This window comes from Paramormyrops kingsleyae, chromosome 10, assembly GCF_048594095.1.
Source record: "Paramormyrops kingsleyae isolate MSU_618 chromosome 10, PKINGS_0.4, whole genome shotgun sequence".
NCBI classification, from domain to species: domain Eukaryota; kingdom Metazoa; phylum Chordata; class Actinopteri; order Osteoglossiformes; family Mormyridae; genus Paramormyrops; species Paramormyrops kingsleyae.
This window is the reverse complement of record NC_132806.1, coordinates 24907738-24979240: the sequence shown is the minus strand read 5'-3', so window position 1 is coordinate 24979240 and position 71503 is coordinate 24907738. Positions and strand designations below refer to the sequence as shown.

Sequence of the window (71503 nt, the reverse complement as noted above, 5' to 3'; positions counted from 1 at the left end):
TTCAGTTCCAGAAAGTGTGGCCAAGGTTTAGTTCTCCCTACTGTATGGTAAAGACCTCATCTTCTGTGCGCACTCTCCCACGGTTTTGACGTTACCTATGTTTAACAGGCAGATTGTTACTGGTAATGAGAAGTGGCTTGCAAGTAAACAGGGCAGTTGATTTGCACGGTGAGCGCATTCCTCAAAAAAAGGCCCTGCCCCGCTCTCAGACACCAGTACGCTTAAGTGATCCTGAGCGCTTGCCTGGCTTAGTTTTAGGATTCGTTTGAACTCCGTAATCCCGTTTGCGTCCACCAGGAGGGGAAGGATTAGCGCGCACTTACAAAGCAGGCCAAAAACCATCAGAGGTAAATTTAATCAAGGAGAATTTTATCGGATCGCTAAACAGAGTGGACGAGAAGAATTCCCCTCTGTCAACAGAAATAAATGGTCGGTGGAGGGAAAACTCATTTCTCTTCACGCTCGAGGTATCTTAAAATAATCTGCGGGTTTTGATGCTTGATTTAGTTTTCCATGGGGCTAATTAACACCACATTAAACACTGTGCCCGTTCAGTTTATTACTTTTACTGACAACTGCTAGGCGTTTGTTTGTTTTTTTTGCTCCGTCCACCGTTCCCGTTTTTAAATTTCGTCCGCTTGACTGCATGCTGTAATGTTGTAACTTAATCCACAAACACCCATCTGTCCTCAAAAGGGCGAGGGGGGAACGCTGGCCAAGCCCCGGCTCACAAAGGCACCGGTTCACGGTGGTTAACGGGCTGAAAACGCGGAGGCACGCTCGAGCAGTTACAAAGCACCCTCCTCCACTGTCAGGAATCTGTTTGCTTCCAGGAGTCTGCAAGAGGAGCGACATCATCCACGCTGAGTGCCCCGTGTCCACCTCGAACATCCAGATTCAGCTCTGACACTAAAACTGACAAGAGGGACGTAGTTAGGAATTCTGGGCCTCCTGATAAAATGTCACCTTGCCCCAACCCCTACCACCACTAATTTCACATATAATTTTACGTGTTCAAGGGCCCCCTTCCAAGCGCTGGGCCTCCTGAATCTGCGAGGGTATCTGTAGCTGTCACCACCACAGAGGCCAAGGCTCATCCGGCCCACATGTGGCATCCAAAACCCAGGCCACTGCATCCTTGGCCACCCAGCTCACTACACCAGCGGAATGTGGATTCCGATCAACCAATCCTTTGTGTCCGCTCTCCCTCCATCGACAAACCGCAACACCGTACTGCCGAAGAAGGAGCTGACATATATGACGGACCAGTCTTTCAGAAGATAAACTATAAATAGGGCCATGAACAGATGGCAGAGCATCGCGTGATTCCCTTTTATTTGAGAAAGCCGGAGTAACCAAAGCATGATGAGAAATCAGCGCTGGCCGTGCATATCCATTTCAGAAGGTGTTCTCTTTCGCCTTTTACCTCCGTCCATAATCAGGCTTCACTGTTAGCCCTGGCTCGTCATTCCAGCCGTAACGATGATGCGTAGGCTCCAAGTGTGTGTGTGTGTGTGTGTGTGTATCCATAATTGCCTTGGAAATTTGATAATTTTATCCTTAAGGAGAACTAAGGGAATGTCAGGAAACGCTCCAGTTTCTGAAAACTGGAAAAAATTAATCTTGATTAAAGTGCTCAACCTCCCATCCGCACCTCACTCATGCCCCCCCCGCAGTCCCCCTGCTCTTTTCTCCCTCTACCTTACTAGACTGATCTAGCCTCAAGTGACATCACAGACTCTAGATCCCTGCCGTTTCCCTGCAGCCTTTCTGCTAACCAGCGATGGCACAGGAATTGTGGGATTGGTTGGCAGGGGGGTGTAATGTCAGACCTTGTGGAGCAGATTTACTATAATTTGTTGCAATTGGGATGACTAGCATCCCCCCCCCCACTTTGCATGTTGCTTTAGTCCATCAGTGCCTGCTATAGTTTTTTGGGGAGGGGGATGATTTGTACTGACAGATGATCTTCCTAACCCGTACCTCTGCACAGCTGACGCGATCCACCCGGGGGGGGTCAAAACAGCATCAACCGCCAACACATTTTGGAGAGTTAGTGGTGTGGGATGCTTGTCTTGCCTTCAAGGTCTGTGCAGCGCTTTGGATCGTTTGCCTTACAGTTTGCACCGCGGATGGCGAGACGTTACCGTCGGCGCACCATGTGGGACCCACGGTGGCCGGGGGTTGTGGCCCAGAGGGCACATTGTTGCCCGTCTTGCCTCCCTGGGGATGTTGACTCAAACACAGAAATGGTGAGAGTTCCTCATCATGTCATCCGTGCCTCTTGGGCCATTTTGCTGATTCTGCTCGAAGTGGATCTCGTCCATTGCTGCCGTGTCCTGTGGTTCAGTACGTAACACTATGGCTTCACACTTCTGGGGATGCATGTTCTGCTTACGCTTCTGAAGGTTTCCTCATTTAGGTCAGTGGTCACCAGCTGGTCAATTCACAGGTGAAATATACCATTGTCTTTTGGTTGCTTGCCAGAGTATTTACTCAGTAAGAGGAGCTCTTTCTGTGAAGAAAATAAGGCTGCTTTAGGTGAATTGGTGATGCTGCATTGCCCTTAGTGTTTGATTGTGTGCGGGATTATCATGCATAATTCACAGGATGAAATTACTTCAGCCTGGCCCGCTATGACGTGCAACTCCTCCCACCTAAGCCCTCTCCTGCCCCCTGGAATATCTCCCCCAGTTAACCCACCGAGAATATAGTCCTAGTTGTGTGTGAGTTTGTGCCCAGTGACAGCATGGCACCCATCCAGGGGGTCCCCCTGCCTTGTACCCTGTGCATTCTGGAATAGACGCCAGGCTCCTCATGACCCTGTACTAGATAAGCGGTTATACAAGATGGATGGATGGAGTTTCCTGTTCAGCATGGTGCCGTTTAGCAGCAGCCGCTGAGTTTGCATTACCCACGAACCAGAGTCATGTTTGCATTCTGTCCAATTTCTCTATCATGCTGTTGGGGGGGGAGGGGGCTCTTACATCCTCACACCCGCTAGTCTTGATAAGGTGGGCAGTGGGGGGAACAGGACTCCCCCCACCTCGACCAGGGGCCTGGAGGAGCATCAAAGTCTCTTCTGCCATCCCTGCCTGATTTCCCGATCCACTCCAAGCAAAACATCCTCCCATAGTCGCCCCTACAAAGATAATGGAATAGTTCAGCATGCAGTTGCTAACTGCCACCAGAAGGGGGCACCTCAGCGCTGCCGTTTTAATGCCAGCACTTGGGTCTGTCCTAAATTTGCTCAAATTTGCTACAGAGAGATGTGGGAGAAGGGCAGAGCCAGGGTGCCGAACATCCTCGGAGCTGGAGTGTGTAATATTGTTTAAAACTTGGGGAGACGCCGGAAAAGGATGCAGCTGCATTTCATGCATCTGATTGTCTGGGCACAGTCCGTCGAGAGACATGTGTGCCCTATTTGGGAGCACAGAGCCATGTGCAACTGATAAAGGACACGCTGAGGCATGCAGGGGGGTGGATGGGAACATGACGGAGGGAGAAGGGGGCAGATTTGCGGGGTCCACACCAAAAAGCCCCCCCCCCCCACTTTTTCTAGGCGTTACACTCTTGGGAAATGACTTCATGGAAAAGCCGCCCAGACTGTGCCTGCCCACCACACCGGAGCCAGCGTGCAGCCATGTCGACTCTCGCGCCGTTGGGCGGGATCCACACACATGGCGACTGAGTGAAATCACTTCCAGACGCTCCGCAGCCTTGTACACTGACTTCATCCTCGGGTCCTTCTCGAGGAGCCCTGCAGATGGGGCATGGGTGTTGGGATGGGATTTGTGGGAAACTGCAGTGCTACTCTGCTGCAGACCACTAGAGGGCGGTGTCTAGATGCCCTGTTCGGGGAGGGGGGCAGAAGACTTCAGAAAGAAATTTGCATGTGTCCGGAGGGGGATTCGAACCCACAACCCACGGATCACAGATTTAAATCCTTTTCTTCTTGCTACTGGAAAATACCTTGGCCACCATTAATTTGATTAGTAGTCAAAGGTGTCAATGGAAGTCATTAGACTCACGGGGTCCCAGTACGAAAATGACCCGACCCTGTCAAACAGTGCTGGTTTAAGGCAGCACAGATGGCAACACATCAGGGGACAGTGTGCTGCATATAGCTGGGACAGGCATGGTGACATGCATTTAGCCCTAAGTCGTTATAGTTCATAGGAAAGCCGCTGACTTAAAGCAGAGCAGTTCCCAGAAGCGGATGGGAAGCTGGAAGAAATACAGTGTCCCTTTCCAGAGAGGGGCCCGGGCACTGTGGGTGAGCCGGAATCCACCTCAGGGGGAGGAGGAGCAGTGCCGGGGCCAGGACGCAGTGGGCCGAGGGCAAGGAGTAGATGTGGAAAGCAGGCACTGGGCGGCCAGTTGTTAAAGTCATAGAAGAATTCAGATTGCAAGCTGCCTTGGGGCTGTGAGGGGACGATAAAAATGCCAGAGGAGCAATGTTTGCGCCAGGTGGCGATACAGGCCCTGGGGAGGGGAGGGAGCCAGCTGGTCTTTACAGCAAGCACACAACAGGCAGGTGGAAGCTTCCCAAGCTGTCAGGAATCCAGCATGGTCAAGCAAGGATGCAAAATGCATCAGCTAAGGTCCCAGCTGTCTGTATAATACCCCCCTACCCCCCCCCCCCCCCCACAGCGGAGACTGACACACCTGCTGAATGACAGACACAGCGGAGACTGACACACCTGCTGAATGACAGACACACAGCGGAGACTGACACACCTGCTGAATGACAGACACACACAGCGGAGACTGACACACCTGCTGAATGACAGTAACACAGCGGAGACTGACACACCTGCTGAATGACAGTAACACAGCGGAGACTGACACACCTGCTGAATGACAGTCACACAGCGGAGGCTGACACACCTGCTGAATGACAGACACACACAGCGGAGACTGACACACCTGCTGAATGACAGACACACACAGCGGAGACTGACACACCTGCTGAATGACAGACACACACAGCGGAGACTGACACACCTGCTGAATGACAGACACACACAGAGGAGACTGACACACCTGCTGAATGACAGACACACACAGAGGAGACTGACACCTGCTGAATGACAGACACACACAGCGGAGACTGACACACCTGCTGAATCACTGACACACACAGCGAAGACTGACACACCTGCTGAATGACAGACACACATAGCGGAGACTGACACACCTGCTGAATGACAGACACACACAGCGGAGACTGACACACCTGCTGAATCACTGACACACACAGCAGAGACTGACACACCTGCTGAATGACAGACACACCTGCTGAATGACAGTAACACACAGCGGAGACTGACACACCTGCTGAATGACAGACACACACAGCGGAGACTGACACACCTGCTGAATGACAGACACACACAGCGGAGACTGACACACCTGCTGAATGACAGACACACAGCGGAGACTGACACACCTGCTGAATGACAGACACACACAGCGGAGACTGACACACCTGCTGAATCACTGACACAGCGAAGACTGACACACCTGCTGAATGACAGACACACATAGCGGAGACTGACACACCTGCTGAATGACAGACACACCTGCTGAATGACAGTAACACACAGCGGAGACTGACACACCTGCTGAATGACAGACACACACAGCGGAGACTGACACACCTGCTGAATGACAGACACACACAGCGGAGACTGACACACCTGCTGAATGACAGACACACAGCGGAGACTGACACACCTGCTGAATGACAGACACACACAGCGGAGACTGACACACCTGCTGAATGACAGACACACAGCGGAGACTGACACACCTGCTGAATGACAGACACACACAGCGGAGACTGACACACCTGCTGAATGACAGTAACACAGCGGAGACTGACACACCTGCTGAATGACAGACACACACAGCGGAGACTGACACACCTGCTGAATGACAGACACACACAGCGGAGACTGACACACCTGCTGAATGACAGACACACACAGCGGAGACTGACACACCTGCTGAATCACTGACACACACAGCGAAGACTGACACACCTGCTGAATGACAGTACACAGCGGAGACTGACACACCTGCTGAATGACAGACAGACACATACAGCGGAGACTGACACACCTGCTGAATGACAGACACACCTGCTGAATGACAGTAACACAGCGGAGACTGACACACCTGCTGAATGACAGACACACACAGCGGAGACTGACACACCTGCTGAATGACAGACACACACAGCGGAGACTGACACACCTGCTGAATGACAGACACACACAGCGGAGACTGACACACCTGCTGAATGACAGACACACACAGCGGAGACTGACACACCTGCTGAATGACAGACACACACAGCGGAGACTGACACACCTGCTGAATGACAGACACACACAGCAAAGACTGACACACCTGCTCAAAGATCATCAATGGGGCTGTCAAACATGATTTCCTCTTAAATTGTCCTACCATCAATGCACGGGGGACTGTCACAGGCGTTGTGCTGCGTGTCCATGCTTATGAGTCTGTGTGTCACATCTCGCTACAGAAACCACCCTCACACAAATCCACAGAGGGTCGTCTATTCCTGTATAATGCAGATCTAATCACTTTCGCCTCATACAGACAGGCGTGACGTTACTGTGTATAATGTGCCCAGTTGCCGTTGTTAGTGTGATTCCTGTCATCTCCATCTTTCACCCCTGTCTTTGACAGACATTCTCATAAATATAAATCACTGTGTTTTCGCTTGCGTGCCCAAGTTGCCACATCTTTCCTGTTTTCTTTTCTCCCTTCAACTCCATGCCCCTCGTGGCTGTCCCGATGACGGTGGGATGACGGGGGAGGGGGCGGTGGTAGCATCCTTGGTGCTGGGCCCCCATGAGAGATGGTGAAGGGCGTGGCTTATTTGGGGACAAGAGGCAGTCCACATTCTCAGTGCACCACCCCGGTTTCTCAGCACTAATTGGAGTGACATTGATTCATAACCCCCCTCCCCCTGCAGCCCCATAGTACAACCCTGCACTTTTATCAAATAATTAATCTATTGGCTGACACTACCTGGAAAAAGATGTGAGAGCTGATTGGAAACAGCAGATATGATGTCATCAACTCCCCGACCCCCTCCATCAAGTGTACACACTAGCTGGAGAAAAGGATAGTGCCAAGGTGGTAGCTAATGGGGGGTGGGAGTTTGGTCTGCACCAATCAGGCCCCCAGCATACAGCCGGTTCCAATTACATCATGGGGGAGCCTAGTGAGGGGCCTGGAGTTTCCTCTGGATTGGGGGGGGGGGGGGGTGACAAAGTGTGTGAAGCCAGCTGGGATGGGGCAGCTCTGCTCAGAGCCCATGGCAGAATTTCCACAAGATCGATCCCAGTGTCACAATTCTGTCCCTTTAATGTTAATTAATGAATTTGTTTAAAAGTGGAAAAAGAATCACTGTCTTCAAAAAATGTGGCTGGCAGGAGTTTGAGTAAAATCTGCATCACTACCAAATGCAACATAACCCCTCAACCCACCACAAGGTGGCCTCGTCATTAAAACTCTCACACACAGAAGGGGCCCTCTTTGATGCGTGATGTAAAGCATGTACCTTGTCGTAACTAACGTGTTTTTCCAAAGGAGTCCAAAGGTCTGAAAATATTATCCTAGCCTGTGTCTGCAGTGCTGAAAAGCAGAGCAGTGGGGATACTGGAGTATTAAAACCATGTGAGATTTTCAGCGTTTATCCGAAAGCAAAAGTGACTGATGGGGACACTGGGAAATATCATGCGCTCTTTCTATACTTTGTTATAAAAGCCCACGGCATCAGTTTAAACTCAGCTACCGGAACCCCAGTTGCCGTAGGGATTGGCTGACCTGCTTTCTGAAATGTACATCACATTGGATAAATGTGTCTGCTAAATAAGTAAATGTAAATGGTATTTTTACTTATATCAGCTGGAATTTTGATGAAATCCTAATTTGAGCATAAGCAGATCATTATGTTGGTTTTGGCTTGAATATGTATTGGCGCACGTTCAACTGACATCATAATCAAGGCTAACACAGTTCAGTAGCATACACTATATTGCCAAAAGTATTGGGACACTCCTCCCAGTCTTTGAATTCAGGTGTTCCAATCGCTTCCATAGCCACAGGTGTATATCATCAAGCACCTAGGCATGCAGGCTGCTTCTACAAACATTTGTGAAAGAATGGGTCACTGTCAGGAGCTCAGTGAATTCAAGGGTGGTACCGTGACAGTATGCAACTTCTGCAATAAGTCCATTTGTGAAATTTCCTCGCTAATAAATGTTCCATGGTCAACTGTTAGTGGTATTATAACAAACTGGAAGTAATTGGGAACAACAGCAACTCAGCCATGAAGTGGTAGGCCGCATAAAATCACAGAGCGTGGACAACACATGCTGAGGCGCAGTGTGCAGAAGTCGCCAACTGTCTGCAGAGTCAATAGCTACAGACCTACAAACTCCTTGTGCCCTTCAGATTAGCTCAAGAACAGTGCATTGAGAACTTCATGGAATGGGTTTCCATGGCCGAGCAGCTGCATCCAAGCCTTACATCACCAAGTACAATGCAAAATGTCGGATGCAGTGGTTTAAAGCACACCACCACTGGACTCTAGAGTAGTGGAGACATGTTCTCTGGAGTGACGAATCACTCTTCTCTGTCTGGCAATCTGATGGACAAGTCTGGGTTTGGCAGTTGCCAGGAGAACAATAGTTGCCTGACTGCATTGTGCCAAGTGTAAAATTTGGTAAGAGGGGGAATTATTTTAATGTATAGCTTCACATGGAGTTTCATGCACCCTTTGAGATCTGAAACCACAAACTTTAGGCTCACGGCTTCCAGAGTCCTTGGGGCAACTGGAGTTTAGGGCCCAATGGCGACATGATTACAAGTCATGGCATTTGAACCTACACCCTTCCCAATATGGGCATAGATCCCACATTCACTGCACTATACACCAAACGCCATGGGTTTCAATTATAAGCCAAGCTGTTAAAAATGGGCAACGGGGCCCAAAGCTTGCTACTTCCATACCCTCTGGTCCAGCATGGCGTCTCTCTCTAAAGCTTGAAATTAATTACATAACCTGGTGCTCCAGCAAAATATCCAGGTGTAGTGAAGAACATAAAGTTTGAAAGCGAATCGCATTATCAGCTAAGCAGCTAAATGACACACAGTAGCAATGACAATCTGCCCCGAAGCCGCCTCAATAAATATAGGTCAGCTTAAAAATACCAAGAATTAGGCAGCTTGTTATAACCCATTTGCACGGGAATTTTCTGCATGTGGCAGACATCGATTTCTACACAAAGAGGCACGACGGAGACGCAACTGTCCCCACGCCATCTGCAGTTCTGCTGCTGAAGCTCTCCGCGCCGTTCAGCTGCGACATTAATCCCTTAAAGAGGTCTCTGCGAAGCCATCTAGAAGGGATCGCTTTATTAACAGCGACAGGAGGATCATTTTCTAAAAATATAGCCGGGACCCCACTAATAAATCATTTCACATGGCCCCGATAAAGGAGAAAACCACGAGAAATTAAAGAATCGCTGAAAGAAACCACATGCTGGCACTCTGGACGGTTACATTTTCCTGATTGAAATAGCATGTTGTGCATTGGTGCTTCATTTAGGCTGGGCTAAAATTACAGCATCTACAGACTCAGAGAGTCCTGTAACTGGGGGGGGGGGCGGGCAATCCCCCACACCTCTGCCTCTCAGTTGCTGGGCTGTATTGATAAATAGCCCCCTTCCCCTTTATCGTACAAAAATGGGGGTGTGCACTTCTGGGTCACAACTCATAGTTCTACTACACCCTTATCAAAAAATATGGACCCTCGAAAAGAATCAGCATCCCCGTAATTCTGGTCATCTCGTCGATTTCACTTTTCATGTCAAATTCTATCTGCTGAGAAGGTTTCTGGAAGTCCCAGTCTCTGAGATGAATGACCACTCTAGCCCAACTGTCCCATGTGATCAACACTAGCATCCAGGGAGGAGACAGCTATGAAGAAATGATATCGACTGACCAATCAGCAGCCACTCTGTGATGCTGGACAGCATGTATCATGTTTAGTTATCATTCCTGAGGACTAAGTACTCTGTAGACAGACAGACACTTTATTTTAATGAAATGGCAGAGCTGAAATCGGATGATAATTCAATTTTATTCCAGCTGTGAGATGAATAGCCCAGTAATGCATCCTGTAGAGATGGGAAGGGGGTTTTTATAACAGGCAAACAACCAGCCTTTTTGAGAGAGGATGAACCCCCAGGAAAACTACAGACAGCTGGAATGAGTCTTACGGTCTGCTCTTCACGGAACATGAAGACTTTACATCCTTAATTAATTGGCCATTACAGGTGTGTGTGTGTGTGTGAGGGGGGGGGGTTACTTATCTCCTGACCTCTTCACTTTCCTAGAGCTTCCATGCCCCTCCCCAATGAATCAAAAGCAAAATATCACAAAATAAGAGAAAAGCATGTTAATTAAAATGCCCCGAACATCTGAAATGGTACAATTTCCAAAGTGACACCCCCACTGGCCGAGCAGAAGTTTGCAAAATGGAGCCCATGATGGGCGTACAGCTCAGACCCCGGCCCCCCATGAGAGATGTGGACAGAGCAGGTTCTCCCTCACCTCCTTCTGAAGCGCCGATCTGGGAGAGACTTTCTCACAGCGCTCCCCGTTCTGGCAGGGGGGCCCACCGCTCATCATGAGGGGGGTGGCCTTTCAACGCTTGGGGGGTTGCTTTTGGAAGCTGGAGTGTTTACTTTCCTCTTTTATCTTTTTACAAGCCGTCAGGTGCTTGCTTCGATTCCGCCGCTCGTGAAACCTGAAATTCCCCCTTTGGGGGCATATTAATGACAAGTCTGTTTAAAATATGGCGCCGAGCTGGGGTAATAAGGGGGCTAGACTGACCGGGGCATATTTTTTTAAAAAATACAGTGAACGACCATGTGCTGACTTAACCTCAGAACTAGTAGACCCCCACCAAGGCATCTCTAACCAAAGTACCCCCTCCAAGGTACTACCCGGCCTGGCCCGATCCAGCTCAGGCCAGCTGATCCAGGTCCAGTTCAGCAAAGGCGGCCCGACGAAGCCACAGATTAGGAGGCTGCAGATATTCAGCAGACCCCCCCCCACCCCCACCCCAATGACTCCTTGCCAAGGCTGCCGGTCTGTGAGTGACATGTGAATTACAGTCTGCGGTAACGGGAATAAGCGGGCCGGACCGGCGCTCTGCGTCTGGCGGCGGCTCAAAGCCGCGCGCTGCGGCCGTTTGAAAGGGAACGAATAAAAATGACAAGCTAACGGTTAAAGAACTGCTGATTTTTCACATGTTGTTTTAAAAGCCGCCTCCCAGCTGCCAGATCTTCATTTCATTCTCCCCTTTTTCCTCCCTCGCTCATTCGTATAAACCGCAGCCAAATATATGAACCGCCCCCACCACCTCATTTATAAGGAAGACCTAAAAATAATAATCACGGTGATGGAAAGAGAACCGATGGCGACGCCTGCGTTTGTGATACTGGCCTTCCACGTCACGGGGGCTGGACCATGGGTGTCACCACACCTTCACGGCGCCCTTGAAAGCCGCCCACCCCATCCCTGGGGAGGACGTCGCCTCTAACTCTGCATTTGCCAAGACTCACGCTCACTATGCTCTAAGCATTACCAAGAGCCCTCATGATGTCCATGTGTACTAGTGCCCCCTAGAGGTATGTCCATGGAAGGCCCCGTTTTTCCAAACGTTTATTTATTTTTTTTCCTCCAGTAGATCAGGGAAATATCCATCATGCTGTCATCACTGACCAACCTTGTCTACCAAATACATCAGGGGAGACAGCAGAATCAAAAATTTCATCAACCTAGCTGTCATTTTAGATCCATCCATCCCATTCTGGGGGCCCCCTGGTGGCTCCTGGGCCATTAGCAGCCGTCTTGTTTGCTTATGCCTTGGGCTGGTCATGCCCCCAGACCCCATGGTGCCATCCACCCATCGAGCTGGACGCCTTAACCAGACAGAAGGTGTCTGCAATGCTGCCGTGGTCCTCAAGCTCAATGCCTCCTTTGCTCACAACTTTGCTCCCAGCCACCTTTAGGTGTAATCGCTGTGGACACTTGTGTGGGGATTGGCGCGACAGAGGCTCCGGAGGCTCCGGAGGGTTAGGGTATTCATGAGGGGGTGCCAACTTCGATGGAACACCCCCTGCAGAAGAAGGTGGTGTAGAATTAACTGAAATGCAGCTATTGGGCACAGTAGCACAGATGGTGATAGGAATGGCGACAACAACCAGCAACTGAATGGCTAATAAAAATTAGCATCATGCCCTCTGCTTGACTCCCAGCTGCTTTGTTTCCAGATGATTTTCCACGAAGACGGGACTCTGGCATGAACCGCCCCCTGACATTATGGGATTATGCGAGGTGGCGTCTCTGTGTCACACTTGGTCCCGGAGCCAGTGAATATCACGTCTTGGTTCGGGATCAAACGAAGCCTTTAGCTGCGGTCACTGGCCGACACGAACCTTGTGATGCTGGCCTGATCCCTTCCGCCGGTCCTGAAGCTATTTCCAGTGGGAACGTGCCCCGGCTTGGCCTGACCTCAGATCCAGGCCAGCAGAAGGTTCTGCTGAACTTTCCATATTACATCACCATCCCATTGTTCTGTTGGGCACGGAGAAATAGTACAAGGAGCAGATCAGACACGTCATATCTTAGCGCCATGTGGGGCACCCCATTACCCCACCTATTATAGGATGGCCTGCCATGAACCAACATCCCACCTAGGGTGTCCCCTGCCTCGTCACCCGAGATTTTTGGGACCCATTGTTAATGGTGACCCTGTACGCGGCTATGGAAGATGGATGGATAGACGGATCTATTATGGGACCATTTCTAGCATATTAAATCCCACCGTCCAAAAACGAGCAAGTCAAAAAAAATGATTAAATAATTAAATAAGAGCTCAGCTCCGCCGGTTTGTGTCCAGGAGCTGTCACCCCGAATGCGGGCCTTCGCTAAGGCCGGCCGCTGCTCGGAAACTGCAGCCCCCGAGCTGGCGAGCGCGTGACGCACCCCAACCCCCCCCTCCATCCTTGTGGCTTTCTGATGGTTTTGCACGGAGGGCCTGATTCTCATTACCAATTTCGGCTTGTTTTTGTTTCTCAGACCGCAGCCCGGGACCACGTAGGATCTGGCTGCCAGATAAAGGGGGAGCATGTTAGGGGATTTGATGAGGGGTGGTTTTGGAGGGTGACAGGGGGAGGGAGGGTCAGGGGGACAGGATGGGGAGAAGATGGGGGGGGGGTGGACAATTTAGGACAGATCGAAAGAGAGGAAAGAGAAAGTGAGTAATGTGGAATTACTTTATCCTTTTGGCTTTCTGCTACGGCACGGAGAGAGTGAAGGTTTGGGATGGGGGCTGCAGAAACTCCCCCCCCCCACCAAGCAAAGAGCTGGTCGCTGCCCATAATTCAGAACTCACTTGTGATGGGACGCTGAATCCTGGCTAGAGAGCACCAACGCCACTTGCTCACACCCCCATCCTGTCCTGTGCCCCCCCATCCCCCCCCCCCACCATTAATCACCAAGCATTAAACACTGGATGCTGCGGCTCATGAGCCATTAAATTCCATCCACACTCCGCAGCACAGTACCCCCCAACCCCCCCCCCCCCCCCCAGCCCCGGCACAGTGCCCTCCCCAGCAGCCCCAGAGCCAAGCCTTCTGAACCGTGTGAGTGTCCTCTGCCGCAGTAGCTCCACCGTGACACACCACACTGGGCGCCGCTGGCCGGCACGCACGGTCACCCACCCCCCCACTGGAAGTTCCCTCTTACCGAAACACTGTTTTTAAACACTGAAACAATGTTCCAGCTTCAAAATTCCATTGCATTTGATTGTTAAACATTCTGTGATTTGTCAACAGAAGCATTTGCATGTTCTGCTTTACCTGCTCGTCACCTGTATGTTAATTAACTGCTGCAGATGTGGGGAAAAAGTAACAGAAGATATTGAGCAACCAATCGAAAGGATTGAATTTAATTAACCGTATCGTCCAATTGGACTGCATGGACAATTAACACCAGCGCACAGAAAGAGGCAGCTGGCCTTTGCATTGCTAACATAGTATTTATAATCCGGGTTATAATAAGGGGTAATTGCTTCTTGTCATTCTGAGGGCCTCCTGTCCATAGCCCACGACGCTCTCATTAGCCGGAGCCCTGTGTATCTCTGTCAGGTCCCCACTGAATCCCCTCACCTGATTCCACTGCCCCCTAGTGGGGCTGGGCTGTAAATGCCAGCCCATCTTTATCAGAAAGAGTGTGGCACAGCTCTGGAAAAATATCTGGAACAACCCGTGAATCATGGGGTGTGGTGGGGTGTAGGGGGTCAGGTGTGTGTGGGGGGGGTATGCCCATATGCACGTGGGGGTTAAACTCGGCATATGAAGCCCCATGAGGCCTGAAGAGCGGAGAAAGGCCAGCAACCGCAGGTGAGTACATGCAGACTGCTGTATGTGTCTGTGATGCTGAGCTGGAACAGCAAGCTGCTGTTAGTATCTCCAGTAGCCTGCTGGTACCCATCTTACCCACCTGACCCCCATTATCACCCTGTGCATTACATTACCACATAGTACACCCTGCACTACAGACAGAGAGACAGACAGACAGACAGACAGAGGGACCAACAGGCAGAGAGACAGACAGATAGACAGACAGACAGAGGGACCAACAGGCAGAGAGACAGACAGACAGAGGGACCAACAGGCAGAGAGACAGACAGACAGACAGAGGGACCAACAGGCAGAGAGACAGACAGACAGACAGACAGAGGGACCAATAGGCAGAGAGACAGACAGACAGAGGGACCAACAGGCAGAGAGACAGACAGACAGACAGAGGGACCAACAGGCAGAGAGACAGACAGACAGAGGGACCAACAGGCAGAGAGACAGACAGACAGAGGGACCAACAGGCAGAGAGACAGACAGACAGACAGACAGACAGACAGACAGAGGGACCAATAGGCAGAGAGACAGACAGATAGACAGAGAGATAGATGGATGGATCCTCTACAATCTGATTTGTTATATCTAAACCAATAATTTTTCTTTTTGGTCTCAGAACACTTTTGTGTAAGTCAAACTCCCATGAGATAGATAGATAGATAGATAGATAGAGAGATAGATAGATAGATAGATAGATAGATAGATAGATAGATAGATAGATAGATAGATAGATAGATAGATAGATAAAATGAAGTTATGGTGCAAAGCTGCATAGATTGTTGGATTTAAATCTAAATGCTCCTTGGTCTGAGCTTGATGGGATCAATTTACAAAGCAGAAGGTTTATTAAAGAACGAATGCAGCTGTAAATCCCCCAGATACCAGTAAGCGGACAGACGTGCTCATCAGGGCACGGTTTTGGAAGCGTTTTGATGAATTTCGGAAATTGCAGGAATTGTTAGCAATTACATCTGATCAAGGCTTCCTCTATGGTAACCGAACCACACTCCCAGTTCGATTGGAGTCTCCGGTTTCACCCAGTGTAATGCGACCGGGATTATAAGAGGAAACACGTGTCCACAACCGTCCAGGAATCACAGAAGCCGAGATTTACGTTCAATTTTAAGCAATAAAAAATACAGCACTTTGGAAACTTTTCGCAAGATTACTGTGATTAACATCAGGGGTTACACTGCCATACTGTTAAAACATTTGCTAATACTGAACAAAACATGAAAATTTACTGTCTATGCCTAACAACAATCAAATTACCAATAATCTGACTAAAATATGAATTGTACGCCTGCCTATTGGAAGATAAATATATAGTTTGTGAATTGTTATAGTAGGCATATGTGATAAAAAAAACACATTTTTTAAATTTAATATATTTATTATAGAATATTATTGATTATATTATAGAATATTATTGATACAGCATATGCTGTATAAATCTAACTGTTACTGCCTTAAGATTTAACATATAACATTTCTCCTTGGATTTTCAAAAGCTTTTTCAACTTTTAACTATTGGATTTAAATATAATCAAGTTATTCCAAACAGCATTAAACATTAGACCACTTTAGCGTTCCGCATTTGTTTATGAAGGCCAGTACTTAAGAGAAAGGTAAACAAAATAATCCTTTATAGCGCACTTTGCCATAGATATTTAAGGAAATGCCAGCGACTAATTGGAAACGAATAAATACCGTAAAAGTTTCTAAACAAGTTTTGATGAAAGAGGAACACATGATTTGAGCTGGTCATAGTTCTGTATTGTCAGGCGGTGCCCAAGAAGTTCCATTACCGAAGAAACCAACCGTCCCGTGTAAACACAGCTGTAATTTGTTTTTCGTTCTATATAATTATTTTTTGTGATTTTTAAAAACAATTCTAATAAGCCTTGCTAAACTTTATTTGTGTAAAACGGATCCATTTCATGTCGGACAGTAATTTAATAATCCAGACCTGTCATTACGGCCAGTTCCACCATACTCGAACCTTCACATGATACGGCATTATGAGAAACAGACAGGAACTCCTCGGCACTCTACTGAAACCGAGAGGAAGAGAAAAGAATTGCGATTAAAAATGTCAACTTGGCGTTACGGGAAAACCCCTAAACTCAAAGGAAATGTTAGCTTCGGTGGAGATAGCCCGAGTTTCATAAAGATGTTTTAAATCTCTGATCCAGATGGTCCCGGTTAACTAGAATAAAATATTTGTCCTAGGATTTTTCCATTCCTTTATATTCTAACAAGTCCAAGATTTAAATATCATAACGCTATATACGTGATGTCGGCAGAAAACAGTATTATATATAATGTAAAAATGTCGTAAAAGGATTCCTACAAGAAAAGGCCAATAATCGAAAAAATGCAGGATCTCACACCAACGAAAGACGTGAATCTTCGGCAATATACACGAAGGCGAACGATATACAAGGCTATAGCGTTAACATTCTCAGAAAAAAAATGTCAAAATTTGTATACCTTTGCTTGTCATTGAGGCTGTACCATTGTAATTGTACTTTTTAGGGTACAGAAATTGACTCTGATGAACATTACAAAGGTCACAAATGAAAGCATTTATGTACCATCAATTGTACAGAAATGTTCATCAGAGTCCATTTTTGCACCTTAAAATGTACAATTACCTGCAGCTAAAGGTACATTTGACAGACCCTTGAGTCAAGCCCCAGTGACAAGGGAAGGTACAAATTTTGGCCTTTTTTCTGAGAGTGTATAGTTTACAGTATTTTAAATTCATACTTTAAATAATGTGTGCATTTAAATTATATTTATACGCTTAACCTAATCTAAGAAAAAGTGTGTGCACATGTTAATTCCATCATCATTAATCGAAGGATTTGAATTAACCTACACTTAAACAAGAGCCTGATGGTTATTATTTTGATGTCATTACAAAAGCAAACACAGTGAGAAAAATAAGTAATTGAAATCTTAAACACTTAGGCCCTATTTGTTACTCTTTTTGAAATAATTAAACATTGTATCATAATATATATATATATATATATATATATATATATATATATATATATATATATATATATATATATATATATATATATATATATATAATATATATCACAGGATGTCCTTGTATTTGAATTAATCAACCGTCCCTCTGTTTAGGTCATAATAAACTTCATGGTCAGCTAGCTGCATTTCTGAAAGATAAATTGGCAATCACAGTGCGCACATCGAATTAAAGATCTTGAAGAGGCCAAATTATGCAACTGACAAATTATGCAACTGACAAATTATGCAACTGACAAATTATGCAACTGACAAATTATGCAACTGACAAATAGGGCAAATTGGCTATTTACTTGAGTCCTGACCCTGCATGCTTGTCTGCTTGTCATTTTATGATGTCATTTAATCTAAAGAGAAGTACGTTGTACCTTAAATTGCATTTACCTAATATATCTTAACAATAAGAGTGCATAATGGTTGAAAAAAAAACAATAAACATATAAATGCCTTCTGTGTATGTTCATGTTTTCTTCTTTGCAGGAAAACCTACAAAAGTCGCTAGATATTTCACTTAAAATGTAATATCTTGTTTATTACAGAACAAAGTTTATTGTAATCATAATTATATTAATGATTAATGGCACACAACGCTGGTAATTCTTGTTGTAGAAGCACTGTAGTTGGATTACAGTTTTTAACTTTCGCATCATCATTGTGACCTGAATCACACACAAAATAAAACGATTTTACATTGCCGAAACTCTCTCTCTCGTGTCATCCAGTTGGCGCCTTGCAGTTTAACATGTGGACAGCACGTCCCCCCCCCCCCCCCCGCCCCCCAAAGTACTAATATAGAAGAATATACACACAATGAATAAGGGGGCGGTGGTCAGGAGAAAGCCTGCAACTATACTAACCACCCATTGGATTGCATCAGGGAAAACGAGCCGGAGATTTAAAAATCTGTAGGAACAGGCGAGGCATGTCAAGTGAATGATTCCTTGAGTAAGAAACGGATTCAAGGGGAGCCTTCGGTGGAGGCGGGGGGAGCACCCTGCTTTATAGATGAGAGTGTGAACACACGCGGACAACTCCTGAGGAAGACCTTGGATTGTGATTGCCGGCTCAGAAATGCAGGGTCTAAGCTCCCGAGCTCACGCTTTCTCAGTGGAAGCCTTAGTGGGGAGAGCGTCGTGCAAGAGGATGAAGTTAGAGAACAGGAAAGAAGAGAACGCGCAGAACGTTCCCCGGAACGCGGAGCAGCAGGATATGCCCGCATGTACCGTTATCAGCGAGGAAGAGGAGCCAGGTAGGCGCCCCCTAATACAAGCAACTACCCCAATTTTAGACATTCAGATTACCTGCACAAAGTGCACAGAAAGTAGTCATATACCACCACTAACTGTAATACCTTAATCTAGATTTTAAAAATACACTGCAACAAAAACTGCGTGACTAATGTATGTTAGGTCCAGTTGCATTTAGCGAAATACTAATACATAACTTTATGTGGTCTATATATTGTACGGCGTTTAAATGTATGCCGTATATAACTATTGTATTGTATTATGTAATATAATATAACGTTAATGCAGAGTATTGTGATAATACTTAAATTAGACGGTTCTTTTTGACGGAGACGGTAGTTTTCAGGAGTTATGCATCAAAATGTAATAGTGCTGTGCAGTTAACTTTTTCGATTATAGGGAAACTTTATATAATATAGGCTATACACATGACTGCCAAAAATCTGAAAATTCTAGTATAAATCTAGCACAAATTCTCTTAAAACTCAGTTTCTATGTTTATATAAAACGATTACTATTTGCAAAATAGATGGCAAACCGCCGTAAATGAACATGTGTTTTAAGCTACATCTTCATGCATTTAAATACTTTTAGCCTGATGAAATCGGCCGCTCAACACGCGAACCAGACGCCACATGCAATCTAATCGCAGACAAAAGTTAACGCACCTTCCCCTAAAAGACAACGAAACAGAGAGAAGACGGAAAGGTGACCTGGCCCAGAGGGAACCCGCTGAAGATGAGTGTGATCAGGAGAAGGAGGTGGCGGTGGAGCTCCAGGGGACCGACCTGTGGAACAGATTTCACGAGATCGGCACAGAGATGATCATCACGAAGGCCGGGAGGTAACGCAACAGCTACGCGAGAAAAGCTTTGGGAGATTTCCGTAAACGTTGCAACCACTGTTATTAACAATATGCAGATTTTTATAACTACCTTAGTTTTGAGCGATGGACAGTCACACTTACTCGCGAAGCAAAAACATCGCGGTTTATGCTTGTTTTCTTGGATTTTTATCCTGTTCCGTGTTGGCCTCGGGGATACACTCCGCATACTCTGTTTTTTCTATTGCCATGGCTTTTTTTAGTTGACACGTTAGGCGACGTGACTTGGGTGTTTCAATTTTGATTAATAGCCTACAGTTAAACCGGTAAAGACACTTTGCATCTCGTAAAAGTTCAAAATAGAACTGGCAAAATTTAATTGATGATGATACTGAGTAGATCATGAATTATTATTAGGTCTATCTGTGGTCTATAGGCCTCAGAACAGTTATGGTGCTTAACTATATATTTAGACCTAATGGTTTGATTTTGAGACGTAAATCAAATAATTAAGAGAATGAGGGGACGGTGTTGATTTCTTTGTGGAACAGGTGTGATTTGGTAGGACCTTAATATCAGACTAGTTCTCTCATTTTTAAATATATAAGAAAGGCCATGTCAGTTAAGAGTCTGACTGGAACAGAAAGGAAAGGAAAGATGAGTTCAGATATGATTCGGTGCGTTTCGTATCGTCATGAACCATTAATACAGCTACAAATAACCTTATTTAACTATTATTTAAGTCTGCGGCTTTAAACAGAATGTTTAAAGTGGCATTTTGAAAATAAATATCAGACCGTGTTTACTCTGAAAAACGCCTCGGCAGATTCGACGCAGTTGGTTATCTGTCATGTGTTTTATATGTCCGAGGAAGTGCAGCGCGGTGCCGCAGAGCAAAGGCCGAAACGGGAGTTTACATATGTGACACCGCTCGGAGGCTCACCTCCGGGAAATTTATTGGCCCCTAGCATGAAGCAGGTGGTCCTGCAAAAGCCCAGGACGTCCAGGCTGTACTGTAAACCTCATTCTTTTACAGCCACCTTAACCTGACCCAGGAATACATACAGTAACGTTTTGTTTCATCATTAATAATTAATTTATTCCATAAATTAGACTGTTCTGTATTATTTTTGATTATCCTAAGCTGATACAAATAAGAACACCTAATTTGATTTTTCGAGTATAACAGCCTCATGGTATTTGTGATAAATGTTGTTAATGATGTTGAGATTAGATTCACTACCTAAAGGAGGATTGTTACTATAACAATATTAACCCGAGAAAATTCGGAGAAGGTATACAGGTATAACAAAAAATAAATAAATAAATAAATAGATAAATAAATAAACGTTTGGAGCGAAAACATAAAGGCACGGTATCCCTTCAGTATTTCATAGACCTATGCTACATTATAACATTTAAAGTAATTAAAATAGGAAGTCTTTTGCGCGATGAGCAAAAACAATTTTAAAGAATAAATACGTTTCTTGGGCAGGAGAATGTTCCCGTCCGTTCGTGTAAAAGTGAAGAGTCTGGATCCCTTCAAGCAATATTACATCGCACTGGATATCACGCCCGTCGACTCAAAAAGATACAGGTAACCTTTTATACCTCAAATATAAATCGATTTATATGTTGTTAAATGATACTGGCGGAAGCAGGGCCCTGTATAACTGCAATGGAGTTATTATAACTGATAATGCCATGTGTGAAGAAACCTATACTCTTGCATTATAGTATATATTAGCTGTTAGTCGTATTTCATATGGTTAGGGGCAACCGAGGTTAAAGCGTTTAGTTATATGGGTTATTTAGTGAACATTTCTGTCTGGTTTCACAGTCATAAACAGCTTAACGCTGATTAAATATAACGCTCATTATTTAATTTTTAAGATTACCTTAAACGGGTCAACGTCTGGTCTGAAGTTTAGAAAGTTCAGTGCAAGCCGACGGAGACATTGGATATGTCGCGCGCGTTCCTGCCCAACTATAAAAGTCGGGCTGACGTTTACGTCCTTTCATCTCGGTAAAATATGGGAACAGCGAGCAAAAGGTCATGTTTTGCATAAACACGCACACGGTGCTTAGAATATTTCAAGGAGCTAAAACAGAGACAGAAATGTTAAACCCAGAAATTCTGTAAAGTTTAACTTGATTGTACACTTGCGCACACGCGTCCTCTTGTTGCCAACTTGTCCAGGAAAGAAATCGGAGAATTTTGGAGGAGAAACAGTCTTTCGACGAGTGGGTTTCTACTTTCTTGTGTGGACATAGGAAATGCGAAAATGGCTTTTTATGCTATTCAGTGAATCACAATTAAAATTTAAAGCGCACAATAAATTTAAATAATTTATTAACTTTGCAAGAAGCTAAATCATAATAATAATCACTCTTTGGGGTTTAAAAATTAAACGTAGGCCTAATTTAAAAAATCTAGCTGGCATTTTAACATGGTTCTTAAATCCCAAAGTTTTTGTAATCGTATAATCTGTGATAAATCCTTATTAATATTATTATTATTATTATTAAAACGTTGTTTGAAAAGAGTACATACATATTTTTACTATAAAACAACAGTTGTAATATTAATACCTAACTAGTACCCGTCTGTACACTGAAAAACGTGTTCGGGTCCAGACTCATCTGTGTCCGTAATAAAATCCATGTATCCATCCATAGGCTACGTGGTAAAAAATTGCATTTGATGCATCATAATTTGCCGCCTGTCAATAACAATAATGATAATATATTTCTAACTTGCGTCATGCCCGCTGTAGGTACGTGTACCACAGCTCGCAGTGGATGGTGGCTGGCAATACGGACCACTCGTGCATTGCGCCCCGGCTGTACGTGCACCCCGACTCGCCCTGCTCCGGAGAGACCTGGATGCGTCAGGTCATTAGCTTCGACCGCGTCAAACTGACCAACAACGAGCTGGACGATAAGGGACATGTGGGTGGAGTCTTTTTTTAATTACTATTATTATTTCATGCATATTCTATGAAGTAGTCCCAAAAGAGGGGGGAAATAAAATCTTATGTTTCACCTGAAGGGGGTGTGATTGAGAACGGAGCACATTAAAATGTTTGATTACAGATAATTCTGCAGTCTATGCACAAGTACCAGCCGAGGATCCACGTCATCGAGCATGACCCCAGAGTGGACCTCTCGCAGATCCAGTCGCTGCCCGCCGAAGGTGTGCATAGTTTCTCGTTCCCTGAAACCCAGTTCACGACCGTCACGGCTTACCAGAATCAGCAGGTACTGAACTATTAAATGGAGCACGTTTTTTTTTTTTTACTTTATATCGAAATCAGAATTGACTTGTCTATATTTACAGCGATTTTAATTTCTGATAACCTTAGGAATGCCTAATGAACAAAATTTTCCTGACATAAACGGGAACAGCATTTAGGGCACACGTTCATTTGCTGCGTATCATTTAATTGTTATAAAGACAAAATATAAAAATACCTGTAAATAGTGAAATTTGAAATAATTATAATGTGCATAAATATGTGAGGGAATATATGGTCATTGTGACAATGGAATTCATTTAATCTATTTAAGCCCTTTGTGGTTTCTATGTGAAATGTGCCGCGGGACTGTGTCTCGCATCCCAGAAGCCACTGGGTTCAGCTATGTTTGGTTCATTCCCTCGCCATACCAGTATGAGCAGCGCCGCATCCCACAGCGCCCGAGACTGGGACCGCATCATAAAACCGTATTCAGCTCATAGCACCGACAGTAGACCCGAACCATTATGCCCCATTTGGGAATTCAGGAAGAGGGAATGGGAGGTTCATAGGCAGGATTATCCTTGGCAGCTTTTGCCCCCTGCCCCCCCCCCAAGACTGAACGCCAGCTTCCAGTGCTATCCACGAGCGACTGCTTTTATTGCAAGTGATCGTTTTATTGTGAGGGACTTAGTGACTGCCTTTAACTGGGCTGGCTCAAGGAGGGCTGGCAGTGAAAGGCACTATAAAAAAAGATCCCCGTTGTTTTCAGTGTGTTCCGTTTAACATGGCCATAAGATTCATGTGAAGTTATGAGTTACGGACCGTAAGGGACTGGCTGTGCAGTCCTCAGCGTCTAGGATGTGTATTTACACCCAATCCTCTCTTCACTAAGATCACCAAGCTGAAGATCGACAGGAATCCGTTTGCCAAAGGCTTCAGGGACCCAGGGAGAAACAGGTATCAGCAACGGTCATGAGTGTCAGATGCTGGGATTGTGCCACGCAGACGGATGGTAAAGTTAGCATGCAGACAGGGAGCCAAACACGTCATGTAATGTTGACTGCAAGGCACCCATAGCTATTCCTCAACAATGTAAACATCATCCGCGGAGGCCAAGGTTACACAGCACATTTTCGTTTGTTATTGGAGCTACTGGTTAGGCCTCTATTTAAAAAGAGAAGAAAATAAAGCCAGACTTGGGAAAAAAAATCCACTGTAGGCTACCCCTCCTTTTCTCTCATCTTTGTAGGGGGGTGTTGGACGGACTGCTTGACTCTTACCCGTGGCGGAATCCTCTTGGTTTCGACCTGAAAGGATTTTCCATGGAACCACACGGTCTGATGCATTGCTTTAAAAAATATTATTCAATATTCTGTTAAGTTCAGCTTAATTTATTCTTATGTAGCACCTTTCCCAACATAATTGCACCACGGATTAATCAACAAGTGTCACTAACAGTTTAAGGTAATGATAATAAAAGGAATAGAATGTAAGAGCCAATAAAAAAAACTGTTTGATAGAGGAGGGCAATTCCTCACCCACCCAGATATACCACTAATTTAGACGTAGAGATATTGGTACTCAAGTCTGCTACACTGGATTCCAATACGTATCTACTTCCTGTTTCCTGTAGGAGGGAATTCTGGGTATTTGTCCTCCTGTGGGACCCAGTCCACCCTGAAGGGTCTCCTGTCTCCCGCCTGCACCCCGCCCTCCTTCCCGTTCAGCATTCCCTGCTCGGATACTGCGCTACCCGGCCTGACCCTCCCACTCTGCTACAAGGCGTCCCCGTCAGCCGGCCTGCTAGCGGCCAGGCCCTATGGCCTTCCGGGGCCTGAGAAGTTGCGGGATCTCTCCGAGTGCCGGCCCGTGGCAGACTTTCAGCTCCTGTCTGCCCTGCACCGGAAGAAGGAGTCCAGCTGCAGGGCCCAGTGCCTCCGAAGGTTACCCGCTGGACCCTCCTGCCAGCCTACGCTGCACAGTCTCCAAGGCACCGGGGTTTCTGTGATCCACCAGCCGTACCTGCATCACGAGACACTGCAGCAGCAGCTGCCACCTCCTTACAGCCTCTACGGATACAGCCTCCCCACAGGAACCCACTTCCCAGGTGCAGCTCGGCACCTGAAACTGTCTGACGGCTTGACTCTGATGCCCGCCGATAATTTGCTGCCCCGGGCACTTTGTCACCCCACCATTAACCACTGTCTTTGACCGTCCTGGCCCCCCACCACTCTCTTCCTGCCAAAGAAATCTTTCTAGACCTGACCGGTCCCTGAAGTGCTCAAGAACTGCTCCTGAAACTGACACACAACCTTTCCATTTATGTGTGCAGCGCTGGGGCTGAGGTGCGGTGAAACAGCATATAGAGCGATCAGCAGCACACAGAGCGGTCAGCAGCACACAGAGCGATCAGCAGCACACAGAGCGGTCAGCAGCACACACAGAGGTCAGCAGCACACAGAGCGGTCAGCAGCACACACAGAGGTCAGCAGCACACAGAGCGATCAGCAGCACACACAGAGGTCAGCAGCACACACAGAGGTCAGCAGCACACAGAGTGACCAGCAGTACACAGAGCGGTCAGCAGCACACAGAGCGATCAGCAGCACACAGAGCGGTCAGCAGCACACAGAGCGATCAGCAGCACACACAGAGGTCAGCAGCACACACAGAGGTCAGCAGCACACAGAGCGATCAGCAGCACACACAGAGGTCAGCAGCACACAGAGCGGTCAGCAGCACACAGAGCGATCAGCAGCACACACAGAGGTCAGCAGCACACACAGAGGTCAGCAGCACACAGAGCGATCAGCAGCACACACAGAGGTCAGCAGCACACAGAGCGGTCAGCAGCACACAGAGCGATCAGCAGCACGCACAGAGGTCAGCAGCACACAGCGGTCAGCAGCACACACAGAGGTCAGCAGCACACAGAGCGATCAGCAGCACACACAGAGGTCAGCAGCACACACAGCGATCAGCAGCACACAGAGCGGTCAGCAGCACACAGAGCGATCAGCAGCACACACAGAGGTCAGCAGCACACACAGAGGTCAGCAGCACACAGAGCGATCAGCAGCACACAGAGCAGTGTCAGAAAACAGACCCAACTGACAATTCTTTGAACGTCTCTAAATGCGAATGTGATTTGTCTACAGCTAGTGAACACAAAGGTAGGTTTCTCCTGGATAGAAGTATCTTTAATACTTCTACATCTCTGCAATGTACCAGTTTAAACTGCAGTATCCCTATAAGCAGCAGAAATTGTAAAGCTTCCAGAACTGTATATTCCTGTACAAATTGTACAAAATATATGATGTATATTGGACAGAATTGTTAATAAATATTTTAGTTTATAGAAACCTGTGATTGCTCTGTGACTGAGGGATATATACCTATAATTTCAAATCCTGAACATTCCTGCCATGAAAACACTCATCTGAGTTTATTATACAAGTAACTGTAGAGGAAAACGTAGAAAGGGCCTTCAAAAACAGTTTGGTTTTATTTATGTTAACATTTCATCGATTTCAGCTCAAGGCAAACCACATGTTAAATTGTGCTGTCATTCTCGGATCAGAGTAATTAAAGAAAAACATCAATATGGTGGATTCTTTTCTGCACGTGTCCAATCACACATATCCGTATGTAGGCCTACATTATAGACTGCCGAATGCATGCATGAACTTCTAGTGTAGTTTGCCTTATGCATAAATTTTACAAATGCAATTTCTAATACTAAAATTCTTCAGTGTCATTCTGCAGCTATCGTTAACGTTCTACAGTCTACTGCTAAGATGCAGGCCTGCGTTCATATGTATGAATATGCCTTTTTCCCCTAAAATCCCACCATCGGAGAAAACTACAAAATCAATTTATATGTGTTATATACGAATACTTTACGCCACGAGAAAATAAAGAATAACTTCTATTTAATGAAAGCCAACTAGCTTATTAGGCCTACTTTAGAACGTGCATACTGTACAATAGCACGATATTAAATCTGACTATTTGCTCATTTGTAGATTCGTGCGTTACTGTGCCCTTTTCCAGTAACTTAATTCATCTGAATACCTCGGAAAATTCAATTAATTAACTATGTTCCTTTGCAAATTAAATACTACAGCCTAAAGGTATATACATTCTGAAAACGAAATGGGTCTTTGTGGTATTAATACCACGTCGAAGTGAGTATGTAAAATCAAAGGAAATATTGCGTCTACGTCTACAACATAGGCATCGTTATAAATTTAATATTGCTAAAATAGCCTAATACTCATGTAATATTTAACATATAGCATTTGTCCTTATTTTGCGAAGACAACAATTTTAGTGGTTCCAAAATCTACTTTGTAAAGAAAGTACATATTTATTCGTCAACGTTAGAGACAATGGGGAATTTTGTTATTTCTTTGATGTAATAGCTGACATATAAAAAATCTGTTACGTAGGCTATACATAAACGTTAGCATAGGTTTTTAATTTGGGGCACTTTGAATTTTCTACATAGGACGATCATATATAGCTGAGGAATCCGCGCCCACCACTCAGTTACATATATATTTAATTTTGAAGGCAAGTTTATACAGGTGGTGTAAATAGGTAAATGCCAGTGAAATGTTATCGCGCAAATTCTCAGTAGTGACAAGGGGACGCCTGTTTGAATTTACAAGAATTTGTTCACAAGGGATCACGTTTTTAAAAAAAAACGACCGCAGGGAAAAGGCTACGCGGGATCACCGAGGTAAATGGTATCTGAATGGCGGCCAGCCGAGTCCGGCAGCCATGCGCATGATGTATTAATAAAGAGCCGCAGGAGGAGGAAGGGACGTGGAGCGGCGCGCTCATTATGTCCGCAAACACCGAATGCACTTCTAGAGGAAAAATAACCAGTCCAAATTAAATTACACTAAAACGGCCCGCTTCTTTAAAGCTCAGAAGAAACTGGCCGATTTGACGGGATTTTAGAAAAAAAAAAATAGACCTATGAAAAAATGACTTCGGAGGAATGTTTCTCTAAACAGTCGGAAAAAAAATCAATTTATAAAACAGACTGATTGTGGTCAATTGGTGCCCTCCAAAATAGTGGAAAATGCGTGAGTGTTTATTTTTACTTTGTTACACCTTTGGAAGTTTAGTAAAAGGCGACAACCACCCCCCACAAAAAAAAAAAAAAAAAAATAGAAAGGGAAAAGGTCCTGCAATTGAACTGCCAGAGAACTTCGACATGCCATCGAGGTAACATATGCGAGTTTTTGGAAATCGCAGGAAAGGGATAATGGCTGATGCTTGGTAAGGCCAGGGAGAAACTCCCGTCTGTCCGCGGCCAGGCGGACTTTCATTAAAGGCCGAGTCTGCGGACGCCATCAGCCGGGCGGGGGTCGTGTCGCGCGGGCTGACGATTACTGAATCTGACGTTTCCCCGGAATCACACGACATGCCCAAAGCCCCCATTTGTCAGAATTATATAAATTCAATGTCGGTGTAATTGCCTCTGTTCTGATAACCATGTGTCAACAGCATGCACCTGTCTAATCAATTAAACGTTTCCGCTGTCCTAAATCAGATACACCTGTCGTTTTGCGCTTGATCATCGTAGGCTGCCCCCAAAATCACGCATTACCTTCCCTGTCATCCGAGGAGGCTTGAATTACAAACTGTGATTATTTGACAGTCTGGCTTTCATTACGTCTTTCCTCCTCTGTAGTCTGGGCCAAAGCGGTAATTAATTTGAGACGTTTACAGTGGAAGTACGCAGTGGATGGCGATTTAGGGGACAGTTACCGCTTTTAAGTATGCGGATGAAACGGTTTTATTTCTGCGAGTATGTCGGATCGTTTAGTTTAAAGTGGTGGACATAGCCTATATATATTGTTAACCAAGTTTCACGGTAGCCTCTTTTGGTTATCCGTTTCTAACTACTTTTTCTTATCTTTCCAAAGTTAGTCATTGAATAAAACTTAAGGTCAAATGTAGATATTTATATATAAGCTTAACAGCGAAGAACCGTGCACTTATTCACATTTAACACAGAAGGGTGTAAAAGACTTAAAGTAGGCTACGTAAAGAACAACTTGCGGCTATTAATGTAGCTCAAGTTAAAAACTTAAAAAAAACTGCGATCATTATTTTAAACATTATATCGACGCATCCTGTAATCACGAAAAACGTTTAAAATAGCATAGTTAAAATAGTTTGCTGATTTCATACAGCAGAAACACATTTTCATGTGATCCCCCCCACATCTTTTTTGAGGTGAGTCCAGGCTACTATTCGCCCCCACTTAAATTACACACAAGGACCAAGTATAAATAGCTTGTTACTGGCAGACCCTAAGGAAAAATTATTCACAAATTTGACATATTTGACAGGGCAAAATTACCATCACATTAAGAGCACGCATACATGTATGTACTTGAATGTCTGGGTTTGCTAAATTCTCGCTCTACTTGCAGGATAACGTAGAAAAAAAAGTCTATACCAAAGATACCAGAAAAGAAAGAGAGTTAGAAACCCGCTTTGTTTTATTTTTAACCTATAGCCTTTTTCCTCATCTGAGTGGGTGTGTATTCAGGAAAAATAATCTGTGTGGTGAATAAAGCAGAATTAATATACAGCTGTGGCAACCAGAGGTGACCAGAGTGCACTCAGAAATTTTGAAAGGCTCTGGATTAATTTAGAATTGTAACCATGAACAGTTTGCTGATCAAAAACCTTTAATAAATGAGACCCATTGCAATGGTATTTGCCTTTGCTCAGGAACACACGTCTGCTTGAAAATGTTTTGTGTTTGAAGCTTTCATTAGAACTTAGGGATGAAATGTGTAAAAAATTGAAAAAGTTAGGGAGCAGTTGGATTTATACACTCTCAGAAAAAAAGTGTCAAAATTTGTATACCTTTGCTTGTCACTGAGGATGTAGCCTTGTAATTGTACTTTTTAAGGTACAGAAATTGACTCTGATGAACATCACAAAGGTACAAACAGCATTAATGTACCATTAATGATACAGAAATGTTCCTCAGATTCCATTTCTGTACCTTAACAAGTACAATTACCTGCAGCTAATGGTACAATTGGCAGACCCTTGAGAGTACAGCCCCAGTGACCGGCAAAGGTACTTTTTACCCTTTTTTCTGAGTGTACTGAGTGACATAATGAGTCTTTTGCTGTTTATCCAGGCCTAAAGTAAAACAAAATGTGGTAAATTGCACGCAGGTGAATCCTTGATCAATTAGGAAGTTCATTGAGAAAAAGCCCAATCGTAGTTAATATTGGGCTGTTTTTTCCACAAACCACAGTATTGTCGGTCCCTGTTTGTGCTATTGCGGCTAAGCTGTAGAATACTGGGCTTCATGTCCAACATGCCACACTTCTAATGTGGTACCATCCCTGGTCCTCCTCTGGTTCGGGTCCGATTAGGCCGCTCATGCAAGGTTTACATTGGCTCATATTTTCTCTGCAAACTCAATAAAGAAGAGGTTACTTATCAGGTCAGCTTATGGGATGTGACTGAACGGTGTTGTTCAGCTTAAACTAAAACCAGCTGCTGGTGAAATTGAATTACGCCTGGTGTTTAATGTGAAAAGAACGGCTTCTTCTAACAGCTTGGTAAGGGGGGGCTCTCGCCTCCCCCAGAAAAGAGCCAGGACTTCCCCTGACCAGGCATGTGCTCTTTACATTTGTTCTTCCTCATCTTCTTCTTCGTGTTTTTGAATTTGTGGAAGCTGTCCAGAGTGTGCCATTCTTCAGCGAACATGATGGTCATCAGGAAGAGAACAGAAATTTTCTGACACCTGTCAAAAATTAACAGGTACATGAAGCAAGCAGTGTTTGTGTACATATGGCCATACATCACTGCAGTAAACATCCATCCATCTATCTATCTACTAGTCTAAAGTCTGGACACACCTACTGAAATTTGTTTTTCAATGACATAATCACACTAAGCCCACTTTGAGGTTATGCAAGTACTTTTTTATGTTGAGAGCAACGTAGCCAACTTGGTACTTGTGGAAACTCTTTCAGGACGTTTTGAGAAGTGGCTACATTTGGAAGCCGGTTGAAAGAATGCCGAAAGTCTACAATGCCATCATCAAAGCAAAAGGGAGCTATTCGGAGAAGTCCTACATTTGAGGAAATTTTGAGATGTTGAACACCTCTTGGTTGATGCAGTATTTGACATGTATTACTTCATTGCATCGAAGCCTTTTACTTTGAGATGTATAACATTGGTAAAACAGAGACTAATGCATTATTAGCAGTTTTGTCCAGACCTTTGATTGGTACGGTATGCATATATACTGTGCTTACAAAAAGTTTTGGGGCGCTTGCTTAATTCAGTATAAATTTGGCAAATTAATTGGCTTTATAACAAAAATCATCCATCGTCCAACCCGCTTATCCTACTGGGTCGTGGGGGTCTGGAGCCTATCCCGGAATCAACGGGCACGAGGCAGGGAACAACCCTGGATGGGGGGCCAGCCCATCGCAGGGCACACTCACACACCATTCACTCACACATGCACACCTAAGGGCAATTTAGCAACGCCAATCAGCCTCAGCATGTCTTTGGACTGTGGGGAGAAACCGGAGTACCTGGAGGAAACCCCACGACGACACGGGGAGAACATGCAAACTCCACACACATGTGACCCAGGCGGACACTCGAACCCGAGTCCCAGAGGTGTGAGGCAACAGTGCTAACTACTGCATCACCATGCCGCCCCACAAAAATCAGTACTTCATTTATTTACAAAAAATATCACATTAGACACAACCAGTAGTTTTGAATAAAACATGATTTTCAATTACTTATTAACTGAAACCCAAATTATAGTTCTAAAAGTGCTGTTCTGAGTTAAGTAGTTCATTGAGAGTAGTTTCATTGGGTGCTTTTTAATTAGTGACAGCTTTGCAACACCAAACATTTGTGTTTCGTTTCCCTTTGGTAGCAAGTGACTACAACTGCAATTAATAACAAGAGACCCAGAACAGAACTGAACTCTCTGTGTATATCACAGAGGTGCAGAGCTGCACCGTTTGCATGAAGAGGACCTTAGGGAGCGCAGCAGGGGTGATCTGCAGACTTTTCAGCGTCAGCTATGCCTGCCGTAAAAGTCGTGAACAAATGCGTGGTCAGAGGGGGGTCAGGGGAGTGTTTTGCTCGGCATGTGTCGACCACCTGTCCCAGTTACGTGGGGGGACAGTCGCTATCAGGTGACCATCGGGGAAAACGGGATTCGGTATGCCCTTTGTAGCCTGCCCAGTGGCAGACACATGACCCATGGCAACATTTATTAAAGACGGATTCACTTTGGTTGAACCCCCAACCCAATTCACACTTTTGTGATGTCATCCTACATGTAAGATTGGGACCTTGCAGCAGTCTATGTGAAGACTGACTGCAGGTAGGTCTAGGTTAACGGTCCTCATGGAGCCAAAATGGCAGCCAGGTTGGTGTCTCAAAACATGATAGCCTTGGCGCTTCATTTGTAAATCAGAAGGTGCCGGAAGGAGAAGGGAGAAGGGAAGGGTGGAGGTTCTGGAATGCGGACAAAACACGGTGCTGAAAACACGCCACGTGTTACTTTAAATGTAAAGTAATTGGACGTGAAATTGCATGAAAATTGGTTGGTAACTTTAAATACATATGTATTTTATTATTATTTTTATTTTATTTTATGTTATTGTTTTTATTTTTTTAAAACCAGACAGCTGCCAGATCTTTGCAAACAAGCGCTGGAACTGGGAAAGTAAAATCAAAGAGGAAAGCGTTCTGGCAGGATCCGGCACAAATTAAGCACTGTTGTTGACTCTGCCTTCTTAAGAAGATCAGGGGCATCATCCATGGTCGAGCTGATGAATTAATGACCTCTGCATGTGAAGGAACGGTAAAGAAACAGAATCATTAAGGCGGAGCTGGGGAGGTGAGTAACACCAAGGTCGCCCAAAAACTTCCACATGTGCCCGTCTCTTGTGGAGGAGGCATGGAACCTTCTGGGAAAAGTCTGGCAGGTCTCTGAAGGGACAACGAGAGCAATAGATGGATTCTAGGAGAAGACCCAAGCAGACCAATCCTCTATCTAAATACTCCTTTAGTCTTTAAATGTTGGATAATGGTTATATTAGGTTAAATGTTTTTTTGACTCATTGAATAAATGTTTAAATTTAAAGACATGGTGGGTTTCTATGGAAGGGGTGGTAAATTGTTTTGACAACACCCAGCCTTGCTCCCCCAGGCCTGAAGTTTTTTTTAAATTCTCTCTCGTTTTGGCTGTAGGGTCCCAGAAACAACAAACCCACCGCTGTTCACCCCCTTAAATATAACTCACCCCTGATGCCCCCCCCCAGTCATAATCTTCTGCAGGCGGCCCTGCATTATAGATGTAGGTTTCTGTTTGTATTCTGCTGTTCTTGACTTATTGAAAATGGGGGTGGTCAGGAGGGGGGGTGGTCAGGAGGGGGGGTGGGGAACAAGAAAGCAGTCCATAATCGTTACGTTGTTCCTCCATATAGCCCAGACACCATGCTGTAATTGGACCGCCGGCCCAGTTAAGCCCATCACAGGCTGGAATGGCCAGACCCGCCCAGCCCAGCATGGAGCCCTTGTCCAGTGGATGCCAGCTTTGTGGTTCTGTGACCCAGTTGTCCCGCAGTCTCTCTCCCATTGGACGCCACAAACCGGCCCTTCCAGCAACCCGGCAGAACCCCTGCTTCCCAAATAGTTTTGTTTCCTTCTGGAAGCATCAACCCGGCTTCCCCATTCCCCCCTCTGTTGGTACCCCCCCCCCCCTTCCTTGATGGCGTGGGAGGGGGGTGAAGTGCACAGATAGCTGTCAGCAAGTCTCAGGGAGTCGACTGGGCCCGACAAACGCCTTCCACATTCTGACCCTATCTGTCTGTCACCGCTGGGGCTCCCCTTTGGCCCCTCCAACCCCCCCCCTCAATCCCAGTGGAACTTGTGCTGAGCCTTGATCTCTTCTCCAGGCCTGAAGTCCCAGCAGGAGCACAAAGCGGCTGTGGAGATCCCCCTCATCCAATGTTTGTGTATTCTGAATTCTTGATGATTGCTCTTTCCCCAAACTGTGTGTGTGTGTGTGTGTGTGTGGGGGGGGGGGGGGGGGGGGGGGGCGCTCTCATTGGGCCAGGCAGGATGGTGGATAGTTTTGTTCAGAAAACACGTTTTCCATGTCTGGCCTGCAGCAGAGTCGGGAAGGTGGGGTTAGTGGTTAGGAAGAGCAGTGCTGGTGAGGTACGCCCCAGACCTTCCACATACCAAGTAACTGGAAACCAGCACACGGCAGGACACCCCTTTGTCAATCAGCTTCTGTTTCATTTATGGCTGGGTGAAGCATGCCTGTCATATTTCAAGACCAGAAAGTGAACCGTGGATTGACTGAGCAGTGCTTGGGCCATCCTGGCAACCGCCCGACTGGCCACCATTCATGTGCAAACGAATCCCCTGCAGTTGTGGTTGCCACTTGCGCGATCGTCCAACCCTACCTGCAGTCGTGGAAATGATGCCGGCCTTTGGGAAGAGACCTGACCTCCAGACAGGGGAGCGGGCAGGAGGACCGACACGGGTCGAATCGACTTGCTTCCTGTGCATGACAGGTGATTCATTCCGGGCAAAGGGCCCCGCCCTCAGCGCAGGACGGCCTCCCCCTGCCCATGATGCTCCTGGCTGACGAGTATCGAGTGGCCACTGCGGTGATTTAGTGCCGGCCTACTCTACACGGGTCCCGGCACCTGACTTTTAAGTGCCGCCCCAGGGTCAGGGTACCGGGGGCGGCCGCAGATGCCGTTGTCAATCCGGGATGCGCCTGCTGCGGGCCCCGGGGCCCTCGTCGCCTTGCTACTGGTAATTGATTTCAGGGGATGACCTACCCCTCCCCCTCCGCACTCGCACCCCGCCCCGGCAGCTAGCGCGGATCCCCCACATGGCCCGCTGGGTGCTGTCAGCGGTAATTCAATTAGAGACGCAGGAGTGTGACTAACTACAGCACGGCAAGCACTTTACCATCTGCTCGCGCTGCCGCATCCAGGCATGGCCGGGCCTTGGGCGCGACTACACAGAGCCACCGCGCATCGGGCTTCCCTCGCTCTCCGGATATACTGGATCAAGAGGCTGACGTCCTTTCGGGGATGGAAAAGCACTCCAGCCGGCGTCCTTGCAGGAACCCATGGTTGTCCTTTCTGACACTCATCGGCTCCTTGCGGGCCGTCCGTCCACCTGAGGCTGCCTGACTCTTACGTCACCCTGTTGTGACAATCGCCCACAAATGTGCCGCCAGACTCGGATGAGCGGCGACGTGGCGGCGAGCGATCTCCATGTCTCTCGATGTCTCTCTCTCGCCACGCGGCTCTTGGGCTTCTTCTCTCAGCTCAGCGGACGCACTGCCGGCGGTAGCAGGCGGCTCCCTCATGGTTAGTGAGTCTGAGTGAGCGAATGTAACATAGGCCTGTAACGGGAAACCGTCCCAAATGGGAGATAGTGCTTGGGGAGGTGGGGGCGCTGGTCGGCGTTAAGCAGAAGATGGGGAATGATGGAGCCAGCTGTGCCACAGAAAGGCAGTAAAAAGCCATTTAGGGGGAGAGTAAACAATCGGCGAGGATGCAACAGCCGCGGAACACAAGCCTTCTGTGTAGAGGTACCTGAGGAAGGCTTCTCCACCCCCCCGTGCTGAAGTGATTGGACACACGCGCTTCACAGCAGCGAGTGGAACCAACGCTAGGATTCCCGTGTCAGGAGACGAGGTCAAAATTGAATATATCAAACAGCATGCCGAGAGGCCTCACCACCCCCCCAGCACCCCCCCAGCACGGCCCATAAATGTACAGGGGGGAGGGGGCAGGGGAAGTGCCACGTTAGCCCCGTGTCATCACAGGGCCGTGTCCTCTCAGCGCGGCATCAGCATCCCCAGAGAATGACTGAGGAATGGTGTTGCTAGCGCCCCCCTCCTGCTACACCTTGTAAACGACCCCCAAGCCTGACTGATTCCGGAAGTCCATATGCATCCTTCAGCTGAGTCAAAGGCCCACATTCAGGAAAGACCGCAGGAGACATCTTGTCGAGAAACACTGTGGAGTATTATCTTGCAGAGGAACACTGCGAAGTATTAGATAAAGGGTTAGTTCTGTAGAGAAAGACAATAAGGTTGGGCCAGGGGCGGTGACATGAGGGACACTGGCCCATCTCAGTGGGAATACTTCCATCCATCTTCTGTACCTGCTTGTCCTATTCAGGGTCGCGAGGGACTCACAGGAAACTAAGGATGGGGGCAAATCCATCGCAAGGCTCTCTCTGTCTCTCTCTCTCTCTCACACACACACACACACAGTTTAGTAACTCCAATTCACCTTAGCATGTTTTACAGATTGTTGGGAGAACCTGGAGTACCTGGAAGAGACCCCACGATGACACAGGGAGAACCTGCAAACTCCACACACATACAGAGCCAAGGCGGAAACTCAAATGCTGGTCCCAGAGGTGTGAGGAAACAGCCCTAACCACTGCACCACTGTTGGGGGGGAATGGTTGCATTTTATAAATCTGGTCAAATATCCATCTGATGCCCAAAGGCCCCCTCCAGAGAAGCTGCTCCTGGGTTGGGCTTCAGTTTATGAGAAAAATCCAGGGTAAAAGCCCAGGTGGACAGAGGTGCTCAGCACAGTCACAAGCACAGTGTAGCTCAATGCTGTAGCACTGCTGAGAGCGAGTACAGGACAGCCAGTAAAGACAGAGCCCCTCACACCTAACATGGGCAGACAGGCTGTACAGTTGGGGGGGGGGGGGGTTATACCTGCCACTACAGCTGGTGGTACAAGTGGATGGGGCAGCGATTATACCAGGGAGCCATCTGTCCATCAGCGCCTGATTGTAATTGGCTGGGATACGGTCCGTCCGTGAGGCAGAGGTCAGGCGGTGCAGTGTTCAGCAAGGTGGGGGGGGGGGCGGGGTTACTCGGGGCATCCGTCGCGCGTGGGCCACAGCCGGCGCCTGAAATTGCTTGCAGCTGAGCATGAACACCCCCCCCCCCCCAACCGCAATGCCAATGATGACCTGGCATGCGAGCGGCCGAGGGCCACTTCCGACACAGGTGAGACATTTGACCCCTCATCTGTTTCTCGTCAGGGAAGGGTGGGGGGGGGGGTGCAGTGCTGGCTATTGAACAGCCAAGGCATTACTGGGGAACATCCCAGCGTTGGTAACCAGGTTGGCAACGGTCCAAGGGAAACAGACGCCACCTAGTCATGCTGCAAGCAGTCGGCCATTTTGTAGTTCTGGGGTAATTTTAACTGAAAAGGGGTGATCAGTATGTGCCCGCTGCCCAAATAAATGCCAGTCACTTTCATTCCCACATCTGAAAAGAAGCTTCTTGCTACAGGCCATCAGAGATAGGGAGTCTCCTGTAACCAGGTGTGAAAGAACATCACATCTCCCTGGTCGGAGCTGGCAGCCCTCAGAACATAGAGCTCATGCGGAACATAGTGCAGGGTGGGGAGGATTTAGCTTAGCGCTTCTGACTGAAAGCGGGGCGACATTTTTGGAATTACAGGAAAACCAAGAGCAGTTACTCCCACAGATAGCAGCAGGTGCCACGTCAGTCATTGAATATGGATTTGTCAAGCAGTCAGTGTGACATTTTCGTGCGCTTTAATCTCACACCCTAAAGGCGCGTTTACGCGCTGATCGGCACCAGGCACAAAGCACGCAGGGATGCAATTAAAGCGAAGATCTTTTCATTCTGGCATCCTGGGAAGCTTCTGACATGCGAGGTGGAAATGAGACCTGGATTTAAAAGGCAGAGCTGCTGTAACATGAAGAGAAAAAAAAAAAAACAATTAGAAGTGGGCCCCCCCAAGGACAGACAATAGGTGCATTCATGGTGGCAACAGTGCATGTGATTGGAGGGGAAAGGAGCCGAGAGCTCAGTGTGAACAAGCCCTCCTTGTGAGGAGCATCTGGATGGAGATGTGACCTTCAGGTACAGGACAGCTTGACCTCCACGCACACACACCTGCTTTTATCTAAGCAAAATCAAATCACTGGTACCATTTATGGAAGCATTCCTGTCCCATGCTTCACATTGACCAATCAAACGTAGGCAACCAGAATTTCAAAAAGCACTAGGGGTGGGGCTTCAAAGTGTGTGCAGAATGACACAGTAACTGTGCCCCCACCACTAAGTCATGTCAAAAATAGTTTATTGATTCTATTGAAATGCAAGGTCACACAGTGATATTCCAGTAAGACTTCAAACAGTAGCAGTTAGATGCAAAGTTACATTATATATATATATATATATATATATATATATATATATATATATATATATATATATATATATATATATATATATATATATATATCTCTCATCGCAGTCTTTGAAATTCAAACTTAAGGAAAGTTTTTGAAATATCAAGTGAAATATTCAACACAGGAGCTTTCGATCACCAAAACTGGAACCTTCTTTGCAGGAAGGTTGACGGTCACCATCCAGGATGATTTCTCTGCGACACACAGGCATGTTTCACCCATAATGCCACGAGGCTCCCAATCATCTCTCATCCATGCGGCTGCTGCTCGAAAACATGCATCACACACAGTAATGCAGAAATACACAAACTAAGAGAATAAAAATATGCCTACATTATATTGCATATATGTATATATATGTTAATGTTGCATGTTTATATTTATGTTTATACATATATACACACACACACTGTAAATAAGGATGTAGTATACATACCTACACCTTTATTGCAGTTATAATATAAATATACAGTGATCCCCTGCTAAATATGCAGTAAATATGCAGTGATTTTCCCCCGACGCGTGACAGTTCTCTGCGTGTCGCGTACCTTGCTTGTGATCCGATTGTTTTCATTCTGTTTTAAGCCCTACGACGGCTCCCAAGCGTCCTGCATCTTCTAAGCCTTCTGGTAGTAGTGAGCCTAAGCGCCAGAGGAGGACCTTGACCATTCAGGAGAAGGTAAAACTCCTGGATATGCTTCTGGAAGGAAAGCGTTACGCGGACGTCGCTCGCCATTATGGCTTGAATGAATCGACGATACGATACATCAAGAAGGATGAAAAGAATATAAGCGCATCACTTTCCTTTAGTCAAACAGGAAAGAGGGTGGCAGCTCCTCGGAATAAAGCCGTCGTTAAAATGGAATCACATACGCATACGTATACATTACGTATTATTATTATGTTACTCATATCCTTAGCCCGACATCCACATATCATATGTGTTGTTTTAATAAGTTTACATGTGTTTAAAGCTTGTCTTTCTATAGCGCGGATTTTCACCTATCACTGATGGGTCTGGAACGCATCTTCCGAGATAGGCGGGGATCACTGTATATATTTTACCTTCACATTATCCCCCCCTGCCGTGTGTGAAAACAGAAAAATTAAATAGTCTTCAGTCCTGAATAGCCCACAGTGACAGGGCAATCCTCAGAGTCAGAAAGTAAGGGGGGGGGATGTCCAGGGGTCTTCAGTGAACGTTCAAGGCTGAGGTCAGAAGATCCAGGCTTCCTGTCAGCAACGAGGTGCTTAGGCTCTGCTACACCTGGTCCCTGAGCTTGGCCAGCCTCTGTGACAGCTCGTCCTGGAAGGAGGGGGGGGCGGGGGGGGGGGGGACAGAAAGCCAGCATCATGTGTTAACAGCAGCTTTCAAACAGATCCTCTACACAGCTATGATGAGCTGCGAGCCATTAACCAATGGCATGGGCCTGTGGTGTCGCTGCGGGGGACGGGCCGGTGCGTACCTGCTCTGTGGACGCCACGCTGGTCCCCACTGACCCCGTCTGACCCTGGGGGAGTTCCATGTTTAGCTCCAACCTGCGGGAACAAGCAGGGACGGGCCGTGCGTCAGGCGGAGGATTCGCCGATCTGCCGAGTGTCTCTCCCGGAGCATCCCGCTGGCGAAGGCAGCTGGCATGGGGAGTACAGCCCCCCCCCCCCCCGACTCACACCCTGGTGCCTCCGGAGCTATTCTCAGCAAATTCCCCAGCACTTAATGCAAACCCACGCTTTCCAGCCGAGTTCTCCGGTCCGGCCCAAGGCCTGGGGGGCCCGATGCCTTTAGGGGGGCCTACTTTCCGCAAGAATTTATGGGGGGGGGGCAGCTATAAACCAGTGAAGTTAGGGGCCACGTCTTACCCGGCTTCGTCAGCCATCTCGTGCATCAGACTCTCGACCTCGTTCTAGGATAAACAAAGACCAGCGTCATCACAACAAAGAGATGAATCTGCAACACAGACTTCTGTGCCAAGCCAGGAGGCTTACAGCTTTAGTACAAGCATACAGCAACACAAAGGCATGAAAGTTAACAACACAAATATAAACAATGTAGGGCACAATTTCCACGGAAGCAATTATGAGGATAGATTTATCGGTACACAAATGCCCTCTGGTCCTGGCATCCTATCCAGGCTGTCGTCAGCCTCCAGCCCTGCGCTTCCGGCAGTAGCTTCCAGGCTCATCGTGATTCTGTACTGAATCAACTGCTTTGAAAATAGATGGATGACTGGATATATGTGCCGTGACTAATTTTTAATTCATACTACACCCCACCCTGATTGATGAACAAGAGATGAAGTAGAGCTGGTACAGAGCTCGCGTCTGCCGGCTGCTTGACTCAGGATGTCGGCGAGTGGCCCAAACTACCGGCACAGACAGTGAATCAACTGCAGGCTCTGAATTCAGACCGGGGACTTGGACACAAATCCATTAAAGAGCAAACTCATTTCCTCCAAGAACAGAGAGGAGAAAACAGGAAAAAGGTGCCCATTATCTCTCTCTGCTCTGCACACCCCCAAGCTGGAAATTATGTGTCTTTTCCAAGAGCCCAAAACCACTTTGTTGCAAGGTTGTATAAAAGGTTTGCATATCTACAAGTGTCTGACAGGTTCTCAATGGAAAAGGGTTGCTGCATAATGACTTTATGGCTTCCTTCCACACTTGGCCAATTTTTATAAGAATTACTGTAACTTCACTGCCCATATGAACAATAACAATGTTGATTAAAATATTATTTAACTGACAGTTTGCATGCATGACCACAAGAGGGCAGCACTATCCAGGTAGTGATATTTTTTCCACTTGTGAATGCTTTCCGAAGATCTGCAGGGTAGCATAAAGATAGATGTGCCAATTAGACAGCGGTGCCAAGCCTGGAGGCGGGGCCTGTTGTTCACGCGGCCTGAGTGAAGGGCGGGGACGGGGCGAGGCCCTACCTGCGGGGTGGTCAGTGTGGTCGTGCTGCTCATTGTATCCTCCATCTGTGCTGTCTGCACATCAAGTGTCTCAAACTGCTGCTCAAATTTGTCCATCAGGGCTGAGACCTGTTGCGACCAGAGGGGGGGGCAGCATAATTTAGCAAGGAAACACGGCTTTCGAGTCAGAAAAATATGGGGGTAGTTTCCACATGGCTGTCACACAGTTCTGGAAAGTTCTCCCCCTTCCCAAATATCCTGGTGAATACACGCAGGGATGGCCATGGGCGTTCCTCACCTTCTCCAAGTTCATGGTCTTCAGAGTGGCATCCATGGACTTCACCACTCCAGCCATCGATTTGGTGACCTGGGAAACAGACAGCATTGGTCTCAATGTGCTTGCCCTCCCCCTCCCCTCAGCCCTCACTGGGACTGGAGAGAAACACACAGCTCAACACAGCCCCATAAATTAAAAAAAAAAAAATTAAAATCAATAGAACTGAAGAACAACCCCTCTGGAGCACAGAACTACACAGAACATTGCAAACACTGAACCTCTGCATCCATCATCTATGTGCTGCAGGAATAGTACCAAGGGGGTTGTGATGGTACAGATGAACAACGTGTATCACTGAGGCAGGGACAGGCCACCCAGTCCCCCCCACCCCCAAACACTGACCACTGCCTATGGTGACTAAACAACAACCCATACCTTGCACAAATGACGCAAATGACTGAGTTACCAAAACGACACATAGTTTGGCCTTTCTGCCACAACCGGTCGCAAGGGCGGACACTGACACGGATACACAGGTAACCCCAGACTCCACTGCTAATTTAAACGCAGCATGGGCTCGATATAAATGACGATCAGCAGCGAGCCTCCATCCAGACCTCCAGCGTTACAAGCACAGCCAATCGATGTTCCCTGTCGCTTTAATCAAGTGATCGTGACCTGTGTATCCGACTGCGTCTGGGCAGACAGACCCAGAGGCTTGCGGCTCCAAACTACTGAAAGCATCCCACCATGTCACCTTTGATAACAGCTCACACCAGATCGCTTTGGAAAATATCCAGCTGCATTGATGACTAACCACAGAGTCACTACACAGACGGTATTCGCCCTGAGGTTCATGCTTTTTGCTGTGTAAAAAAACATTTATTTGCCCATCATTTCTGGTAGGCATTAAAGCAGCCTTCTGATTGGCAGGACAGGGTTTACAACAACACAGGTCCTGGAATGGGAACTGGGGCCACAAACTGCAGCAGATCTTAAATGGCGAAAAACTGTAAGTTAGCATAAAAGCAGCTATTAGGTGACAGCAAAAAATGCCCTGAATGAATAACACCCAAGGCACATAATGTGAGCATTAAAGCCATTCAGGCAAGACAGTGAGGTTATTATCTTAAAGCAGGGAGCTGCAACCCCCCTCCCCCATATTGTGGCATATTTCCGGCCGATGATGCGCTTTGCATCTTCTCTCCGCACCATGCCAGCTAACGTGCCTATTATTCACCCTGACCCGCAAGTCATATCGGATAAAGGTGTGCGTCGAATAAATAAATGTCAATGCACTATACAGTGCAGCGTTTACGCAGCAGTGTTTCAAAAGGGTGGGGGGGGGGGGAACGTGAGCCGTGAGGGAACAGCGACTGACTACCGCAGCGGATGAGTCACAGGGCCACTCTACCTTGTTCATGGTGACGGCTGTTTGGACCCTGGCAGCCACAGCGTCCACGCGGGCGCTCATGCGCAGGAAGTTGATGGACTGGTTCTTCTGTCGGATGGCGTTCTCTGCATGTATCCGGGCCACCTCCATGTTGCCTTTCTGAATGGCCTGAACACCCAGGGACGGGGGAGCTGATTTAATCCCACCCCTGTCCATAATGCCCCCCCACCCCATTGCCACAGCTGCCAGCCCCCCCACCTACCTTCTTCACTTTGGCTTTCTCAGTCTTCTCCTCTTTGTCGCACTTTTTCGAGTTTCGCTGTAGCTCCTTGGCGGCAAACTTGAGGTTGAACAAATGTTCTGAGATCGGAGGTCAGGGAGATCAACAACACAGCATGTCCAAGACAAAAACCTAACCCGGCACATCACGTAGATACATACAAAACATGACACTTTGCTATAATGCTGGATTTATTGATTAATAATCCCGTCGCCCTCTAGTTAAGGAACGTGCGCTGGTACTAGACTAGATCAAAATCCCATTCGTCGTTCCCTATCTGGACCTTAACCAAAACACAGTAATGGGCCAGCCATCTAGAATGAGTGTTAAAGGGGGTTTGTCTAAAGACAAACACTGATTCGGAAGTTGGCAGTTTGTACCTCACCGAAATGTGGAGGGAAAGCTTAGTGCAGGACACACTGCGGTGACACACGACTGACGAGGCAACTATGGATTACTGGGCACATCGAGATCAACAGTTGAATGTGCTTCGTATGTTTATAAATGGAAAATATGCGTCTCCTGGCATCCTTGTGAAACAGTCTACAAAGGGACTCTAGTTATACACGTAATAATTACAGTGAACCTCTCAGGCAAAAGGCGTCATCAGCCCTGGCCTGACAATTACGCTCCATTTATCTTAATAATCCAGTGTGTAATTACTCGTTAGCTGCGAAGCTTTACGCAACGTTTTCCATTGTAATACATTTCAGGACATAACGGTCTTCTCAATGTATCCACTGATGTCATACGATCAGCTAATATTGTTGTCAGCCCTTTGACGAAGATACATTAAACAGTACATAACGTTTAACTAACCTAATTACAGGCCGAGCGATGATCTCCTGGATATCCTGTCTTAAGTCATTTAAGTAAAGCGTACCGAAAATAAAGCGTCTCCAACATATCGGACATGACTAAGCTGCAAGCCGGCTTTCTTTACTCAATGCTGCAGTAGGCCTAGAGACTCCGGCTAACATGCTAACTGTGTCTCCCGGCCCCTTTTGAAAAGGATACTTTCCATATTCGACATGATTTTCGTCTTTGCTGGGGCTCGCTCGGAGCTCCTAAGCCTAAATTTCTGCGTGCGTGTGAGAAACGACGCTTCCCGACTTTCATTCGCTTCCCCCCTGCGATGCTTCACTCTTTTTTTCCGAATCAACACTTCCGGCTACACGCCGCCGCCATTGTGTCGTCACGTGGCCCCGCCCCTATAGGCGTCGTTCTTTGACGACGTCATAACTACTACCCAGTTCGAGGGAGGGGAGGAAAGGTGCGCATGGATTTTTTTTAGACTTTGTAGTTCGTTACGGAACAAATTTAGTGACGTCAATATTTTATTTTGGGAACGAGTTGATTGACCTTTTATCTAGAACATCTGCTTAAGGGAAACATTTTTCCTCCCATCTCTGTGAAAGCCTACCAGCCTATCATTTCGCAACATGTTAGGATCTGTAATTTTAACGGCTACCTACCTCTTAATGTGGGATTCACATGGCGAATATTTTAGACTGAGTAACGTCTAATAAACGTTAATAAAAATGAAAAAGGTGGTAGTGTATAACTAGAAATAAAAACGTTATGCTTCACGGCAAAGATGATAAGTTTAAAGGAACCATATAACGTACTTACATTAACGGGACATTTAAGAAATAAATGCCACTTGAGATGACTGTTTTTCTGAATTTCAGTTCACGTACAATTCACAGTGATCGTTAAAATAGCAAGCGCATCTTAATGTGCCGAGCACAAATAAAGTTTATCGCTAAAGCCTCGACCTGCTCCGAAGATACTGGTCACATAAAATACCGTTTGTACCTACTCTATTTTCACCCACGTACTGGACCCGTCACGCCTGGCGTGTGTGCATGTCTGCGTGCGTGGGAGTGGGTTGTGGGGATACCTATGGGCAATGAGCATGATTGTGACTAGAGCAAAGTGCCGTGCTGACGGAGAGCGCTTTTGATTGATGATTAGGTTTGCGTTTCTACATCACGGGAGCTGAGAGGGATGAGTCACCGGCTGCTTGATATGATATTCAGTGTGGCTGTATCGCCGCAGCTTGCGCAGCATCTCCCTGGGTCCGTCCAGCCTGCCAGTCCCACTCGACACTCCACAATTCTGTGACTATATCTATCTAGACGGACGAAGAAATTACTATTTCAGGCTCCCATTAACATTTAATGAATGGCTTGAACCTTGTTTGTGGTATAATTTATTTCAACAAAAGACAGACGTTTTATACGCTTTGCAAATAACTAATATCCTGTTAAACTGGTATTTCGATGGTAAATACACACACACACACACACAGGCAAACACATATTTATAGACAGGGTTTGCTCTAAGAATTACCAGTATCCTTATTGATTTCTGTTTGTTATATTGGTGATTAAACAAAATTGATGTGTATGTAGGATGAGGCTTCTAAGTTAAACCCACACATTTCCAATACCCTTAAATAACCACAAAATAAGTTAATGCATACATACTGACCACTTTCCTGCAGAGACTTCCTCCAAAATGTTTCTACCCAACATCATAGAAAAAAATACATAGGGCTATATGTGAGCCATTGCTATGTCATGATTTAAAGGGTTTAACTCAGCATCACAAAAAGACACACAGCAGAATATACACAGCGAATACGGTAAATCATACAATCCAGATTGCAACAAGCCCCTGTCATTTTTACCAATGCAGCCTCAGAGCAGACCAAGCAGCCTTGCAGGACAGAGCGTGTATGCCTTTAATACACTGATGACAGTATTCCATTCTTCAGGAATTGATGAGTAATGTCTGTTATTTCAGTTGTCTTTGGGGTTCATAATCTGTGTCCAGTTAAAATGACTGGACAGCTACCTTTTAAAGACAAAGGTTTTAGAACAATTCACCACAGGAAGTCATGGATCGATGGTCAGATTGCTATCTAGGAGGAAATTGAAAAAGGCTAAATCTGTAAAATCTAACCTGAAATGACCATAAATTTCATGGTTAAAAGAGTCAAGTTTAAATAATAGCATTGCACGATGTATAGACAATTTTAAAGAGGAGAGCTGATCCAGTAAGATCTCTACCTTGTATTGATTATATGTTGTCAGGCTTGTACAATTGTTAATAAGTAAACCTGTTCCTGTAGATTAATCATTTGCCCTTCACTCTTCATTGGCATGTATGTACATTAACCAGTAATCAGCATTTGGCTTTGCGTCATTGATAGCTTTTAACAATGACTGAGAGCGGATCTCTGGGGAATTTGTTACCATCGACTTTGGAAACTGCATACGCAGTCTCCAGTGCATTGCAGCTGAGTTTTAGAGTTTGGTTTATCTATAAAACTATTATTGCCTTTTTGAACTGGTGGGCTGTCTTGCTGTTGTTGTCTGTACACTTGCATTCAGGATCTCTAAGCCCATGGAAGTCGCCTAGAGAATGACAACTGTACAGATTATTTGTCAAAAGTCATTGAAATAGTTTGTTCACCTGGGAAGCTGTTGTGTCTGTGAACCTGATGAACTGATAACGTGCTTTTGGCCTCGTTTGCCACCATGACAGGACACTCATTCAGTCTGCTCACCGCTTGCAGGATTTCAACCTGCAACAATCAAGCAGATTGTCAGCTTAGCATGGCTTAATTTGTTTCTGTGTTTATGATTCAAAATTTAATCCATAGAATGGCATTAAGATGGAGGTAAGCCTGCATACTCAATAAGAAGCATCTAAAACACAATGTGAGTACATCTATTTGTGTTGTCATTAGAACAGCAATTGGAATATAGTGTTAAAGATGTTAATAGCCAGTGAATAACTATTTTTCTCACTTCTTCTGAGCTTGAGAAATCATTTTACAGATTTTCAAGCATTAATTTCCCTACTTGCAAATTTCTAGAACATGATCGAGCTTGTATTAAAAGTAATGTGCAAACCGTGGACAATTGACAGTTTGACATCATTATCAGATGCATATACTGCACGTTATATAATGTTGGGTCGTGCATGGACATACTCCACAATATGTTTACATTTGTCTCTTCTTTGGATTTGTCCCAGAGCTAAAGCTTGTCTGTGCTGTGTGGTCTACCTTAAAATTGTGACGCCACGTTACCATGGAAACTGGTTTACGCTACAGGCACTGCGAGAAAACAGTGCGAGATATTTAGGAGTTTCATTTCAGCACTACGCTCAGCCTGGACAGCGACTACGCACTAAACTCCGACTTCTTTCCCGTTTTTTCCTGAATGCGAGCAGAGAAGAGCCTGCTGACCGTAAAAACGGTACTGGATCTTATCAACTGTAAATCAACGTAGACTGGCTTGCAGCGATTTCGGTTCCCTGGTCATTTGGGTGAGTTAGTTATTTTACCTGTTTAACCAGGAAACTATAACTACAGTTAAGCGTCCCTCAGAAATACCTTTTTAAATCTAGTTTTCATGATGTACTCTAACGTGACGGCATGCAGCTAGTTCTCTGACGAATGACTTGACCTAGCGATGATCAATAAGTTTGCGTCACAGTTTGATGCGTTTTGTGTCAACCTTCTTATTAACTAAAATGCACGATGACTTGCGAAAGAGAACTAAAAACAAAATATGTGTCCATACTGCCATTTATTTTTCTACAGTAATACCGGCAACCAAAACAACAATTCAAAGAAGAGTTTTGCGTATTAACCTGGAACAAAGACGATGCACATTAGCCTACTGACATCTCTAGACTATCTCAAATCAGTCAGAACAAATAAACTCCATTTAATCAGTCTGACATCTGAAATCATGCTTAGATATAGTGCTGCCTGGAACACTTTATATAAAAAAGTTTTTACATGTAAAGTATACATATAGTATGCCAGTGTTCAGTCATAGATATGTATATGTGATTGTGTGTGTGTGTGTGTGTGTGTGTATATATATATATATATATATATATATATATGCTCACCATCTCGTATCGTCGCATGTACAGGTGTGTTGTGCTAAGTACAAGATATTGAATTTAAGTGCATTAGCAGAACATTTTCTTCTTTTGTACGTGGCTTAATGTCTTCACTAGTCATGGTCTTTAATTGTTGTGGGGAAGGGATGTAAAGAAGACTTGTAATCGTGATATCAACTGGTATTGAATGAATATAGGCTACGTACTGATGTAGTTTAAATTCATTTAATTCCTAGATTATAGAGAGGCAGTGCACTTGACACTTCTGTGACGATAAAGATCGACTGTAATGAATTGCAATGTTCCGGGTGACATCAAACCATTTTGTGAATGCATTTGCGTACGTGTGCTTTTTACCATATCCATATACAGTTGATAGTTGTGAGGTAAACGTGCTTTCCGGTCTTCAAGCATATTCATTTTTTTACCTAAGCAGTGCACGCTTTCCTTTCTAGTGACGAAAAACAAATCTTAAAGCTTTTGTAAGCTATGATGAAGTTGGCGGTCTATCGTCAGACACGGGGATAACAAACATCTGAGTTCCGTGTTTCTGCTGAATTATTGGACTACCTCGTACTGTCATACACTGGAAGTAATTAATTTAAAAGCTGCACATAAATGACTTCTGGTTTTTCAACCTCTGTCTATTCATATAAAGATAATGAAAAAAAATCAGGTGGAGAAGCGCATCGGGGTGCAGTTTTTTTCCAGCTATGACTCACACAGGCTTGTTTGCGGGAGAGTGAGCGAGCGAGGAAGGGGAGGGGAGGGAAGCGGTATGGGAGGTAGGCTAAAATCCTGCAGCATCGCCACATTTCCACTGTCGACGACCCGCTGGGCTGTTGTCTGTAATCTTTTTAACAAAGACCGTGATCTCTTAGTCGTTATGTATCTGCAGTGATTAGCCCGGTCTGTGTGGCGGGGGTTTCAGTATTGTGTTTGGCACGTATCCCTAGCGCCACGTGCAAACTTGCTGAAATGTGCCTCTTGGCACACCCTTCTCACAATTCTGATCTGAATTTGACGCAATCCTGCTTCTCAAACCATTCATACATATTTTTTTTTTTGTTTTACGTTCAAGATCATTCACACATTCTGCCGTTCATTCTCTGGGTCATGGCCACGTATCTCTCTTTCGAAGGCACTTTCTTTCCAGGGAATGAACTCCAAAGCATTATCACGATCAGATGCACTTTGTGGGTGATTGTATTTCTGTACCGAGCATCTTCTGTTAGAACCTCAGAACCGAGAAAAAGGCTGCGGGACACAGAAATGAAGCGTAAACAAACACTCTATTAAATAAAAACACGCACGCACACGTGAATATAAACAATAAATAATTTAAGATTACTTACCTTTGACTTATTACTAAAGTGTAACAAAGCAGTACATAGTGCTCTTGGACAAGAATTTGCAAATTGTATATGCCGTTGTTTCAATTGTGGAGTGTATTAGTAACATTATTGTTCTCAAAAGTGTTGTGATTCACCAGCCCCTAGACATTTTCCTGTACAAAAGCTATCAGAAAAATAGTTCATGCTTTGATTGAGATCAGTGTTTTGAGAAAATAAACTTTATGCATTAAATGTATAAACCGCTAATGAGAATTAAAGTTGTGTTCAGATTAGCCACAATGCCCCTACGTAATGGAAAAACGAATTTAGTAATATCATTGATACACACAAACACACACATATACATGTATGTATATATTTATATATATGTGCATGCGTGTGTGAGTCTGCATTCCATTAATAGTTATCTGTTTACATAAACAAATGTGCCAGAATAATTAAATAGCCCCATTTCATGATATCAGTAAATTGAGTTTGATTGTAATGTAATGTAATTGTATGTTGCCCAGTTGTAAAATCATAGATTAATTTCAACAAGTATAGAAAATAAATTAGTTGCGGCTGACTGACAGCGTTCGTCCCTATTATGGACTCACCGATTACAATGAACATCTGCGTAGTAGGTTAAACTGGAAAAATAAGGACATTGATTGGCTTTTGTTTCAAGTTAATGAGCTGCTACAGGGAGTGAAGCCAAGACATCGCGCATAATACATATTATTGTGCTGATGCTACATCAAAAGGGTAGGAGGCCGATGCTTAAATTGGGTATTTACGTAAATTCAGTCCATCATTTTTTTTGGCTCATACTTTCTGCATATCCCATTTGTGGTCGTATACTTTCTTGCGCCTTTGTTGAGAATGACAATGTTCTTCCCAATCCCCCCCCCCCCCCCCCCCCAATAAACAAACTAATTTTCATTTACATAAATACTGCTGACAGTTTCCTCAGTATCCCGTGCCACTGTAGCTAGCTGTGTTATTTGTCGCTTTTGTCTGAGTACGACGGCTGTTGTACATAATTGTGCTAATTACAGTGTCATTATTTGTGATAATTGAGAGGCCCGCGCAGAAGGCCCCAAACTAAATGTAGGCTTATGTTTCATCACTTTCCCATCAGCACCTGGGCACCAAAACCCACAATAACTCCAACTTCAGCTGACTGGAAGGTGAAAAAGTTCAGCAATGCAGGCTTTTAGAATGTTCTAGAGTGAACACATAGCAAGAGTTCCTGAAAAACACATTGTGCCTTGGGCAGGCATACAATACACCTGATATGTGATTACTGGAAAATGAATATATGAAAATGTATGATGCAAACCATACGAAAGATTATACTTTGAAAACAACTTAAAGCAAATTTGTGTAGCGTTGTGGTATCAGTTCAAAACTTTAATCTGGTGTGTTGAACATGTATATATAGGATAATGACTGTGGATGCACATATAGCATGTAGATAAATGATTCTCTCCTCACACACCTGATACGTTATAAATAAGGTATTTCTACTACCCTCCCATATCAAAAGGGTTAGGTGGAGCTAAACGTCCTTCTGAAGATGGTTGAACTATAAGAACACTTTTGGCATGATTCGGTTGCCTTCATGTTGATTTTCCACGGCAGAGAAGCCTGCACCAAAAATAAAAATTGAGCGAGTTATTTACAGTTATAAGCTTGTAAATGATGACCCATCGGCGCTGCCTCTGCTTGTAGTCTCGTGTATTTTTTTCATGACCATAATGGTGTTTATATAGTGCTTTATGTTGTTTTCGGGTTACATCACACCTTAATTGCCAGCAAAATCCAGCAGGTACCTGAGTGGTGCCCAGCAACCTTGTTGCATCAGAATATTCACCAGGTTTCTTAGAGATAAGGAGAGGAATTAAGCAGCCTGTTTTCATTCCTGGGTGTGATTAGGCAGCTTTTCTGATAAGGTCCGAACAGCACTGTGGCGGGGGGAGGGGCACTGGGATCGGCACCCCTGCTCTGGCCCATAAGTGCTGCAGGGTCTTTGTCAGCCACTGACAAGTTAGGGCCTCAGTTTGTCAGTACAGGGTCCTCTGCCACTGTTTCCATCTTTCATGCACCCAGGCACTTGCTAATCAAGCCAACCCTGCTTAGCTTCAGGTGTTTCATATGAGTCACTTTCATGCAAAATATAAAGACAAGATTAATAATCCTTAAATATTCTATTAAACATCAATATTACTGTCACATTATATGATATATGAGCAATTAACCACAATATGTCCTAATATTTCGTTTTTGCGTGTATATTTTTAAATATGCTGAAGATACACCCTTGTCTAACTGATAGATATATTTCTATTCTACAAAAAAAAATTCATTTGCATATATAAAAATCCATATTTATTTCATACTACTTCAGGCCATACTCACATTTTTTGCTGGTCCACGCCAGTTTACCAGCCCAATCTGGTGTGCAGTAAACAGACGCAATAGACTCTTGCAGTCTCATACGAGGTTTAGACCCAAAGCCACTTTGCCTTGGGATTTTTTGGCACGTCGCCTGCGGCATGCTGCGCCTCAGTGTGGACAGAAAGGCCGTTGGTGTAAACTTCCCAAATCCCGGTCAGGTGTGGAAGTCAGCCATGAGATCGTTCAAATCCGGACAGAAACTGTTGCAAAAATGCAAAACGCTTCCGCTGTGAACCTCGTAACAGGTTCTGGGAGAAAGTGCATTATTGCCTACTTGTCTGGTGCTGAGCCGAGAGAGATAATGGGTGTAATCTTCCTGTTTTCTCCTCTCTGTTCTTGGAGGAAGTAAGTATGCACTGTAATGGATTTGCGACCAAGTCCCCGGTCTGAATGCCGAGTCCTCTGCTGCTTTTGGTCACTCACTGACATCCATGAAGAAAATACGGTGCTGTGGTGGTCTGGTCCCATCTGTCTATTCTCTATCAAAAATAAAAATTAAGTTTAACAGAAAATAAATATATGATTTACATGTTTAAAAAGGAATTGTGATGTTTCATTACCAAAACAGCAAATTTAATCTGGGTCACTAATAAACCGAATTTTTGAAGTGTACATTTGGTATGGTTCAAAACAGTAAACTATATAGAAGTTGAGAGCATTCCTGAAATGTTTTGTTTCATTGACAAATCTCATTGACACCAGCTTGAGAATCCACTGCTGCAAGTCAAGGTGTTGAGTATGTTTTTGTATTTTACAATGTCACCGAGACGACGGGTGTCATGAATCGCTCTTTCACTCTTCTCTGGAGGAAGTTCACAGTTTAAGAGACCTTGTCAACAAATTTTACACTGTGAAATGTATGAGCAGCAGTCGCATATGTCCATATATCATACAGTTCATCCGGTTTTGTGCTGAGGGGATCGTGCTGTTATTCCCCTGTAATAAATGTTGATGTTGTTACACCTGTAATGTTTGATCAGTTGCAATATTCACCCTGGACCTGCTACAGGGCTTTGACACAACTTTTCTTCCAACTTGCATCCCCTACGGCTTTTAACCACTGCCCCTAATCAATCTTATGCTGTTTCTCCAAGCTGGGAAAACTTTCCTTGTGTATATACCCCTTTATTTAATGCATTTTTCTAAAGTGAACACCCCCAGCGTGAGACGGGGCGAATTAATAATAATGTGCCTGGAACATGTGGTCTTGACGTCTCGAGCACAGTCCTGGGTTCTGGGCACGGGCCGCAGGCAAGGGGCGGTAATTGCACAGCGGTGAATGGGCAGCTTTTAGACAAAGCGTGAGCTTACAAAGCCCACGAAAGAAAAGCATGTACGAGGTGCCATGAGAAGGTGACTCAGAGACACTCAGTGCCATAATGACCCTAAGAATGAGGTAGAGGTAATGGTGGTATCGGGAAGGGGGGAGGGGTCCATTTTTAACATTTATGTCTCTTTACAAATCATTTCTGCAGTTTTGCAGTTCCTGGGAAGTCAGCCCGTGTGAAAATGCCTTCTATCTATCAACACACACAAAACAAACAACTGTTATTATTTGCACTGTTAAAGCTTTCCCTAGCACTTAAGAGCTACTTAGCAACAGTAGATTTACCCCTCTGCTCACTTTCCGGGGATGGGGGGGGGGGGGGGGGTGATGGAGATACAGTCTGGAATGATGGTAACATGTTTGCCTTTTCCTTCCTTCTCTTTTTGTTGACACAGCTGCCGAGGATGTCTGAGCTTAGCACCGATCGCAGGTTCCACAACCTGACCAAGGAACAGATCCAGACCTTAGACCAGGTTCTGACAGAGGTCATTCCCATACACGGAAGAGGCAATTTTCCCACGCTTGAGGTAAAGCCAAAAGACATCATCCACGTGGTGAGGGACAAGCTGAAGGAGAAACATATTAAAGTGAGGGATGTTCGCCTCAATGGCTCTACTGCCAGCCATGTGCTTGTTAAGGAGAATGGCACCAGTTACAAGGACCTAGACATCATCTTTGGGGTTGAGCTGCCAAGACAGGAGGATTTCCAGATCATCAAGGAGGTGGTGCTTGGCTGTCTGCTAGATTTCCTACCCCGAGGCGTCAACAAGGACAAGATCACAGCCCTGACCATGAAGGAAGCTTATGTTCAGAAGATGGTCAAAGTCTTCAACGAGCATGACCGTTGGAGCCTCATTTCGCTTTCCAACAATAGCGGCAAGAACGTGGAGCTGAAGTTTGTCAGCTCCTTGCGTAGGCAGTTTGAGTTCAGTGTGGACTCATTTCAGATCATCCTGGATCGCATGCTTGAGTCTTATCTGGAGGCTGAGAGAAGGCAGGAGGCCCGGTGTAAGAATGAGGAGAGGAGACCGTGTACGACTGAGAGTGGCAATCAAGTCACCTCACTGGCAGAAGAGTCTCACCCTACTTCATCTGATATGACTCAATCAAGTCAAGTCCAGCCAGATAAGGTAGAGGACATACCAAGCTGTGATGACAGTCAATGCAATGAGAAACAGGAAGTGACACAAGATGGGGAGTGGCCATTACCGATGGAAGGCGCTGCAGCTGAGGTGATGGATCCCCCTGAACAAATGGAAGTTATTGAACCAGATGGAGAGACGCCGACAGAAAATGAACAAGAGCTGCTGGAAAAGACAGAGATTGAAGATAAAATAATGGCAGAAAACGAGGTTGGCACTCCCAGCACCGAAACAAAGGGACAATATCCGAAAACATCTGAAGAAATGTTTATCACAGAAAATGAAGCGGAACCAGAAAACTCAGAGAAGCCACAACCAACTGAAAAAACATCAATCAAGGATCCCGTGGCTCTTAATGTACCCTGCGAACCTACATTTCAGTCCTGCACATGTCTCACACAGACAGCACTAGACTCTTACATGGAATTCCCTTTGCCTCCTCCAGCCAAAAAGTCCTACAAAAAATCCCAAATGGTCATCCTAAAACATTCATCACCAAAACCTCCAAGGAAAATGTCCAAGAAAGTGACAAGCGTGCCAATCCCTCTTGCACAAACACCTTCAGAAAATGAGCCCCCATTCCTTCTGGAGCAGCCATTAGCTTCGGCTAAAATAAACCTCAAAGAATCAATACCTATTCCAGATAAAGTGCCAAACCCTGTTTGCTCACAGGCTCCTGACATCACCTCACAGGGCAAAGAATGTTCAGAGAAAAAATCAGACATGCCAACCACAGCCGACAAACTCACCACCCAGGAGAGTGACACAGAGTCACAGAAAAAGACAACATGCTCTCAACCAAATGAATCAAAAACCTCAGATCATGAATTATTTCCTCCTGGTGCAGAATCAGAGGTCACGGAGCTTGATAAAAAGGACAAGGACCTTCTCATTCAAAACCCTTTTAAAGATGAACCATCACCGTCTTGTCATTTACCTGAACCTCCTGTTCGAGTTCCTTATTCTACTTGCTCAGTAGTAGACTCTGCTGTCCAGGTTTCAGAGGTGATCGTCCAGGTACCAGAACATCCTGTTCAGGTGCTTGATTTTGCTGTCCAGGTCCCAGAACCTGGTATCCAGGAACTACAACAGGCAGTCCTGGGAACAGAGCTCGTAGCCCTGGAAATGCAGTCTTCTACAGAAGGAACAAAACATGCTGATCCATTAGTAGATTTAACACCACAGGTAGCAGTGTTTGCTTCCCAGGTAACATGTCCTGCTGCCCTCATGTCAGAGCCTATTTGTAAGTTACCAGAACCTGCTTTCCAGGAACAACAATTTGCCCCAGATACAGACACGCAGGTCGGAGACAAACCAGAAAGTCAGCCAACCGAGTCCTCGCCACTTAGAGAACTGCCCGACATTACAGTGGTAGCAGAGAGCATGTACGGTGACTTTGAACAAGCCATGGACCATCTGCGCTACCGTCTCATAGCCACACGCAACCCGGAGGAGATCAGGGGTGGTGGCCTCCTGAAGTACAGCAACCTGCTGGTGCGTGAGTTCAAGCCAGCCAGCGAGACCGAGATCAAGACCCTGGAGCGCTACATGTGCTCACGCTTCTTCATCGACTTCCCCGACGTCAACGAGCAGCAACGCAAGATCGAGTCGTACTTGCGCAACCACTTCATTGGCGAGGAGAAGAGCAAGTACGACTACCTGATGACTCTGCGGAGGGTAGTCAATGAAAGCACCGTGTGTCTGATGGGCCATGAGCGCCGACAGACCCTCAACATGATTACCATCCTGGCCCTCAAGGTTCTCGGGGAGCAGAATATCATCCCTAACACCACCAACGTCACATGCTACTACCAGCCCGCGCCATATATGGCTGACCACAACTTCAGCAACTACTACATCGCCCATGGCCAGCCACCACTCATTTACCACCCTTACCCAATGCACATGCACATAGAGACTGGCTTAGTCTAGTACATGAACAGCAGACAAAAGCAGCCACTGTGTTAAAAAAAAAAAAAGAAACATAATGCTAAGCATGAGAGAGATCAGCCCCAAAAACCAAACTAAAGAATTGTCCGATAAAGTGCACAAGTGCTCGAACCACCCGGGGCTGATTTTGGGTCTAAATGCCGGAAACAAAAATCGACATCTGAGAGACCCCATCGGCTTCTGAAGCATCGCTCATGGGGAAAGCACCGCTGACGACCGTTTTAAAGTCAAACTAGACCCAACACACCACTCTAGACAAACACGTCCCAAACGTGTCCCCTGGCCGTCACAGGCAACGTGTGTCTGTAGCCAGGAGGGAGGGAGGCGTTGGGCTCGTGGGTGGAGAGAGGGAGCTAACAGTGGGGAGTCGGGGTTGATGACCACAGGTGTGGATGAACTTGGGGCTTGCCGAATAGCGAGGTGTGTAGCTGTAGAGAGGGTCTTCTCGAACAAACACCCACTATTTTCCTTTCATTCAGTCACCGCAGGTTAGATCCACTTCAGCGCTGGAGCGTAAAACATTGTGACGAGGCACAGGACCGTTTCAATCCAATCTGCAGAATTTCTGTCAAGCACTTGGGAAATGTTCTGATAGATCCAGAAGTCAAGAGACTGCTCCTTCTGCCACATTTATAAATATCCTGCTGTAGAAATTAGAAGAAAAAAATGGAAAAAAAAAACAATGGTAATAAGAACTGAAATTACTGCACAATGACTCTTCCATGAAAAAAATACACAGTTGCGGCAATTAGCTTAAGAGATGAACTTGAAGGTCACTATTACAGCCCCTTTAAACAGAGTAAACTTTGTGTCCCTCGCCAGGGAGTTTCTATCTATCGAAAAGATCAGGGGCTAAGGCAAGTTCATCTGGGGCTTTTTTTTTTGAAGGAAAATTGACATCGGGGCTAAGACACCCAGGCCTAGACTTAAGATACTCGGGGCTATAGCCCTGATTGACCGGACCTAACGACTCCCATGTCCCTCGCTGTTATTTGCAGACTAAGAACCCACCAGCTATGTAAATGCCAATGATGGCATGAAAGTGAAGATTCATGTGGGAAGAGTTAGTTACAATGACACTGGCTGCACATTTCCCGTGTACCGCAGGTGGACTGGCTATTGATTTTAATTATCGCACTTGGTCGTTCACCTATATAGAAAAATACAAACACTGATTTATTTCAACAGAAAAATCTTTTACACTTTAAAGTGATTTAATGGTGACTTTCACTGTATTTCTGTATCCATTGCTAGTAGGCGATAGAATCTTATGAAACTTTTAAAAACGCGTGCGATTTACAGCAAACCCGAAGGTAGTCTTGTGCTACGTTTGCGCAATCTTCGTTTGTTTTGCATCTGTTTTGCCAGAAAGTATCCGTATGAAACATGGTGACTAGGATGTGCGACATGCCAAATTTATTTATTTATTATTATTATTTTTAAAGCCGGGGTCAGATTTCAATAAAAATATTTCTGAGGGAAAAAAAAACCATTCTTGGCAATTTCACATTTTTTTCCAGAAAAAAAGTCTGATGAAAAGCACGTTATAATTGAGTACCCTGTTTTTAATGCACTGTGTAGGTGTCCTTTGTGTATCGATGATGCACATTGTTCAGTTTATATAATGAAATATAATGAGTCCTGACGAATTAATATGACCTACGGTTTATTGTTCACTCTCAAAGGAGCTCGACGAGACGTGTGCATCCCCTTTGCCACACATTCCACCCACAGGCGTAAAAATGCCAATTTTTGTAACCAAGCAAAAAAAAAACAATCCATCTAGGTTTTAAAGACTTTCAGACTGTGCCAAAATCACGTTCACGTGTGCGCATGCACGCGTAAACATGCACGCACACACTTCTTGTTTTAGAAGTGTATATATGTGCAATATATAAAAGGTCAAGATGTTGATCGTGAATACAAAGTATAGTGACATTGGTCGTTCAGTCAGTAGTCTAAGGGTCTGCAGCAGGGACTGGATGTAAGGTCTGATTTTTATGGGTTATTGTAAAGATGTAAGTAGTTCGTTCTGTGAAGTTTCGCCTTGCTGTTGTGTTCTGATGTGCACGCCCCCTTCAGAGTCTCGCTCTCCTTGTCTCTGTGCTTGTTTGTTAATCTCCTTCGTGAGATCCGATCGCTGCCAGGAAAATGATTATCACTGTGGTGAGTATCTGGGTCCGGCCGTTTTCAGCGGCGGGGCTTCGTCGGTCGCCGTGAGAACGCCGGAGGTGGGGCTGGAGTCAAAGAAGTAATGCTGCTCCTTTGCCGAAGTGAAACGCTGTCAGGTCCAGGATCAGGTCCTACCCAGGCCTAAGGACAGAATTGCCGGGAAGCAACAGCAACTGCCCGAAACTTGACCAAAGATGGGTTTCGAGGAAAAAAACTCACAAAAGTGCCTATAACTGATATCACAACAGCATGTCTATGAAAAAAAAGAATCTTTGAAATATCTTGGAATGTCGGATACTTGTATCAGGTGTTTCTTATATCGTCCCCTTTAGTGCTGCCTGTGTTGATGTCCACTGTAGTAATTTTTCATTATGTGCTTGGTTTGGAAATAAATAAATAAATAACAACTCTACTTTTGGATTGTAACAATGTGCTTCTATTCACTCAGGAACACTGTTGAAAACGATGTAGACAATAAAATTTGTGCCGTTTTGTGAGTGCCAAATACCTGAGAATTACTATTTGTTTTTGGTCCAGTTAAGCAACAGTGCCAGTCACGTTGAAAGCACGCACACGTCATTTCAACTTGTGTGCATTTCGTGCATAATTATGGTAATTATATAATTATATTCCAAAGGAGTTAGTAGTTTTGGATCAGAGTCCCGAATATTTATAATGATATACTGCTTAATAGCAGGTGCACGGTACTTTGCGCAATGAATGCTCTTTCACCCTCGTTCACGAGTGGCTACCGCGATCTTGGCTGACATATGTTTGTCACCAGCAGAGGGAGCTCTAACGAGACTCTTGATTAAACTAGATAAGGAGCACTGTCAACTGTAAGATACCTTCACCAGACTATTGTCTATGAGTTAACACCGGGTGGCAGAGAATAGTAAAGGTCTAAAGAGATTAAGTGTCACATTGCGTTTTACCACTATGATAAAGTGCACAACTGTGATCGCCATTTAGTTTACTCGTGGTATTAGTCTTGGATAGATAGCATAATCAGGTCAGGTTTGTTTTTCAGAAGAAATGTGAACATAAGCAATCTCAAAAGATTCAGCATCAATGTGAACGAAAATAAACTGCAAAACAGCACCACAGATGAAGGACTGGGTACTATACTGGGCAGCGGAAGCAGAGGTGGGCGGCGAGAAATCAAAACAAAGGGGGCCGGACAAGAACAGATGCGCAAAATCTAAAACAGGCGTCAGATCGCAGAATCTCCAGCTGATGGTGGGGTCAAGGGTCAGGAGCTCATCACCTGACCTTGCCCCGCCCCTTTTCAATCTGACCAGTTTATGTCTGGCTGTACCGTCACGCTGGGAGACGGAATTAGGTTTTCCTGTGTTGATCAGTTTCCTGCTCCCTTGATCTCCCCAATTCCCATATACTTCTCTCTTCTGTTCAGTGCTCACACCAGCCCCAAGACCTATAATCTCCACTTTGCTGATTTAATTCCCTCTTTATCCCAGTCGCCTCAGTCCTGTCACTCCATTGTTTGGTATTGTGTCTATATTTGTGTCATTTTGGGCCATGGATGGGTCCATCCTAATCTCTCCCAGAAAAGAGAAACACTTTCAACAAAACCTACTTATAGCAGTCAAGACCCTGGGTCACATGACTCGTATACATGCCCTCCATCCCAGGCTAGTGGCCCTCAAATTAAACAAATGTCTCCTTTTCCCTTTCATTATGGTTCACATAATCAGCTACTGCGTCACACAGGAACACGGGGGCTTATGCTGAAAAGTCCCACAAAGCGCTTCCCGGATGCGGCTGCCGGTCGATGCGAAAATACTGGCTGCTTCATCCCATGTGGCTCATGTCAATGGCTCTCTACTAAAATACCAGGGAGAGAGAGAGGGCTTTTAGGAACACTGAACAGCAGAGCTGCAGCAGCCACCCCTTTATCTTCCCAGCAGGACTGCAGTAATCCCTGGACCATATCCTGCCGGTCATCTCTGCGTGAGGCCCAGATCCCTTTAAAGGTATATTACTCTCACACTGGGGTGTCAGGTGTACCTACACAGCCTGTGTGCCTCCATTACAAACAGCTGCCCTTTTGGTTACACGTGTAAAGCATCCGTTGTAGCTGTGTTTGATTACAGTTAACATCTTAAACTAAAAAAAAGTTGCCTTCGTACACTGAATGCCCCCCCCCTCCATACAACAGAGTTTTGCCACAAGTGAAGCTCAGAATGTAAAAGTTAAAGCACATATGAATTGCTTATATATTTCAAGGGCATACATGTTCCATACGTTTTCATAGTTTCCACATAGAATTAAGGTCGTTTTTTTGCAGAAATGTTAGTGATGAGAGGCACAGAATTAAGTGAGATGCTCATTTTTCGACCCACCTGGGCTTCCTGGGATATGAGGAGAGTCACTGCAACCACATATTCTGTGAGGAAAACTGGATAAGAGAAGAGGTGTTCACACACTCTGTGAGGAAAACTGGATGAGAGAAGAGGTGTACACACATTCTGTGAGGAAAACTGGATAAGTGCTTATGCAATGTAAGATGGATGGATGGTTCACTTAAGGAATAAGGCTTTTGACCAAGAGGCTGCAGCTTCCACTGAGACAAGAGACAGGCCGACTTTGTACATGACCAGTGAGAATAAAGCTTAATAAGCCAGCAATAAACCAGCTATGTAAAGTGATATTGCATAAATGCCTCTGGAAGGCAAAAAAAAAACCATCCTCTATTAGTCCTGTTCACACTGCCCTTCACAAATTCTCACTGCTGTAATACATCGCAGCGACATTCCCCTCTCCCTTTCCTCACAAACTTCCCTGTTTTCAGCATTTTTTTTAATTGCAAAATGAAACCCGATGACTCATAACGGAGCACGTTCTCTAACTCATGCTCAGATTCGCTCTGGCTGCTTCGCAGCCCTGCCGATGGGGGTCTGAGCTTGGCGCTTTGCCTTCGTCGGCTTTCCTCCGCTGAGATCTTACAGCCGAACGCAGCCCCCATCATCAGATCTGACAGCCGATTGAGGAGGCAGTATTATCATAGCAACAGCTACATCACACATAATGAATCCAGCTATTAAAGTCAGCATCTATTAAGAAATCTGTAATGAAACCTGGTATCTGTGGAAATTTCTTCTTTATTCATACATATGTGAGGAAGAAAATGAAGAGGCAGCTGATGCTGTCGTCGAACTGGTGTTATCAGATTTTAGACACATTATTGAACCCGGGGCACTGGCTTGGCGCTGTCCCCTCAGGAGTGTTATTTCGAGTCCCACCCTTGGTTTGGAGTGTGTGGAGTTTGTTTGTTAGATGAGAGGTAGACAGACAGACAGACAGGTAGATGGACAGAGAGAAATTGCAGGTTTACAGTAGCACAGCACACATTTAAACAGTAAAAAATACATTTACACATTAATGGACAGTAACAATAAATGAATTAAAAACAGTTACAGTGCAAGGAATATCAGGGGAAGTGTTGCATGGAGTTCTGTAGTAATGGCTGTGAAATAAATATAACTGCTCAGTGGGTTGTACAACGGATGAATGTTCTCACTGCCTTCTTGTGTTAAGTCCTGCCTGTCATGTCTGCCTGAATCTCCTGTCTTCTCCCTGACGTGGCCCTGATGAGCCTGTTGCTTCTTACCCCACATTAGACTTTGTCCCAGTTTGATTCATCATCCCCAGTCTGGTCCTTTGGGTCTAACTTCCTGTTGCCTGTGCCCTTCCTTTTACCAGTATTACTGTTTTTATCCCTCATGGTCCTGTTTGTTTCCCAGTCCCTGTTTAGTTTAGATTTAATAAAGTCACTTTCATTCTACCAGTGCCTGCCCCTTTTGTCTCTCAAATCTATGATACCATGTACGAATACCTAGAGGAAACCACTGCAGATACTGGGAGAACATAAAAACCAAACGCAAAGAGTAAGAATCGAGCCCTAGGCTCGGGCAGTATGGGGCCACGGCGGCACCGAACGAGCCAACCTGTCGGCCATTTGCGGCCCAAAAGGTTCACCTGCTTCTTTCACTTAATGTTATCAAGCCTGAAAGCCTGACTGTTACATACTCAATGGCTTGGTGTCCTTCCCTCACCTTCTGCAGGAATGAACATGCCCCCGGGTACATGTGGACGTCACGGTGACCCTGTGACCCCTCCGTCCTGTCACACTGGAGAAATAGTTTGTGTTTTTTTTTCTCCTATTTTATTTTTAAACGAGCTGAACCGTCGCTTCAAATAACATCGCTCCCAGGGCCAAGGACCCGTGTCCGTCGTCACGCGATGGGCCCGGTGTCGACACGGGCAACACGCGGGCAGGGAAAGGTCAGGCGGAGAGGAGCATGGCGTGACGACAGGGAGGACAAACATGGCACCCTTTTTCTCCCTTGTGCTTGTTGCTGAAATATTATGACTCAGATCAGATGAGCCTGTGAGTGTGATCAGAGCAGGACGAGGCAAATGTTACATGGCAACAAAGGGCAGCGGTAGGGGGAGAGAGGCAGGGGTTGAAGGATTGTTGAACACACCCATGGTTGGAATAGACCATTCGCACTCCATCAGGGGTGCCGCTGGGCCCCAGGAAAGCATATCCAACTGTATTAGGTCCCCAACCTGGATCGATCCAATTATGTTTGAAATTTTTTAGGCCCCCCGTCAATCATCCTAAATTTCTCCCCCCGTTATGGCACCCCCACTCTCCAGCACGGCATGTCGCCATGCAACACTGGCTAACATAAGGTGTCATGTTTTAACTGGGCCAGCCGGAAAACGAACAGATACCACGGTCCGGTGAAAACAGAGAGGCGAGTGATCGGCGGTTTCCATGACGAGGCCGAGGAGGGGGATTAGAACCTGTACGTCAGGGCCTGCTTGAAGTTAAATCGCTCAGTGGAGTGATCAATTTACTCTTTAAAGTTCAAAATCTTTTCCTAATCGTTGGAACAGTGTGTCCAGTTAAAGGGGAAAAAACCACAGCTCCGCTGATAGTCAGATTGAGATAAAACTCGGATCAAAGTTTCAATAAAGGTCAGGTCAGGTTTAGTTGAGGAGCAGCGCTGATGCAGAGCATTGCCGTTCCCACCACACAGCAAAATCCCCCAGGCAGATACACGGTCCAGTCCCACCCTGTGGAAATGGCCGTCCATCTGCCGCAGCCAGGTGTTTCGTGGGTGTCCCCTTGGCCTGTTCCAGCCGCTTGGGTCCTCAGCAATGAGGATCCTGCGAGCCGGATCTCCCTCAGGGAAACGCGCCACACGGCCGTAGTGCCGTAACTGGTGTTCCCTCACAATGCAGGTAATGTGCCTCATTCGGGACTCAGGACTCCTCTAGCAACCGCTCATTCGACACAAAGTCAAAACAGTGGTACACAAAGATTCTCTGAAGAGACACAGTACCGAAGGAATCCAGTCTTCGTCTCAGCTCACTGGATAGGATCCATGTCTCACAGCCTTACAGCAAGACGGGGACCACCAGGACTCTAAAGACTTGGACCTCATGGCCCCCCCATGCTCTCCCAATCTGCCTACTGACTTCATAGGAAGAGTCACCAGAGATATGCCGAGGTAAGTTAATCTCTCGACAAGGTCGACATTCTCCCCACACACAGACACACTACTGATGGCTGTGCCTAGGAAGTCATTAACGGCCTGGATCTTGGTCTTTATCCAGGACACCCACAATCCCAGACACTCAGACTCCTCCCTCAGTCTCTCGAGAGCCCCAATCAGAGCCTCCATTGATTCTGCTAAGATCACCGCATCGTCGGCAAAGTCAAGATCAGTAAATCTTTCTTCACCAACGGACACCCCACAGCCACATGGAACCCATGAACTTGCCCAACACCCAGTCCACCCAGTTTGAGGCGAACAATCTGGGTAGGCTTCGAAAAAGGCTTGTGAAAATAAATCAGAAGGCCTGTCAATGACTTTTAAAAAATTGCATTTACAGACATCTGTGCCATTAGCATGCCCTATGTACCTCGTGACCAGTGGATTCTGTGATGTGTTCCAAACTCAACATGACTGCGAACTGAATAAGCAATATGGAAGATAGATGAATCGATGCATTATCAGCTTTAAATTTTAATTTCAAGACCTATTAGTAAAAAGAAAAGTAATTTGAGGTGGACCAGTTTGAAGTAACGTGAAACTATTTGAATTTTCACTGAAAAGTTAGACTAGATTTAATCGCATTTCCAAGTCAGTAATTAATAACTGGCGACCGAGAAAAGATCAGGTCCAGGTAGGTGACCGCGCAGTCCCCCTGACATGGACGGCGTCTGCGCGTCGTCTTTCACTGCCGGGGCCCCTGTCCCTCCTCCGAACCTATGGTCGGAAATGACAAGCCAGTGGGGGGGGGGGACGCCAGATGAATCACCGGCTTCTGCCGTTCACTCCGCTTTTGCCTTTGTGCCCGCGACTGCGGCGCTGTCTGCGGGCTTAAATATGAGAAATGGACCCTGACACCACCGATGAAACAGCCTCCGCGGCTGTGTCAGCCAACGGGCTCCCGCTGCTTCTTACGGCAGGACATCGGGTAAATGTGTCTCAATCCAGTAACTGGCAGAGGGGCAAAACGCAGCTGGGAAGCAGAGAGAAGCGATACTTTGATCACCGAGTAATTACTCTGTGAGGAAATGCAGTGTTACTTAAAAATATGTGCTCATCCGTAGAATAAAAGAGCTGAAGGTACCTTTTTTACTAGTATTTACAAAAAAAGTTATTTGTATTTTTAGATTTAACGATCTCCTGGTTTGATTCTTATAAGCACTTAACCAGTACGGGGTCAGACGACAGGGCAGAGCACACACTATGCGCAATTTAGAGATGTCATTTCACCTAAGCACATATGCTGCAGGAGGAAGGTTTCAAACCCCCAGCTCTGGAGAGATATGATGCAACAGTACTAACTAGAAAATCATCATGCTACATTAACTAGTCCATTTCATTCTGAATGATCTGCCAAATTGTTAGATATCAAACCTAAATAGCAAATGCATTTAGATCCAAGTGGACAGCTTTTGATCCCTTTGTGCCTGGTGTGCATCAATTCCTCGGAAACTTTCGCTACCTCAGCGTAAACCAGACAGCAACACGCAGATCCGCGCCCTCGAGACGTAACGTGCGCGGGCGAGCGCTCGTAGTCGGACAACTACGGGAGCGCGCTCGCTGCTCATAACCGCGTCTCCTTCCGCTTAACTTATCGTCTGCGTTTTGCACCCGATTTGCACAGGCGGCGCACGTCCGCGCAAACAGTTAAATAAAGCGCGCCGTAAGTCAGCACCGGGGCTCTTTCAGACTTGCGAAAAAGCAACGTACTCCAGGAAAGTGACAGGGGTAAGTGGCTCTTTGTGAAAAAAGAAGCAGCCAATCAAAGACATTTAATTCTCTCCACATGGGACCATAACTAGGCTTTTATCTACCATTTATTCGCACCTATTAATATCCCAGTGTACCACTGCTGCATGCATACATTAGCGTACTTACGCTGTCATCCTTGTGCACGCTGGAGAGATTTGTGCCCAGAGGGCATTCAAACCAGCCCTAACCCCCTCCCCCCCCCTCCCCTAATGGTTCTCTGGGTCTCAGGAAGCCCAACCAGCACACATCCTCTGGCGGAGTCTTTTCATCAAAATTGAGAAGGGGGTAGAGTAAAATGGTGTGGACATGTGATCCATGAGATGTCAGTCAGGTGAGTTAGGCCTGTTGTTATGTTAGACTGAATGCGGGAGCAGCAGTCAGGCCAGCAGGGAGCTGATGCCAAACCATTATCACCGACCCCTCCCCTAGTTCACAACTTTTGCCATCCTCCCCCCTCCACCAACCCCCCCCCCCCCCCCCCCCAATTCTGGCTTAATTTGGAGACACCTCTGTCTCTTTGGTATAGCCAACATCTACAGGAGATTCCTCAGAGATGTTTTGTATATCTCTGACCATTCCAATGCATCTTCGCTTTAGGTCTGAATACCTAGCCACCCGTCATCAACCAATCAATCGCCTCTCCGGCTCCGATAAAAGCTACCTTTCTGCATACAGTTATGTATCTCCTGGCTCAGTGCTTCCTATCCCGACACACGTGGCTTCCTGATGATGTTCCTTCTCATTCTCGTACAGATGTCAAAATGAATCACCCACTGATGACGGCCTCCTCACATCGCTTTTGTGGAGGTTCCAACTTAAATTTCCCGAGATCATGACACGACGAGGAATTTACATGAGAGCTGTGCTCGAACCATGAGCCAGAAATAGTCTTCCTTTTCTGATTGGTGGGGGGGGGGGGGGCCGCTGGGATGAAAAGCAGCCTTGCAGACTTCACCCTGCAGTTTAAAGGAACAAGGTGAGATTACCAAGCGTCCAATTATGCGTTGAAAAACTCCAATAATTAGCACCCTAATTGGCCCTTCGTTTGCTCCGGCGTGGCTTCATTATGCCCGTGGCTGCGTCACAGGCTGCCTTTTTGGAAGATGCTAGATTAGCCTGGAGTGTCTCCGACAGCGTCTGAAATAAAGAGGGCGGGGGGGGGGGCTAAATCGACAGCCCAGCTCGCCTCCGTGCGAACCTCAGGAGCGCAAGGTGGCGCCCGGGGTGGGCGGCGCGCAGAGGATTAAAGCCGCCTCAGACAGCGCTTACCGGAGAAGCGCAGCTTTGAAAGCCCAGGTGGGCGGGCTCGTCTCACCCTGTCACTTCCTGTCGGTCGGTTTGCCAGTTCCCCTTTGGTTAAAACGGGCCGCGGCTGACAGAACGGGACCGTCGTCCCGTCAGAATCAGAAGAGGAATCTTGCTTTCGTCGTTCTTTGAGATCCTGTCGACACAGACGTCTGCTCCACCACTGGGGGGCCCAGCTTCTCTATACCAGGGTAGTGTAGGCTCGTGCTAGACTGGGGGGTGGGAAGTGGGGGTCAGGATAGCAAAGCAGTGCATCAGAGTGTCTGTCCTCTTGGGCATGTCTGCCAACACCAAGGAAATCCACGTCATATCACGCTGAAATTGTCCTCTACACAAGCTAGCCTGACTTTTCTTATTGATTCATTTGGTCTTCAAACACAATCGCGAGCCGTTCTGTCTGGCCCTGTGGCTGATGCATTTCCGGTCGGCGCCGGGAACTCGGTTGATCTGCCTCCACGGAAACCTTTGGAGCATCTCTGCTGGTCCAGTCCTGAAATTTTGCAGCCACGTCGCTGGATCTGAGCTGAAAATGTGCCACTCGATGACGTGTGAACTACAGATGCCAGCAGCCAGTATATACATCTCCTTGTGGTAATATTTTCTTTGGAGAACATCTCGAGAGGCGAGATCCCAGGAACATTCTGCTTAGGTCACAGAAAACAGCCTCTAAACCTGCCTGGTGTGTCACGAATAGACATCTGTCAGATAGAAACTAAATGCAAATCTCACATCACAGTTTATAGATGGTAGGTAGTCCATAATACTCTTAAATGTTTCAGGTAACTTTTCACGCATATGGTACCTGAAACTTGAGCTACCTAATTTCCAGAAGGAAAAAATAATGTTTAGAAGGTGTTGTTTGAGAGGTTAGACGGCAGGCAACTGACAGTTTCTCAAAAATTCCAGAATATTTGTGGTTAGCCAAGCTTGTACATTAAAGCTGACAAATAAGTCTGCACACTTTTTGTGTAAATAATGAGCCAATAATAAACCATAGCAGCGTGACAGCGGTGGGAGGTATATGCTTGTGCAATGACATGGGCTGTGTGAGAGACAGAGCCCTGCGACACGCCGGCTTTCATCAGACACAAAGCGAGCCTCATTTCTGACATGTAAATGAAGCAAAGAGTCGGTCTTTCCTGAAGCTATTCGCCATGCAGGACTGAGGTCTTTAACAATTAATTAAGCGTCCGGAACCTCGATGGGATTTTAGATATTTGTCTCTTCATGTGATTAAATTCTTGGGAAATGGATAGATGCTTGACAGATGGAAGTTTCTGGGTAATTGTGAAAGTTTTCATTATAGTTGAGATTGTTGCCGCACAGGTACCGATGCGAAGGTGCACCTTCGCCTGCACTTATGAAACGTGGCCTCAGAGGGCAGCAGAGAGGAGAGCGAAGGTGGGTGTTTCGCTGATACCGTGCCAGGAGGTCCGAAAGTAGCCCGGTAAGCCAGTGTGCGGCCCGTAGCACGTCACCTGACCCGGGGCCAGCACTGTACACATGGGCTGTTTACTCTCTGAGCTGTTAGTCTGAAGTGGGAAATGGGAACCATGTAATCAAACAGCAGGCGGCTGAGCGAGTGTAAGGCAGGGAATGACCCCTGTGGAGTCCCATGCAAGCTTTTCATTGCCCAGGAGGTAATAATTGGTGGGGGGGGGGGTGTTTGACTGAGGACGTATCCGTGGAAAATGTGTCCAATTGGCGTTCTCGTCACCTATTTCCATTCTCTGAGTTGAACTCAGAAAACTGACAGGCCAGTGACACACAAAGGCGAGACCAGGGACCCTACAGAAATACGTGCTGAGGATTTTTGTCTGCCAGTTTGTCACAGTATGGATCTGATGTGAAGGAAACCTCAGGAGAAGACCGGCCCAGGGCAGGATGTGCGCACTGCTGGACCAGATCTTGCACAGGGTTGTGTTAATGGTGGCTTGGTGCTGATCCTGCCATTGGATGGATGGATGGATGGATGCTGACCTCCAAAGTGGCCCAGTCATGTGAAATCCAACAAAATATACTGTACGAAGTCCTCATAATCGGCCTTTACTGCACCCCTGTGAAAAACAACAAAAACACCACAACAGTAGTAAAATCCCCTCCAACCCTGAGCCAAGCAAATTAAAACCTTAATTAAAATCTTGAGACTTTCATTAGTCACTACAATTCATTTATACATCTCAATTCTTTCACCGCGCGGGGAATTAAGTCACACTCTCATCCAGTCCGAATAATTGAAACCAAATGGAAGTGGGTAGAACATAACGGGCCGGAAGCAACGTGAGGGGGAGACATGGTGACTGAAAAAAGTTTTAAGGAGTCTCGTCCCTTTTGACGGTGCGCTGTCTGAAAGAAATGGCAGGTCGTTATACCTGCTGTTGACACTAATTACATAATTAAGTGCGATGTGAGTTCAGCCCCAGAGTTGCCTTTGAACAGTTCCCTAGCAACAGCGGGAGGTCTGGACTGTGCTTTAGCTCCTGAGCTATCCAAGAACAAGAGGACTGTATCACAGAGGAGATACTCGAGAGTGCCAGACCACACCCAAATGTTATCAACTCAGATCACTGGGCCAAGGCTGACCTCACATTCGCTTATCAAAGACACTTTCTGCACCTGGTCCTTTTAAATTTCCCCCAAAAAAAATTAAAAACTAACGCTGAAAAGCAGAGCAAAACAAATAAACGGCAGAAGAATAGAAGAATGAAGAATGAAGTTTTTTCCTTTTTCCCACGATGTCACGCTGGATTTTTGTTTTATTTGCAGAGGACCATCACGGAGATTACGAGTCCATGTGTCATCCACCCAGGTGACACTAATGAGCGCTGCACCCCCGCATGCTTAACACAAAAAAAGGCTAAATGCATATTAACGCACCACACACACGACATGCAGAGGGCCGGGAATTAGCAGCAAAGCCCCCATATTTAGCCGTGGAGGGCAAGAGACAGCTCATGTTTATCTAATGGGCAGTATGTTACTGAGAAAGTCCGGCCTTTGTGCCTGTGTTCGGATGGTTGTGGGTTCAAATCCCATCCTCGGCAGAGTTGGCACATCTCTGTTGGGCCCTTAGTGAGGCCCTTAACCTCTGAAATGCCCATGGGATGTCAGATGAATTGCTGACCCTGCACTCTGACTCCCAGCCTCACTCTCCTGCATGTATTTCTCCAAAAGCAGAGCAAGATGATATATGTGAAAAGAAATCCAATGTACTCGTACCAATGGTGAATAAAGCGTCATTGCTTTCTATATTAATGTTAATCCATCATTCTTCAAATTGCATATTTGGGTCAGGAGTCTATGCCAAGAAACGGAGGGGAGACCAGGTCATCACAGGACATTCAAACACTACGGGCAATTTAGAGACACCAATTAACCTAACTGCAGGAAATCCGCAAAAGGGGGAGAACATGCAAGCTTACTGATTGGCAGGAGTGTATGCACAGGTGGGGCCAATGGCCAAAGCTGAAAGCTGATTGGCCCCTAGAGTGCCCTGTCCCCTGTCACACACCAATCAAAACATATTGTTGGCTAACGATAAGGTTGGTCCCTGTCATGCCCACAAGGGCGGGGCCGAGCGCCGGTGGACAATCGGCAGCCAATAGCGCCACTAGCACTACTATTTAAACCGGCTTCTCCTGGAAGCTGGTGCAAAGTATTGTTGCCATTTTCGAATGTGCGTTACCGAGCGTTTTGCCTGTCTTCTGTCTCCCCTGCTTGTCCTGCCCTGCTGTTTCGTCTGCCCTGCCTGCTCCTCGCCCCCCTCCGACCTGCCTGATCCCACCTGACCTGCCCTCCTGCTCCATCTTGCCCTGCTGCCCTGACGATCCTGCTCCTTCTCCCTCGTCGTCCTCCCGTCTCGTCTATCCGTGTAGGACTGACCTTCCCGGTGATCGACTTCTGCCTGTGCCACGACTACTCTTCTGGATCTCCCTTCTGGTTTTGGCTGCTCTTGTTTTTTTTTTTTTTTTTTTAATAAAACGATTGGCTACTGCACTCCGGGGTCTGCCTCCTACGTTTGTCCTGATCGTCACAGTCCCTCTGTATAAGCGATGGCCACTCTTATACCTGAAAAAGTCTTAGAATAGCCACTGCAGATTGGTGAGGGATTTGAACACCATGCAGCCCTACCTGCAGTATGAAATAAGTTTGACAGCAGAGTGGCTAGAAGCTGATGCCCGGATCAATATGGGGGCTCTGGATGCAATTTTATCATCACTTTGATCTACAAATCCGGGCAGCTATGATGGCCTGAGCAGCCTCCTCATTTATTTTTATGTTTCTTATGATCTCATAAAGCAGTTCATCGTTTCCAAGGAGAAGGAGCTGCCACACACACACACACACACACACACACATACACAGACAGACCATCGAAAAAGGGGGCCCTCAGAATTAGCGAACTGGGAGGGTGGCATATGACTGATGCCAGGTCTCTCAGGAACCTCC

General features: G+C 46.0%; 3 protein-coding genes and 1 long non-coding RNA gene across 5 annotated transcripts; 3 read left to right on the top strand and 1 right to left on the bottom strand.

Moving 5' to 3' along the window:
* Positions 1–18450: 18450 nt before the first annotated feature.
* Positions 18451–26170, top strand: tbx22 (T-box transcription factor 22). 2 transcript variants are annotated; one of them, XM_023816455.2, is made up of 8 exons: positions 18451–18846; positions 19526–19688; positions 21163–21264; positions 22445–22619; positions 22764–22928; positions 23799–23863; positions 24156–24241; positions 24540–26170. In XM_023816455.2, the coding sequence occupies exons 1-8, from the start codon at positions 18669–18671 to the stop codon at positions 25115–25117; spliced, it is 1512 nt and encodes a 503-aa protein (XP_023672223.2). In that variant the 5' UTR covers positions 18451–18668; the 3' UTR covers positions 25118–26170. The 2 variants fall into 2 exon arrangements, with proteins under 2 accessions (XP_023672223.2, XP_023672224.2); XM_023816456.2 differs by lacking the exons at positions 18451–18846; positions 19526–19688 and adding an exon at positions 20521–20677.
* A 1567-nt stretch (positions 26171–27737) lies between these two features.
* LOC111846299 (uncharacterized) lies at positions 27738–31142 on the top strand. Its single transcript, XR_002838857.2, has 3 exons — positions 27738–28144; positions 30633–30718; positions 30934–31142. It is a non-coding gene; the product is annotated as an uncharacterized lncRNA (long non-coding RNA).
* A 7116-nt stretch (positions 31143–38258) lies between these two features.
* Positions 38259–44303, bottom strand: LOC111846305 (charged multivesicular body protein 1b). Its single transcript, XM_072717575.1, has 8 exons — positions 44110–44303; positions 43075–43172; positions 42834–42980; positions 41441–41509; positions 41164–41271; positions 40088–40131; positions 39694–39766; positions 38259–39533 (listed from the first exon to the last, which is right to left on the bottom strand). Exons 1-8 carry the CDS (start codon positions 44123–44125, stop codon positions 39489–39491), a joined length of 600 nt encoding a protein of 199 aa, XP_072573676.1. The 5' UTR covers positions 44126–44303; the 3' UTR covers positions 38259–39488.
* A 2899-nt stretch (positions 44304–47202) lies between these two features.
* Positions 47203–58795, top strand: tent5d (terminal nucleotidyltransferase 5D). Its single transcript, XM_023816367.2, has 2 exons — positions 47203–47436; positions 53541–58795. The coding sequence occupies exon 2, from the start codon at positions 53550–53552 to the stop codon at positions 56217–56219; it is 2670 nt and encodes an 889-aa protein (XP_023672135.2). The 5' UTR covers positions 47203–47436; positions 53541–53549; the 3' UTR covers positions 56220–58795.
* Positions 58796–71503: the final 12708 nt, after the last annotated feature.

What these genes read in the sequence shown, in the direction of transcription:
- tbx22 (XM_023816455.2), top strand. Translation starts at nt 18,669, where the DNA reads ATGCAGGGTCTAAGCTCCCGAGCTCACGCTTTCTCAGTGGAAGCCTTA. An exon ending in GTCGACTCAAAAAGATACAG is followed by an intron (nt 21,265 to 22,444) that starts GTAACCTTTTAT and finishes TGCCCGCTGTAG; the next exon opens with GTACGTGTACCACAGCTCGC. An exon ending in ATTTTCCATGGAACCACACG is followed by an intron (nt 24,242 to 24,539) that starts GTCTGATGCATT and finishes TGTTTCCTGTAG; the next exon opens with GAGGGAATTCTGGGTATTTG.
- LOC111846305 (XM_072717575.1), bottom strand. An exon ending in AGAAAGCCAAAGTGAAGAAG is followed by an intron (nt 42,981 to 43,074) that starts GTAGGTGGGGGG and finishes CTGGGTGTTCAG; the next exon opens with GCCATTCAGAAAGGCAACAT. An exon ending in AGACCATGAACTTGGAGAAG is followed by an intron (nt 41,272 to 41,440) that starts GTGAGGAACGCC and finishes TGGTCGCAACAG; the next exon opens with GTCTCAGCCCTGATGGACAA.
- tent5d (XM_023816367.2), top strand. Translation starts at nt 53,550, where the DNA reads ATGTCTGAGCTTAGCACCGATCGCAGGTTCCACAACCTGACCAAGGAA.